Source organism: Poromitra crassiceps (genome assembly GCF_964638095.1).
Source record: "Poromitra crassiceps genome assembly, chromosome: 18".
Classification (NCBI taxonomy): domain Eukaryota; kingdom Metazoa; phylum Chordata; class Actinopteri; order Beryciformes; family Melamphaidae; genus Poromitra; species Poromitra crassiceps.
This window is the reverse complement of record NC_139636.1, coordinates 25,069,729-25,130,676: the sequence shown is the minus strand read 5'-3', so window position 1 is coordinate 25,130,676 and position 60,948 is coordinate 25,069,729. Positions and strand designations below refer to the sequence as shown.

The following is a 60,948-nucleotide window of genomic DNA, read 5'->3' as shown; positions in this document are numbered from 1 at the left end:
CGTCAAGACAACCTGTCTCTCTCTCCCACCGTCAAGACAACCTGTCTCTCTCTCCCACCATCAAGACCACCTGTCTCTCTCTCCCACCGTCAAGACCACCTGTCTCTCTCTCCCACCATCAAGACCACCTGTCTCTCTCTCCCACCGTCAAGACAACCTGTCCCTCTCTCCCACCGTCAAGACAACCTGTCTCTCTCTCCCACCGTCAAGACAACCTGTCCCTCTCTCCCACCGTCAAGACAACCTGTCCCTCTCTCCCACCATCAAGACCACCTGTCTCTCTCTCCCACCATCAAGACCACCTGTCTCTCTCTCCCACCATCAAGACAACCTGTCTCTCTCTCCCACCGTCAAGACAACCTGTCCCTCTCTCCCACCGTCAAGACAACCTGTCCCTCTCTCCCACCGTCAAGACAACCTGTCCCTCTCTCTCCCACCATCAAGACAACCTCCCATCACTCCCCTCCGGCTGTCCTCGCTGAAGTCTGCGTGTCACACTGGATAAAGCTGGATTCTCAGGATCCTGGATCTCTTTGCTGTATATGAACACTTTGGTTTTCCTTTTCCTGAAACACGGAATGTCTCAGATTTTAATTGCCACATAGGGCTCGACCTGGATTGGTCACTTGTGGGGAGAAAAGGCTACGTTTTCATATTTTCTAGACAGAACAAAGGTATTGAAATGAGCCCGAATATTCTGAAATCTGACTTTCGATGACTGAAATGTTATCATATCCAGGAATGCATAAAAAGCTTCTTGACCTGTTGCACATTAGATTCCCTCAGAGGGTTCTTCTACAGTAACACTACAGTAGATGACCCGTTTCCTCTAACACTACAGTAGATGTTCAACAGGTAAAGGGCAAGGCTTGTGGTGAATGGAAGCACAGCATTGACATTAAGGGCATACAGACACTCTTTTATATGAGCTATGCAATATTTTTTTTTACATGCATGGAACACTGTTCTGTTTCTCTTGCAGTGTATTGCTTTTAGTCAAGTCGAAGTTGTGTCTTTGCTTATAGAACTGGGACACCATGACAATCATATTTTACTGTTCTCCAGTTGAATGAAGGGCTCTGTCATCTGAACTGAAATATTTACTCTCTTGTAGCATCTCGTATTTTGCCTCTCCAGTCATAATCATGAGATGTTGCTCACAGCCACCCCTTGAATATTTTTCAATATTTAATGTGAATTCTGGTATTTGTCTTATCTTTGAATAAAGTTCTTTTCTGTGTGTTCTGAGTGAGTTCCTTTGTTAGAGCACATTCATGTTTAATGGTTAATAATAATAATTCATGAGACTTATAAAGCGCTTTCCAAAGACCCAAAGATGCTGACAATATGAGTCAAACAAAAAAGTAAGAGGAACAAAGGGAAATGAGGGAGAGGGAACAGATAGAGAATACAAAAAGAAGATAGGCAGGGAGACATAGGAGGGGGGAGGGGCCGGGGAGAGGAGAGGAGAGAAGGAGCAGGGAGGGGTGGGAGATGTGTGATTATGGGTACAGGAGGTTATATGCCTGGGAGAACAGATAGGTTTTTCGGCGGGATTTGAAGATGGTGAGTGAGGGTGAGTTTCTTTGAGGCATTTAATTAAGAGTTGAGTTGAACAGGGGTGAGGCTCATATGAATCAGATTGATGACAGAGGAGTGTACATAATATTAAGTGATGTCTGCACATAGCCACATAGCACATCAGTAATGGCTTTTTAAGCAGGATTAGATCATTAGGAGTGCACTGCCTCAGCATTCACAAGTGTGATTACATCCTGCACACGTGCGCACACACACGCACACAGTAAATCTCAACTGACAACCTAGGGGAAGTTGTCCTTGGCCAAGTTATCTGTGTGATGATTTGCTGGTTATCCTCTTCTGCACTATGAGGTACCACATTCATTTGAATTATAGTAACTAACTATTATTCTATATAATTCTGGTTTTCAGTACAGATTGGACTGGTGAGGTAAAATTGGACTGGAATCACTTTATCAGCCATTATGGGTGTTACATCTGAATCAGAATAGCTTTTATTTTGTCAAGTACAAAGGGTGCACAAGATCTTTGACCTAGTTCAGGGGTTCCTATTACCTTTTTTTGGCTTGTGTTCCTTGACGTTCCAAAGATCGAGGGACCCCAGACATTAAAATTTTGGTACATGGGTAATATCATCAGTGACCTCATCAGTGAAATCATCAGTGACGTCACATGTATGCAACAGTATGATGACTTTTTTCCTCAGAATTCTGACTTTAATCTGAGAACTTTTTTCTCAGAATTCTGACATAAAAATCAGAATGCTGATTTCCCCCCTTTCTGACTTTAATCTGAGGATTCTGATCAGAATTATGACTTTTTTCCCCTCAAAATTCTGACAAACTCAGAATTATGACTTTATTCTGAGAATCCTGACAAACTCACAAATAAAAATTTTCACGTGGCCCTAATCCTCTTAGGTATTTTTAAATTGATTGTGGTGTATTTTTGTGTTTTCTTTTTCTTTTCTTTTTTAAGAAACTTCAGGCAATCCCAATTGAATTCCAGACTAACCCCACTTAGGGTCGCGACCCCAAGGTTGGGTGCTCACACGTTATAACGTAGTTCCATGGGATTGGCACACAAGCTGCAGGACTAAGCCATAACAGGACAAGACACATATAGGGCAGATCAGATATAGGCCTACTGTGTGACAGTAAAGCTAAACAAACTACTGTACATGTGTGCATTCAGAGCTGAAGCATTGTTCCAGTGTTGCAGCATTTGGCTTAGTTGGTACAAGGTAAATAGCAAGCCATGAATGTACAAAGTACAGGTAATAGATCTCATAATTGTTCTCAATCATAGCCAGGTATGAAAATAAAGAGAAATTGATAGTGAATGTCCCAGTTGTGTGCAGTTGGTCAGGCCTGAGGGGGTGAAGAAGTTCAGAAGGGATCAGTTAAGCGTTGTGCAGTAATCAGAAGCGGGGGCCGTACAGTTAGGCATGCAGTTAATTTCTCATTCCGTTATCTCCAGTTCCCTTTATGAGGGCAGTATCAAATATTCAGGGCAATATAGTGCTGATGGTGTGGCTTCATTAATTACAGGCCTCACAGCGAACATCTGCTAATTGAGATTCCAGTAGGGCAGCTTCTGGTGGAATGTGATACTGCGGCTAGGCGAGCAGCAGACAGCAAAGTCACAACGGGGATGGTCACTGGCGGCCATTGGATCATATTAAAGAGAGAGAGGAGGGGGGGGGTTGGCGTTGGCTGTCTGCAGCACAGTGAACACACCAGCAGTCCACAGAAGGGTTTACCTAGCTTTTTGTTATGCAAAGCACCCCCCAAAGTAGATTACACATAATAGTTTTTGTTTTTGGACTATGCAAACGTATATTGTGAGTGGGGAAAAGGAAACATTTGAACAAAATAAGCATTGATTATCATATTGGTGAAATAATTGCCAAATTAAACTAGTCCTTCTAGGACCCCTGAGGCCCCCGGGCCTCGTTTTGGAAGCCACATCTATGAATCGTTTGAAAGTAATTAATAAAAAAACATAAATCTTCTTGGCTGAATGACTTGACAGCTTTTAATTATTTTGGATCCCATTTCTATTCATTCCTCAATGGCACTGTCGGGACAACTGGTCTTCCTCTGCTGGTGAAGGGAAACTCAACACTGCCTCCCGCTGTTCACATAGTCAAGCTGCAAGGGAACGGGCTTTCATGCTCCGTGTATGAGGCACTTGACACTGTGCCCAGATTTGGCAAATAATTTGTCTTTACAAGTCAGGAATTGATTTTAAAGATGACAAAGAACATTATTCTTTATATAAATGTGTTTGTAAGTCTAAAATTCAATGTTTTATTGCTAACTTTGTATCCATCACACACTGGTGTTGCCAGTAGGCTACAGGATATTGTGCTCAGGGGCATGATTTGTTACAGCACTTTTCTTATTTTGCTTAAACCTGCAGTTCTGTGATATCGTCAAATGATTTATGGGTCCACAAACCTACTAACACAAAATGAGTTAGCTGTGATCACTTTATACATGAGGTTACTGTTTAAATTAGCCAGCTGTGATCATTTTAGCTGTGATCTAAACAATAAATATCCTAACAAGGGATGTTCGATAAAACATGAATGCATTGAATTTTTTTAAAGAAATTCCAATGCAATTCATCATTCAGCATCAAAGAGAGTTTAAAAAAAATATTAATAAACATAATGTAGTTTTCTTTTGGGTCTCAGGAGGTTAAAAGAAAAAAGGAAGAAACCTTATATGCTGGATATTCCAGAGGAAGTGGAAAGCCTCCCATACGTAATGGTCATAATACAAGATTAGAGTCTATCAATTTTCAGTTGTGTAAGAGGATGAACGTAATGATGTAACATCCATTTTCCAACAGGCTGCTAAAGGTCACAACCTATAGTTTTGTCACCTTTGGTATAAATGTCACAGATGAAAACTATTTACTTCAACGTACTGCATCAGCATCAGGAGGGGAAAAGGCATTGTTGACTGGAAGGCATGTTTTGCATGTGAATCTTTCTTTGGAACCCATTCAATTTAGTAGTGGCCGCCTGAAACTTGCCTATTTGTTTTAGCAGTCGGACGTATTTCTCTACCCTTGTCCTCTGAACTTGATGGATCGTATCATCTGCAATTTACAGGCCAGCCCACATGCCCTCGCACTGACCGCGAGAATGAGGGTCACTGCCTCCCCCAACTTGGTCTAACCACATGGTAGCTGCAGGAGCTGGCTGCCTCCCCCCATCTTGGTCTAACCACATGGTAACTGCAGGAGCTGGCTGCCAACCCCCATCTTCGTCTAACCCTATGGTCTCTATCGAACATCAAAATGCAGGCCCCGCATTTCTCACTATCACCCAGAGAGGTATACACGTTTTCTTTTTAGAATCTCTTATTTATAGAATCGTGACACGTGTCTATCCAGCACATACAGTGTACATAAAAACAAATCTAGGTTACATTTTCATTTTCAAATAAAGACAGATTGAAAGGCAAAAATATATAACATAGTTTCAAAAGATATGATCACACATGAGTCAACGTTAAATAAAAGGAAGCTATTGAGTGTATATCAGGCAGTAGTGTCAAAGTAAGTAAATGTTTACTGCAGTAGTTGGTGAGGTAATATCTTCATCATTTCCTCTTGACCTCAGGGAAGAACCATTTCCATTTTTCATTCTGCAGGAGGTAAATAAGTCAATCATTAACTACAAATGATAAACATTAATATGACTTAAATATGACATGTGTTGTTGACGTGAGTCCTACCAACCTTCATCCCCCAGGATGGCAGCATGTGTTTGGGTCTGAGGTCCTCCAAGGACTCGTAAGTGTTGCAGTTGGGTTGAGGCTCAGCTGCTTCCTCGTAGCCAGGAACCTGCTCATATGTATTGTCAAGGGGGGAGCGGACAGGAGTGGCTTCAATGGGAACCTCAGCATACATCGACTCATTGTTCTGCTCTGAAGGGAATGACCTGGTCTCAATGGCAGTGAGCGGGTTGCCAGGTCGGCCAGCCAGCGCATAGACGGGACTGTCACACAGGTAGTCCAGGCTGTGGCTGCTGGTCGGTCGGCCGTGCGTGTCTTTCCTCTCCGCTGGCGGACCGTGGCTGGCGGCTTGTCTGTTGGGTCTGGGGGAAAGTCTGGGCGGGGTGAGGGAGGGTGCACTCAGCCTGTACGATCGCTCTTCATCTGAGTCGCTGTCCAGAAGAGGTAGAGAGCGACTCTTGCTGTCCAGCATGCTGAGCTCAGAGTAGACTGTGCCTGAGCCTGAGGCAGGACTACACCTGCTCAGGTTCTCCTGGTGACAGGTCTGATTCTGAGCTGTGGGCCTCTCGGCTCTGCCTGGACAGTCTCCATGGAAGTTCTCCTGACAGCCGTGATGGGCTCTAGGTATTTCCCTGGGTAACTGCTTCGTCAGCTGAGCGTAGGAAAGACCGTTCTGGGCCGGTTTTCGGTCACTCTCGAGCGGCCTGCTCCTCCGAGGCAAAGGTGGTATTTCCTGTTTCACAAAGCAAGCCAGGTTGTTAAACTTGGTTTTGGTAATGCTTGCCAATCAAAATAAAATCTCTATCATGAGAAACGATGTGTCCTAGTTCAGTGGTTCTCAACTCTTCTCATATCGAGGACCCCTAATTTAGTCCACATATAGGCACCGCCGCACCGACCCCCATTTGATGAGATTTTGTCCCTCAGACCCAAATCTGAGAATATGTTTTATTGTCAGATATGACTTTGTCCAGAATTCCAAGACTCTTTGCATTGGTAAAGTGATAACATTGAAACTATGATCAAATAGTCATTCTCCTACATTCTGTAATCATGTAGTCTCGCTTCCATTTAGAGCTGTATCCACGCAGGATACAGCGTTGAGAACCACTGTCCTATTTCACAGAGTGAACTCGCCTCTAGTGTGCTGTTGCTCTTCGGTGGCAGTGTAGGCGGCTGCACATTCCTCACAGCTCTGACTGTGACCATGGGCTTTTCTCTAGGGCTAAACTGGATGATATCATACAGCCCTTCATTCAGTGCCTGGATCAACAAAACACCATTTTAGACATGGAACCTGATTAAACACTGATTAAACACTGATTAAACTTAAAAGGGGAGTGACTCGAGGGTCTTCTCACCTCAAAACATGGAGATGTCAGATATTCTCCAAACGGCTCGATGGGGGTTATCTTGTAGTGTTCTATCAGGTCTAAGAGAGTGTCATGTCCCTCTGTGTCTCCAGAGACGACCAACTGTCCTGATTTACTTTGGTTTATCACAAAGTGCCGACACCGTTCCCTGCCTCTGTAATAAGAGATATGCATGTTGAAGCCATGACTCTCCATCTTATCTCTGTGTGATAACAGCCTGCGCTGAGTGAACCAGTACTCACCGATAGGAAAGTATGTATCCAATGGCCTTATCGCTCAGACGGATGAGGAAACTGCCCAGCTCCTTGTCTCTGAGTTTGTCCTCAGCATGCCTGTATAGATAGATGGAGAGTCATGAACATTAGAACATTCCTAGGTTATTAGAACAACAGTGCCCCAAAGGCCTGTTTGACGTAAATTTTCCAAACAGACACTTCATGGAATTCACCCTGTGATTGACGCCGCTATTAAAAGAAAATCCATTTTGCGAAAGGCCCTTTCCACAAGCCTATCATTTAGCAATACACAGGATCTGATGTAATAACTCTCCATGCGGTGCTCACCCTAAATAGCATGGGGAGTTATTGCCACATGTCCCTCCAGAGAAAAGGTTGTGGGCAGTGCACAAAACCAGCCACCAGTCAAATGCTGTTAAAATATGCAAGTGGCAGGTAAATTTGCTTCACTCATCGGCCAAAACAAACAAACAATGGTAATCTCTTGACAGGCTGGTAAAATTTGAATATTCACTAGCCATTTGGCCGGTGGACAAATTTTTTTTAATTTTGCACCCTGGGCATATGAGCAGGTATGGCAAGTATGGTTATCAACACTTTCGATCAAAAATGGTTTGGTGAAGGATCAACAGTGAGGATCAACCCTCTTTACACCATCAGATCTGTACTCTTCTACATTCACTGCACTAAATTCAACACTGCACTGACAAATAGGCTTACACTTCACCCACAATATGAATGCTCAGTTTACAGCACACAATTAAAAATAATAATAATAATAATAATACTACAGTAATAATAATAATAATAATAATAATAATAATAATAATAATAATAATAATACAGTAGTAGTAATAATAATAATAATAATAATAATAATAATAATAATAATAATAATAATAATAATAAACAGAGATAACAGTAAACCTAATCCCCATTTTCATAGATTTTTATCGTGTGATGTAATTTGTCTTGTTATGTCAGGATACGTTTTGTATTAGAAATCACATATACAAAGCAATTAAATACATTATGAGTTAAGAAATGCAATTGGTCATTTCTTACTACATTTGGAAATGTTATCTATAGTAAGAAACCTTTATCCTGTCAGGACATTGTAGGCAGAAACGTGATACCTTTATCACGGGCAAAAAATGACGCTAATACATTGAACTGTTTACAAATGAATAGAAGGTCTTACTTTCTGGTGATGAAGCCCAGGAACCAAGTGGGGAAGATGCCATTGTGGAGAATGAGAGGTGCTTGAGTCTCTAGGAACCACTTGGATGCCAGTTCCCTCAGTCTCCCTTCAGTTCCCTCGGCCAGATGTTCTGCCAGTGGTTCCCTTTGCTCCATCCTAGTCTGGTCCTAATCAACCCAGACAGACAACCGGCTTTCATTTCTCAACACTGTGACTACAGTTCAACAGTCTCATTTCTCAGCCCCGTGACACTACAGTTCAACAGTCTCATTTGCCTATTTTCCAGGAGGTGTCAACCAGAGAACGAAGCCTGCTCAATGTCCCCATTGTTCAAATGTATTGCTGATACTGGAGCAAAACCTGGTAACTCCAATCGGTCATTTCATGTTTGGAATTTAACTTAAGTTTGATCAGCAAAACACCCATTCAAATCCTATGACAAAGTTCACAAAATTTTCCTGAAATTCCTGAAAAGATTATTTTTTTCTGAGATGGACTGGACTGGACTGGACTTTACCTTGAAGCAAAACATCCGACAGGTCCTGAAGCAGCTGGCCTTAAGATGTCTGTGATCCACTGGCCTCTTTTCAGATTGAGGTTTTAGTTGTCTAAACAGGGCACTGCAACTCTTTTTAATCCCTAGAAAAAGAACATAACAAAAATAAATCGGCAATGAGACTTTATTCTCAGTTTAATCCAAAATACAGTTACTTATATGCCGAGGTTAGTTATATTTCAGAGTTCAGATTATGTACATACCTTTCGGCGAGATTAACAGTGTGTGGTTTGAGCCTGGTGTCATTTCAGCAAACATGAAAAATGATGATCCTCTGAACTGTCTGCAACCTCCAAGGGAAGGTGATCTGAGGGAGTGTGACTTTACACGGGAGATATAGAACAGATGACATTTAGAATTACACATACTTTTCCATCAGCTTGGAAAGCGACGGCTGTGTCTAACGGCAACGCACACAGTTCATACAGCTCATTTGCATTTGAGACCAAGCAAGAGTTTCCTGAAGAGAAGTGGAAAGCAAGCGGTACAGAGACGTGTGGTTTTTGAGCACATGGGTGCGTTGGTTTGCAACAGGAGATGTCTTGCCCACAAACTGTCTGATTACTGTAGCAGTGGCAGATACGTGACGTCAACATTTCATATTTTGTTTGCTCTGATGTTGACTTGCTATAAAATCCCATCACAGCTATTGAGGCCAGACTGAATGTGCAGAAGAAGGATGGAAATATTTGGGAAGATCCACTGTGTGTATCCACAGCGTAAATAAACAATAATTAAATCAGATATTTCCCTGCCTTGTTTTTAAGGCTGTGATGAACTAACTCATCCCCTCCATGGCAGAGACAGTCTGTGTTGTGTGGTGAGCAGTAGGATTTCCCTGTGGGTGGGAGCGGGTGGGCTGTGTCATATTGAAGAGGATGAGACTGGGTTTCTCTACTCCCCAATGGCAGCACTGTTAGATCTGAGACATATTCATACTGTATACAGTATATCATATCCTCTCTGAGCCGGTGCCCAGTGTGGTTTTTATATCTTCATTTTATTCAACCTCTCATATAATAGACAGTATACAGTAGCCTTAGTAGTCATGAATGAGCTTTGGATTTGTACTCAATAAGGACAATTTCTACGTTATACCTCTTGCTACTGTGACCTACCATTTCAAAATCATCATGATAATAATTGAAAGATAGAATTGAAAAAGATGGGAGGCTGGGAAGCTTGTTAGCTTCTGATGTTCAACATAGTTTGGGGTCTCTGTGGAAAAAGAGTCTTGTAGTCATGAGTAAAAACGTGAATCAAGGCTTTAAAAGCCTTTGTACTCGACCATTCTTTACATGGCTATGTGCTGAAATGTCTTTTTATCCCACGTTTTGTTCATCTATTATGTGACTACCCCCCCCCCCCCCCATTTGCCATGATGTAGACTACCTTTTAAATGAAGAATTGTCATGCTCATCTATGTCAGATGAGTGGCGTACTTAATCAACTTAAACTATAAAACATGAACATAAAAGTGCTGTTTTTGTATTTTTTCCTCATCATCATGCTAATGATTCTGTAGATGGAGGATTTCATTAAAGTTGTGGACCAGTGATGTCATTTGTGCATGAATGACATCACTGGTCCACAACTGAACTCAAATAAACTCTCAATAACTGTCAATCTAAATGAATGTCTGCAAAACCGTCCTTGCTCCCGATGGTGTGTAGGCACCCTGCGTGGCAGCCTGCCGCCATCGGTGTATGAATGGGTGAATGTAGACTACCTACTGATTGTAAAGCGCTTTGGATAAAAGCGCTATATAAATGCAGGCCATTTACCATTTACCATTTACCAAAACTGTTGACATTTTTCAGATACTGTATGTGTGAGATTATGGGCAAAATAACTCAGCATTGAAAATTGGCGGAGTGTTCCTTTAAGCATCTTTGTGACTCATGCGTGCTCCTCTGGGGGAGAAGAAAGGTTTTGGGTCATATATTATCACTGATTCCATATTCGATGAACCCCCTTAACGTTACGTGCTAAGCATCTCTGGATTATGAGCAGTATGTACCTGAACAATGTAGGCTATGCGTGTATTTTCTCTACCAGCACATATGACAAAGAGGCAAATTTGATTGATAGGAAATAGACAATAGGTTGCTCGTCCAATAAGTTATAGGAGCCTTCACTCGCCTGGCTGTGTGGCGGATGCGTGTCTTAAAGGTCACATGTCAGTTGACACATCAGTTAAATGTCATCACATCAGATCTTGGTAGCAAAAGGCCTATCTGACCCAAATCATCATGTTGTAATTTGTAACTGTGAGGAGCAGATGTTTTTTTTCATCTTGGTAAAAAAAAAGAAAATCCAATTCAATAAACAAGAGCTTGAGTTGAACGATAAGACTATTCAGTGATAAAATATTGTACATAGCACAGCATAGGCCTATAGGGTTGGTATGGATGTTTTGTTGAAACCAGAATACTCTGGGCCCACATGCCCTCATGTTCAGGTCCGCAACCATTAATCAACCTAAAATACAAAGCCTCTCTCCCATGGGACAGCTTGTTTAACCTACTTCTGTCATAGACTGTGTTGCATAGTTGATTGCTCTATTGCTGATAAAAATGTGTTATTGTAAGTCGCTTTGGATAAAAGTGTCTGCCAAATGACATAATGTAATGTAATGTACTTCTGCAGCTGCACAATGAGCTCCAGGCCGAATAAGCTGAACTCTTTGACTCATTTTGTTTTCTTAACACTTTACATGCTATGAATATTAACAAATTGTTTTGCACATCATGTCATAAATTGGAGACAGAACAAATAGATGCTGTGTTAGATTTCTTCAATCCTATCCATAATTAGGCTGCTTAGTTATTCTATAGCCTTATTATATTTTAGTCACATAGTTTGTTTGTTTACGGAAGAGTTTTAGACTATAGTCTAGTAGTCTATTCTCCTTTATTTGCATAGCCCCTTAATATATGTCTTCATAATACCGTATGTCTCAAAGGGCTTTAGCCTAGGCTACATAGCACCACATACAGTATAGGTCATATACATACTAAATTTGAGATCTGACAATAAACTTGAAATTCTGATAATGATAATGACTTCATCATACTTCATGGTACTGTAGCATACTGTAGCCTAAATTTTATTCTTATCTACTATGGCAGTGATGCTCAACTTTTCCCCACCATATTCAATAACCACTAATTTAAGGCCACATTAGAACCACAGACCCCACCCCCCCCCCCCTTCCCATTTGATGAGATTTTGCATCAGACCCAAATCTGAGAATATGTTTAATTGTTGGATATGATTTTGTCCAGAATTCCAAAACATTCTTCTACATTCTCTAAGTATTAAGACCCCCTCGAACTCCCTCAAGGACCCCTGCTGGTGGTCTCCGGACCCCACGTTGAGAACCCCTGTCCCTGTTATATGATTATTATAGTCTACGTTAGTCATTTTTCATTGGGGTGAAGCAACGCAAGAAAACACATGTGGAGGGATTACTCACTGGTAGGCTGCTTCAGGTTCTTGTCAAACAGCACCACCCGGCGGTACCAGGGAGGTTCTGCATCTTTAGGGCCCAATTCCCCACTCAAAACTCCAACTCCCATGATGCCCGCGCCCCAGAAGTAGGCAGTCATGCGGATGGAAACAGAAGTGTGCATCCGCTGCTGTGTTGCACGAAGAAGAAGAAGAAGAAACGTCCAGGGAAGAAGATGCACGAAGAGGAGGATGGCAGCGAAGCCAATCCGCCGACACCACCGACAGCTTCCCCGCGGATGAATGTGGCCTCTAGGTCGGTGGATGTGGCCGAGGTCGAGGGTGCGAGCCGGGAGCAGGCCTCCAAGCTCTGCGGCTACTTGAACAAACTTGCCAGCAAGGGGCCGCTGAGGGGGTACAGACCGAGGTGGTTCGTCTACGACCCGAGGAAATGTTATTTGTATTACTTCAAGACTCCTCAGGACGCCCTGCCGCTCGGCCACATCGAGATAGGCGACGCCTGCTTCAGCTACGACGTGGAGGGGGACGAGGGGCAGTTTGAGATCCGCACGGCCGGGAAGGAGTTTCTCCTCAAGGTAACGTTGTTTAGGCGACCTAAAAATATAAACAAACTTTCATCATGGGTGAGTCAGTGTGTGTCCCTTCCTTGCAAAATAAAATAAAAAATATTCTGGTGTCATTTGTCACTTCCTATCTCATTGTATGGAAGGCAGACACGCCCATTCTCACTTGTTGACAGTTTTAGTGATTGTCAAACTTTTTCATTATCAAGGCTCCACATTGGGGCCAAATCTGAAAATCCGAACAAGCATTCCATGACTAGGCCTATCTGCATTGTGGGTAGAGAGATAACGGTGACATTATGACCAAAACAGTCATCCTTCTAATGTTACACACTAATTGTTTTAACTTCTTGTCAATTATATTAAATGATGGAGAAGGTTAACAATTCATAAATTTGCTGGGGACCCACTGGGACTCCCTCAAGCAGGACCCCTGTGGTCCCCGCTCGGACCCTCCTTGAGAACCACTGTCATTGATTATAAGCAGTTTTCCTCTGTGGACAGTAAAGAGCCAGGGAGGAGATGTGAACAACAATGCTTTTCACAGTGTGTTAAACTAGGTATGTAGGCTATGTCACTTTGCCAAGTAGCGCCTAATTCAACACTTGATTGGCTAGTGAAAGCACTGTCTCCCCACTGTTTCTATTGGCCAGAATTAAAATGAGAAAAGTTCATCCTTTATTTGTCCTGCAGCTGTCAGCTGACCCACTGAGCTGACAAGCACACTACTCTACCTCCTTCTTCACAGAATTAAAATGAGCCAGGAGGTCATTTTCATCCATCTACTGACCATGAGTCGACTACACATATTTTGAGGGTTCCGCACCTCCGCATGCACCTCACAGCATCTCATGTGATGATGTTCTCTCACTCCTCCTCACTGGCATGTGATGTGACAGTGCCAGTGGGTTCAGTTTCAGGACAGGTGGCAACAGCAACACAGACAGTCAGAGTCAGATGTGGCTGAGGAAACCACCACCTCTAGTTTCAGTTTTACTGTGGCTGACAGCTGAAGTCTCCATTGTTCTGAGCAGACTGTGTGGATGGTTAATGGCTAACAGGTTGTGTGGCCTGAGGCTGGAACAGAGACTGAAACAAGCATCTGTGCTGATTCACATGACGGCTCCTAGCTTTCACTGAAATGTATGTGCTCTCAGACGGTTTTCATTTATCCCACATCAGAGATCATACAGCTTATCATTTATTTTGCTAGCATGTTGAATGTAGCACACCAAAACCTATTTTTCGAGCAGTGACTTATTCTATCCACTCCAGTGAATAACCGTGTGTGTGTGTGTGTGTGCATGTGTGTGCGTGTGTCTGTGTGTCTGTGTGTCTGTGTGTGTAGGCCCCCAACAGGCAGGTGATGCATTACTGGCTGCAGCAGTTACAGCAGAAGCGATGGGAGTACAGCAACACACGCGGCTCCGGTCAGAGAGACAGCTGGAGTTCCCCAACACTCCTCTACCCTCACACTGGCCTCGTAGCCAAAGACAATGGTAGGCTGGTAGTACAGTGTACAGTGTATGCCCAGTGTGCGTGCATGTTTTCTGTTCAATTTGATCACGTCGTCCACACACAGCTGAAAGTAAACGGCTGTATTTTGATAAGGATTAATATTTACATAAGAGCTGCAAACAAAATGGACAGTTATTCCTGTTCTGTTGCCGAGTTCCTGTGGAAAGATTTGGTCTTACTATGTGGGTGGGGCTATGCCACACAGTGACTAAATGACAAAAAATGAACAACAAAGTAAAAAAAATATATAGTGTTTCCCATGTCATGTATATGGGGTGTGTTTTATTTGACAGGATTTGCTGAATAGCAAAGTCCTAATGTGTCTGGCGCTTGCTGTTCTGCTTGGATATTGTGTTTGTATGCATTTTTTGTGATGTCCTCTCTGCCATTTCAGTCTCTGAAGGCCTTGGCATTTGGTCAAAGAGCTGTGATGAAGTGGGAGGAGAGATGGCCTGTGAAGTCTGACCGCCTTTTAAAAAGCACTGTCATCTGCTTAATTGGAATTTGGAAAGGACATTTGACATTTTAATGTGGCTGTTTTTATGGATTAAATAAGACTAACGTGTCTAGCCTTTACAGTATGACCAAAGTGGTGGCGGAGCTGGTGTTGGACATTGCTAGATAGGCTTATGATTCTGCCTACGCAAACCATGCTGATTTGAATGTCATTGCCATTCTGGTAAATTAACATTGGCAACTGTCAGTTTGCAATCAACTAATTGAGCATATTAATTAGAGGTGGTGGCGGTGCAGGGTGAATTCTTTTTAGAGAAGCTAATCGGCTTTCTTACTTGAATATGTTAATCCATAGTTTGAACATCACTTCATCGTGTCGGTGTGGGTGCGTTGTAGCGGAAGGAGTCTGACCATTTTTACCCCGTGACTTACGAGAACGACGTGTCGGTCAGCGGCACTTGGCTTCACCTATGCGGTGACAACATTATTTTGGACAGAGTAAGAGTGGCTCGGCCTTAAGAGTTCCCATGTTTTCCAGCTCATTTTGGACCAAGAGAAGATATCTATTTAGTGTGCTGACCTCAGACTGCATATTGTCTGATGGTTGGCGAGCTGCTCAGGGCCCTGCAGACAGACGCACCTCGGGAAAGCCTTCTGTTTATTTTTCCCTACAGCAACACCAGATATTGCTTCGAGCAGAGCTACTTCTCTGGAGCTTTTACTCAGGCGCACTGCAATCCCAGTTCCTGATAAAGCTTGACTCATACAGTAGTTAGTCATAGGGGCTGGTCGCTGCCTGGACAATCAACAGTAGCGGCGCTGGTATTGCTGTTGGTTTAGAATGCTTTTCTTCTTCTTCTGGTCATCTTTGAACAGCGTCTCTGTTGGATTTCAGATGCCTTCCTCTTTGAAAAGCCAAATGAGAGCATGGAGAAGGTGCGCAGCGACTTCGCCATGGAGACGGACACAGACGGAGGGGGAATGGTGGGCATGCAGTCTGCCAGAGGGCCCAACCCCCTCAACTTCTCCCTCAAAAACTGGGGTACAGAACTCAGGTAAGGCCAAGCGCTGAGCTGAAGCACTGCTACAGCCAGACAACACTAACGTGGAGGAGGATTTAATGCAACCCAGCTCCCTTTTCTTAGACAGAAAGTATATGTTCAAGTCGTTGTTTTCAGTGCCTGCGGAACAAGCATAACCAGTGTCTCAAATATGTGCCCTAATACAGCTATAGACCTTATTCGCTAACCCCAGACAGCGCCATATTGTTGACATACCGTCCTGCAGCTGACAACTATAGTAACGGCCTTACTGTCATTTCTGTTCCATTACAAAATAGCGATAGTGATGACAGCAATCAAAACCCCAGAGTTGTTGTTTGTATGCTGCCGTTAATGCCTGTAATAATAAACAAAAGAAAAAACGAGGTGAACAGACTTTTCTGTGAGGAGCTGTCAGAAAGTTTCACCTGTCTCTCCTAACTATCCACACATCTCCTGTGCTCCTGACGTATCCTCCGTCTCGCTCCCTTCACATCTGTGGACGGTAGAGATAGAAACATTACTGGGGCGGCTGTAGCTCAGGAGGTAAAGCGGGTTGTCCACTAATCGCTTTGGATAAAAGAGGTCGGTCGTTCGATTCCCGCCTCCTCTACTCTGCATGTCGAAGTGTCCTTGGGCAAGATACTGAACCCCAAATTGCTCCTGATGGTGTGCCAGCACCCTGCGTGGTAGCCTGCCGCCATCGGTGTATGAATGGGTGAATGTACCTACTGATTGTAAAGCGCTTTGGATAAAAGCGCTATATAAATGCAGGCCATTTACCATTTACCATTACTACAGCCATGCCTAACGCAGGTCACCATCCGAACACAATTGGAATGATACAGGTAACGCTAACGGCGGCTAGCTTCCTATAAACGCTGCTCTCACATAGGTTGTCACTTAAAGCTGCAGCGCTATGTCGAGAATATGGCGGCGGTGGGCGTGCCCGTACGTGAGTGACGTCAATCGAATAAGGTCTATACTGAGGAAAGAAAATAGCTCTTCAGTCTCTTCTGAGGTTGGCTGCAGTAGAGGAAACGGTTACATCTATAGTATGGTACTCCAGCATGCAGCTCCTTTTCTGGGGCTTACAACACGTCCATTCAAGTGATTTTACCCACTAGAATGCCAGAAATGTGAGATTAGGTTTGGAACTTTGTATCCACTGTGAAATGGAAAGAGAGGTTGTAGGTAAAGATGGACAGACATCTTATGGGCATTTGAACTGAGACATTGCCTGCTGCCAACCATGTCTTCTGTTGAGTATTCTCTGCCCTTTTATGATATTGAGTTTCTCATATTGTGGTGTGCAAGAGGCGGGGGGCGGTTGTGCTTGGCATTAACCAAGCAACCAAAAGCAGCAACTTAGCTGTAACATGCTTGAGCCGTTCCAAAAGGGTAGATGTTTTATTTTTATCGCATTGACATACTATTTTTTTTTTACTCCAGACCTTGTGCAAAATCATCCTCACTAACTAAATGGAGGCTAATGGTGCAGCAAACCATATCCACTGGTTTTGTGCCTAAATCCTTAAAGGAACACTCCGCCCATTTTCAACCAGCTTTGTATCATTAGAAAATCAGTAGTATATCAGAAAACTGTAAACGGTTTTGAAGTCTGTCATTTAATTTGACAGTTATTGAGTGTTAAAGTGTGGACCAGTGACATCACTGGTCCACACTAACTCAAATTAATAACTCATTAACTCAAATCAACTCTCAATAACTGTCAAACGATTCATCATTCATCTAGTTTGACAGTTATTGAGAGTTGATTTGAGTTAATGAGTTATTAATTTGAGTTAGTGTGGACCAGTGATGTCACTGGTCCACACTTTAACACTCAATAACTGTCAAATTAAATGACAGACTTCAAAACCGTTTACAGTTTTCTGATATACTACTGATGTTCTAATGATACAAAGCTGGTTGAAAATGGGCGGAGTGTTCCTTTAAGTTACAGGGCAGTTTCTGTAGCTACTGTATAGCCCAAGATCCACCCAGACCATAACTGAAGTGCAAAAACCTTAACTTAATTGATGTGTTAGTAAGGCATGGAAGGTAAGATTCCATCCTGCTGCACAGAATGAAACCGTGTGAAATGAAGTCAATATTTGTCTTGATTTCACTTTCTAAAGTGTGAAAAACAGAAATTCCTTCACACAACACTCGAAGGTACACCCGACATGAAATGGTTAGACACCACAAGCATCCTGAAATAATAATAATTTAGTTGAGTATTTAAATAGCTTTAAATCCAATCATTTTATCATAATGTTGTTTTCTTGATTTTTCAGATGGTTTATTCGTTAACCGGGTCCTCCCATCAAGTGTGATCTAGACATAAAGCGGTCTGCAGCGCTAGATTCTGTATGGCTGTATATTTATATTTATTTAACTCAAACAAAGGGACTAGGTGCCAATGCTATTGATTCTGACAACATCTCAACCACTGAGTTAGAAAGTAACAGGTTATGAGGCTTTCCGTGTTTGTCCTTGTTCCCTCATGGATTAGAGTCCATTTATAGAGTAGCAACAAGCTAATATCTACTGCGCTGATCCATTCCACTCCTGGTTTTCTCGACCCTCCTGTCTTGTTTCTTCTCCATCAGGAACTCCATGTCTTGGCGGCCTGGCCGAGGAGGAGAGAACAGACGCAGTGTGTTTTACACTGGCAGCAGTGTAGAGGAGTGGGAGATGGTGGATCCTCCACCCAAGGACATGGCTGAACAGAAACCTCATCCAGACACCCACAGAAGTATGTCCACTCCCTGCTGCCTGGGTTTAACACTCCGACACTTACTCTAGATAGCAGCATTAATTCCACTGTTAAGATAAAATGTCTTTTGTCTCGTTCTAATGATTATTTGCTGAATATTCTCACAAATGGTAAAAAAAAAAAAAAAAAACGTAAATTCGTATGTGTACAATTCAAAATCATGGGTGTGGATCACAGGCAAATAAAAATGACTAGAGTGAGCACTGAGCAATGAAATTCTGTTCTCTCAGATTCCATTGGATCAGCTTTTAACTTTGACTTTGGGCGCAATTCAGCACGGACGAAAAAGCCATTCCTTCGAGACATTAAATTCGGGCGCAATCCTGAGAGCCGCAGCGCCGAGCTCTCCCCGGTGGAATGTAACGGCACCAAACCCACGGAGATGCAGCTTCGCCTTCAGACCCAGCAGGAAGAGCTCAGCCGCCTGCACCAAAATCAGGCTAAACTCCAAGAGGAGCTCGCCAGTCAGAAGGTACAACTCTCTCTCACCCTGTAGCATTAGAAAAAAATTGACTTAAATACACACAGGATTTTTCAGTGACAATAGCAACCGTATGTGTTTTTGCTGTAGCCTTTCTGCAAAAATCTAAATTTGCTTGTTGAAAAGTTTGACGGGTTATCACGGGAACATTTTGACCCCTGTCATTTGAGTGTTTTCTTTCGGAAGTGTTTGGGAAATGGTTAAAATTGTAAATCCAAGACATTATTTCTGGGATATATTTCTGGACCTACAGTTACAGTAGACATTTTAGCTTTGCTGTAATTGTAAATTCTTGCACTGGCTTTATAACCTATGAAGTGCCATCTATCACCTGATACAGTACGCTGTAATTTAGAGCAGAAACTCACATCGCTTACTGTGTGTTCAGTTCAATATAAATGCAACACAAGCCTGAGGTGGAGCTTTCTGACTGGCCGCTTCAGTGTAATTCTAACTCACCAATAGCCAGGAAGACTGTTGAGTCTTGCCTCAGAAGAAACCGGCAAACGGCTGTCTCAGCAACAATCGCAGATGTGTCACTCCCTCCCATTACTCTCTGTTCTTGTTTTGTTTGAAGGTGCGATGGAGGAAACGGGCACAATGACAGGACAGCTTGTTCTAGTAGATAGGTAGTCAGAGGTAGTCCTGTGAAGTTGTGGTTTACTGATGATGCTCATGAAGCCTTCTCTGTGTAACACCAGTAAGGTACTAATAGACTCATTGGGTCCCTCAAGCTAATGTGCGACAGAGACTGTGAATCTATTAGTCATACTAGTATATTAAGTAGGTTTCAATGCACGTTGCAGTATAAGTAAGTGTGGCTGTGTGCATGTGATGCACACACAATGGAAATATGTGAGGCAAATCACTTTATCCGTATTTGCAAATTGGGCTAATTTTCTCTTTAGTGATCTACTTAGTCGAGATAAACTTTGTGTAATTAAATGTCATGCTTAGAAATGAGATAACGTTGTATATGGCTTGTCTGTGCATATTGGTGGCTGTGTTGTTAATCAGTTACATGCTGTTGATTAGGTCAGCACTGCCTCTATGGCCACTGTCAAACAGTATGAATGAACTGAACTGAATTGGAGCTATTTGTTAGTTTGGCAAAGGTGTCAATGATTTAATCGTTTCATGATCAAATTGTATTGAGATACTCATGCAATAAGATTTGACTTCAAATGTATCAAAAAGTAGGAAAAGTAGAAAAAAAGGAACGCCGCTTGGCTTAAAAATGTGTGATCAAAAAGTAGGTGGAGTTATCCTGTAGGACTGCACAATTGTTGCTGATCTCAATTACTTTGCTAAATATTGTGATGCAAACTGTTAATCACTATCATTTATCTTGAAATTTGAGGAGCAAAACCATTTTACTGGATTTTGTGCTTCTTTTGCACGTATTCTGTTTATGATTAACAATAGCACTTGCACTCTTTTATTTACCTTACTCTCGGCCTACTTATATTCTTATATCTGGGGTGTGGGCTGATGACTCTCCTTTTAAAGACACAATGAAATGGAAATCGAAACCCAGGTCATAGTGTGTGGCTCTGCTAAAAAGTAAATACAGGCAGCAGTTATGTAAGTTGAAAGGTCATTTTCCCTTATGCAATCTTAAAAAACACCTTCCAATTCATCCAAAATAATTGGTTAATTTGCTGGAAAACGACATCTGCTTCTTATGTTTGGACAGTTTGATACGTAAAGGTGTGAAAACAATAGGCGGTCACGCAAACGCAACGCCTATTGTTTTCACACCTTTCCACCCACATGATTTCACAACTTCCACCCACGTGTATGTGAGCTTGTCAGTTCAGCTGTGCAGACTCGAGGAAGGCTCGTTCTTTGACCAGGACTCTCTGGAAGATATCTTGTATCTCAATGGGACCTTCCTGGATAAATAAAAAAATAAAAAATCTTTTGAAGTGCACTTATTTTCCAGTATTGACACAGCCCCTCATAAAAACAAAAAACATCATCATTTATTCTCTACCAGGAGATGGTGAGACTACTGCAGCAGACTCTTCGGACCTCCCAGTGGGAGAGAAAACCAGCGCCCCGCACAGCTCCAGATTCAGCCCCAGACCAGAGTCGAGCCCCTGTCGTAACCCAGGAGGAGACCCCCCAGGCGGAGGTCCTGCTTCAGGAAAAGGATGGGCAGATCCAAGCGCTGTGTGGCCACATGGAGCGCCTGGCATTGGAGAAGGAGAGCCTGCAACAGGAGCTGAAGGGCCTGAAGATCAAGGTGGGGGAGATGAACGAGCAGCTGGGCATGCTGATGGAGACCATCCAGGCCAAGGACCAAGTCATCATCAAACTCTCCAACGAGCAGGGCTCCGAGCAGAGCGGCCAACCAAATGACAGCAGCTCACCACCAGCCAACAAGGAGCAGCAGGAGCTGGACATCCTCAAGGTATGATAGGAAACACTTCAAACTGGATTAAATTTTACAGTCATTTTAGATATGAAAACAGAAGATTGTGAGAACTGGAATGAAGGGAGTGAATGTGAACATGGAACCAATGGACAATAGCCGTTATTAAACAATGTGTAGAGTTACAGTACTTTGCCTAGCTTTGGTTTTATATTATTATACTAGAAATCTTGCGTGTTCGCGCACGCTCGATTCCTAGGCTCACCCGCCGCGTGGGCTCGCTAGCTCGGCCACTCCGTGGCCTTGCCCGCCCTGCAGGTCGCTCGCTGCATGGGCTCGCATACACAGCTCTGCCGCTGCGTGGCCTCGCCCTCACAACATTACTGATGACATCACTTCCAGTTGAGTGACATCACTTCCGGGACAAAAACAAACAGAGCCCACTTATGATGATGATGATGATGACGACTAGGTAGAACAGTATATAGGTGACCCGCAGTGTTGCCCACTCTTTACCAAGGAAAGTAGTCACCCTGCTTGCACCCTCCCTCCACCCCCCCACCCCCCTCCCTCCACCCCACCCCCCCTCCCTCCACCCCTTGCTCTCAGTTGCAGCCCCTCCCCCGTCCCTGCATTTCAGTCAGCGCATTTTAGCATCTCAGTCAATCAATCGCTCACGGACATTCGGGAATGTAGAGCTGCCTCGCTATCATGGGTCAGCTAAAAATCATTATACATGTTTGCCGATTTCCACACTTGACACTGTTTTACTGAACATGTGTTTCTCTACTTTCAGGACAGTCTTCAAGGCTACAAGTCCCAGAACAAGTTCCTGAACAAAGAGATTCTGGAGCTGACAGTATTACGCAGAAATGCGGAGAGCCGAGAAAGGGCTTTAGAAGCAAAGGTACCGTCATGTGTTGGTGAACGGTACAATTCTCTGTTCGCAGAAACAGGAAGTCAGCGTGGCTTTTAAGGGAAATCCGGCACTGACCTCAGCCGATGCCCTCTAAGTCATCTAAAAAAATGCTAAGTCAGGAAACCGCATTCTTGCCAGTCCCTCAATGTTTACTTTGTTTTTGTGTCTTTGCTCCAGTACACGGCAATGGAGGCCAAGCTGTGCCAGGTAGAGAGCAAGCATCTGGTGCTGCTTCAGGAGGTGAAGAACCCTGTGTGTTCCTCTTCAGAGCAGAGTCCGGCCCGCGAAGTCATCTCCAGATTACTAGAAGACGCACTGCAGGCAGAGAGCACGGACCAGCTGGAGCACCTCATCTTCAAACCTCATACTGTCAGGTAGGAACGCTGCAAAAAGCTATTATGCATAAATGATGTTACATTTTTCCATATTGAAAAGTATGTTACATTTCTCAATAGAACAGAAGTTAGAATATGAAAGCAGGAGCTTGTCCACAGACAGACAGATAGATAGATAGATAGATAGATAGATAGATAGATAGATAGATAGATAGATAGATAGATAGATAGATAGATACTGTAGATAGATAGATAGATAGATAGAGTACTTTATTTATCTCCGGAGGGAAATTCTGGCGTTATAGTGATACCTCAGATAATGCTGTTGCTCATTGGTACTTCTTTCTAGACTCACCAGTTTGCACTGGCACTCGACAATACAGGGAGAACTCCCTTGTAGAAGAGGATGTTACGTTTTGAGTACCATGTTTATCTCAACTGGAAAAACCTGCTGTTGCTATTCATATAGACCATTTTCACGGGGGGGTGGGGCATTTTGTGTCGAAAAGTTCAGGGTAAACCGGTGCAAGGAAAACACTAATGAGGGTTTCCAACTTCAATGATTGTAAGTTGGAAACCCTCATTACGGTTTTGCGTGCACCTGTGTTTACCCTGCCTTTTTGACACACAATGGGCGGCCCCCGTGAAAATGGTCTATTGCTCTCTCTCCACTGACACTTAAAAACCACATTCTGGGAAATGAAGGAAATCACTAACTGACAGAGATGTGGATGAGGCACTGGCAGGTTAAGGGCACACCAAAACATACATTTCAACAATTCATCACAAAATTAATTGAACATGACAGATTGATGATATATAACAAAATGTAAGAGTATCTGAGGGTGGAATTTTCTGTTTAATGTGGGACCTGGATTATACACTTTGATGTGGGTCCTGCATCTGAACTGCAGATTCAAGTGGAGTTTCAAAGTGGTTCAGTTTTTTCCCGATAATTCAAACTGTACACAGTGAGAACACTACAGGCATTGAATGCTTGGATGACAATATGATATATGTCGTGCAGTGTGACCCAATACCTTTCATGACTTTGACCAGCTTCTCTCTGCCCTTATTTATCATCAGCGAGTACGACGTGTTCGGCTTCAAGACGGTTCCCGAGGAGGAGGAAGAGGAGGAGAAGCTGGTCGCCAAGGTGAGAGCCTTGGAGCTGAAGTCCTTGTCTATGACGGATCAGGAGGTGTCCGTCGGGGTGAAGTGGGAGAACTTCCTGGCCAGCACCATGAACCGGGACCTGGTGCGCTCCCCAGAGCTCAAGACCCTGATGCGCAGCGGCGTGCCGCATGTTCACCGCTCCAAGGTGTGGCACTGGTGCGTCTCCTTCCACGTCAGGAAGTTCCGGGAGCACCTGAAGCCCGACTATTACGAGACTCTGCTGACCGTGGCACGGGACAAGCCCAATCCGGCCTCCAAGCAGATCGAGCTGGACTTGCTGCGTACTTTGCCCAACAACAAGCACTATGCCTCCCCCAGTGCAGATGGCATCCAGAAACTCAGGAATGTGCTTCTGGCTTTCTCCTGGAGGAACCCAGATATCGGCTACTGCCAAGGACTAAACAGGTACTGGAGCCGAGAGCGGCCCTGGTTATTGTCGTGCAGCACTGCTGTGTGCTAAATGATGTTATTTAAAACTGTGTGTCTGTTGATGTGATTCCGTTCCAATGTAAAAATAGAAAAGGTGGGAATTTGTGTTTGTTAATTGCTTTGAAGTGCTTGTATTTAACACCATTTAGAGCAACTCAACTACTTGATTTGTGCATTTGTATGGTTTCCCACATTTTCCATTTTCTATTCTCTGACCCATTGGGAATGGGAAGCGATTTTTCCACTGCCTTTATTTTATATCAGTTCCAGGTTAACTCTGAATTATATTTCTTGCAATTTTCTCAAGGCTGGCAGCCATCGCCTTGCTCTATCTGGACCAAGAGGAGGCCTTCTGGTGCCTCATAGCCATTGTGGAGGTCTTCATGCCGCGAGACTATTACACCAAGACTCTGCTGGGCTCGCAGGTAAACGAGTTCAAAGGTTACGCTTTTAGCGTGGGAAGACACTGGGGTGAGTTGCGGCTGCACTACCAGGGGAAGACACTGGGGTGAGTTGCGGCTGCACTACCAGGGGAAGACACTGGGGTGAGTTGCGGCTGCACTACCAGAGTTGACAAGTTTCCCTGGGTGTCAGAGATGCCATATTCATGTGACTGAGCCTGCTGCTCATGACTCACCAGAGCAGGAATGCAGAGCCACTTTGCTGTGGTTTTCTCGCTGCTGAGTTTGACCCCATGTTTTCTCCAGCTGTAAAAATAAATAAATAAATAAAGATTGTCTGTTAAAATAGTGTCCTGGTTTGTCTTGCATCTAGGCCAACAGGTCATAGGAGTTCATTTTTTAAGCCCCGCCCCCCCTCTATGCCCATGCAGGTTGACCAGCGTGTGTTCAAGGACCTGATGAGTGAGAAGCTGCCAAGGCTCCATGCCCACTTTGAGCAGCACAAGGTGGACTTCTCCCTCATCACCTTCAACTGGTTCCTGGTGGTGTTTGTGGACAGCGTGGTCAGTGACATCCTCTTCAAGATCTGGGATGCCTTCCTGTATGAGGGACCTAAGGTAAGGTTGGGGGGGCGGGGACCAGAGCTATAATCATAACTAGGGATGCAAAATTTTGGCCGATACCGATGATCTATAAAAACAAGTTTCTCTGTTGATCAAATTTTGTACATAATGAAAGACACACATATAAACACTGTGAAGATGAAAAAGTAATGTCTTTCTTTGTTTACAAAACATTTGGAAAAGCCCATAACCCATAGCAATGTCCATCCATCCATCTTCAACCGCTTTTCTGGGATTGGGTCGCGGAGGTAGCGTTCCAGCAGGGGGCCCTAAACGTCCCTTTCCCCAGCCACATTAGCCAGCTCTGACTGGGGGATCCCGAGGCATTCCCTGCATTGTTTCCTCTCAATATAAAAATGTTGGTCGATACCGATATTAACATTGCTGTTGCCCGAAAATCAATATTTACTAATGTCGATATGCTCTATATAAAAACAAGTTTCTATGTTGATCAAATTTTGTACATACCGTTAAACACATGTAAACATTGTGAATTTGAAAAAGTAATGTCTTTCTTTTTCGCAAAATCTACATGCTGTTTTGGTGACTGGTGACACTGAATGGATTATTTTGGGGGGATTTTTTCTTTTGCATGATTGTTTGGACTGGACCAATTTACCTCGCTGCTCTCGTATGCCAACTCGTGGTCCCATCAGAGCCAGCCTTAGATAGTCGCCTACTGTAGGCAGAAGTTGCGAGGGTTTTGTTTTATTTTTACCAAATTCCCGGAGCCAAATTACCGCTTGTTAATGACGCATATCAGCCCGACTCTTGCGGTAGCCAACTGCAAACTTGCAAACTTTGGGGTCGTGGCCTTTGATTGACTGGTGATAGAAGCTTAGTTGGCACAGCGAAATGACAGTCCGGATCTTTTCTGATGACGGGTATCGTTGAATGACATTCATCGGTTCAGAATTGGGAATTGCACAGGAGTTTAATGGCAGAGAGGTGAGAGGTCTGTTCAGAATCAGATATGCATTCTGGTTCACTGCTGTGGCACGCAATGTCCCTCTTTCTCTCTCTCTCACTCTCTCACTCTCTCTCTCTCTCACACACACACACACACAAGCTGTCACCATTACCCAATGCCAAATGTGCACGCGGGTCCCGACCACATAGACTGTAAACGGGGGCAAAATTATAGGCTACAACATACCCAACGTGCACACACATTCTTATAATTTCTTACAAATCTCTGTGAATTTATACGTTACATCCCAAGAGACTACCAGAGTCTCCTAGCCAATCTGGGAGGGTTGGCACTTGGCAGTCCTATCATCTGGCCCATTAGACTGGTGTGAAAGTGACCCAAACCAGCTGAAAAACAAAACAATATCATTCTCACGTCTGGTCCGAAACAAGGAACCGGACTAGGCATCTAGGCATGTCTGAAAATAAATAGTGGTGTCAGTAATCAGTGGTGTAATCAGTGGTGTCAGCCGATCTTTCGGAAAAGACTAAAGACTCACCTTTTCAGGCTCCATCTGGGCCCTTCTTGATCTACCGTAAATTCCGGACTATAAGGCGCACCGGTGTATAAGCCGCACCTTCAAAGTTGACTATTTTTTTCTTATATAAGCCGCACCGGACTATAAGCCGCGGGTGTTTTAATGGTATTTTTTTTTTTTTTTTTTTTTTTTTATTGTGTTTTAATGTTTAATTACCATATGTAATGCTCCCATTTATTAACATTTCAACAAAACAACATAACACAACACCACCTGTGTTGTTATTTACAGTGCACACAGTGTCATACAGTGTCATACAGTGTCATACAGTGTGGTGAAAAGAGGGCAAGAGAGGAAATTAAAACAGAAGTGGCTTTATAGTTAGAAAGAGTGCTAAAAAAGAGAGATTTTTTTTTTTTTTTTTTTTTTTTTTGAAAAAATCCATAGATAAGCCGCACCGTTATATAAGCCGCAGGGGCCAAAAAAGGCCAAAAAACGGGAAAAAAGGTGCGGCTTATAGTCCGGAATTTACGGTAACTTCTTTCTCTCTGTCTATTAAAAAAAAAAAATCCTAAACTAAACTCGTACCACTGTTCCTTCAGGATTTGTAGTTGTCATAGACTGTGCTCCATAGTTGATTGCTCTATTGCTGACAAAAAGTGTGTTATTGTAAGTCGCTTTGGATAAAAGCGTCTGCCAAATGACGTAATGTAATGTAATCTAAATAGCTTTGCAATTCAGAGGGATGATGTTTTCTAGCTTTTTGTCTGGTAGCAGGATAAGTCACAGCGGAGGATTACATGGCTTTGATCATGTTTCTCCGCAGATCATGTTTCGCTTCGCCCTTGGTCTCTTCAAGTACAAAGAGGAGGAGTTTCTGAAGTTGCAAGATTCCACAGCCATCTTCAAATATCTTCGATACTTCACCCGCACAATCCTGGATTCAAGGTAAATTGCTGCAATCAATCCTTTTTGCAATGTTCTCATGTGTTGTCAGGTTTCAGTATTGTATAAACTACTGTCAGTGTAAGACTGCGTTTGACTGTAGCTTTTATGCATACGATAATTTGGCTTGTAATTTATGCGTTTTGTTTCTCTGGTCATTGTGACAAGCATTGCATTTTAAAAGAGGTGAGTCAGACTCTCAGATTGTACATGCAAAATAAATGTTAATGTATGAATATTGATTTCCGTTATCAGGCTTTCAGCATTAAATTGTATCCATTATGCTCAGCCTTATATCAGAGGAGTAGGTCAGGATCAAACCCCCCCCCACCCACCACCACCACCAAGCGTAATAAAGGTACAATAATTTGTCATGATGACATTGGTGAAGGATGGTGTTGACAACTCCTGCAGTGACAGAAGTGCACACTGGCACACAGAACAGGGCCGACTGATAGGGGTCGGGGGGAAATCGATACAGCATAGTATTGTGATATTTTGTGGGCAATATATCGTATCGTATCGAATGCCAAGTATCGTGAAATTTTATTATACAAAATGTCAAGTGCATGCAACATTTATGACAGTGTTGGTCAGTCTGTCTGCTTGGCATTTTGCTGCAATAAAAATGATTGAAGTGAGATGAACAGACTGGAAACTGGGCATCTGGTGATTCCCACCCCTACCGACTGTCTGGGAGTCAAAATCAGCACAAGGTATATGAACAGAAAGACATTCCACATTACCAGGACCGCATCTCTCTGTGACTCTCTTGTTTCCAGGAAGCTGATGAACATCGCCTTCGGGGGCATGAACCCCTTCCCCCTGAGGCAGATCCAGAACCGCCGAGCCTTCCACCTGGAGAAAGTCCGTCTAGAGCTGACCGAGCTGGAGGCCATCAGGCAGACCTTCCTCAGGGAGAGAGAGTCCAATCAGGACAGACGGAGCTTCGTCAGTGACGATGAGGAAGATAATTGACCCTGAGCTCGTCAGATCTCCGGGCTGTTTGGCTGTGTGTATAAAAACAAAAGAGATCATCTCCCTAGACTGGTGATGCATTGTTGGATTTGGTCTCCCCATCAGAGCTGGAACAATCAACTTTATACTTTCTTGAGCGGTATGGCTTCGAAGGACCAAAACATTATAGGCCAAATGGGCTTTCTATCAGTATTCCTGCCATCGTTTTTCAAACGGCGTTATTGCTGTATGCTTGTGTGACAGCCAGAATAGACGTTATTGCTGTATGCTTGTGTGACAGCCAGAATAGAAGCATGTCTTGTGGCTCTTCAGTCTTCATTGCCAAGCTAGGCCCTTGCAGTCCCAATCAGTATTTTTGAAAACATGGCGTCACATCATCTTTGGTGATTTTAAGCCCGTCGAAGGAATGATTGTATTTTTTTTTTTACTCTCGTTTTCCTTTACGATTAGACATTTTTCCTTCACTGCTTCTAATTATTATAGGTTATTTCGCGGTATACATTTGTTATGTTTACGTAAACCACTTTGGAGGTTTCCCCCCCTCCACATACCCACTTAACCTCCCATCTTTTGTGTTTGATCCCTGTGTCTACTCTGCACTTGAATCACTTTTGCTGAAATTTAAGTCCTTAGATCAATAGTTCATTCCAAAGTTTTTAAGGTCATTTTAGACTGCAGGAAAGCACTTGTGTTTCGAAGGACCAAACACAGATTTACCATGGAGAGCAGGATCAGTATAGCGACATCTTCCCATGTAATGTCACATACATACATAGCATTACATACGTTACATACAGTACATACATGTGTGTCCCTCCATGACATTTCTGGGCAAGACTTTGCTTGTATTTCTTATCTCAGAAATGACCAGACTGTTTGGTTCTTCGTTTTCCGACTATTCTAAAATCCATCTATTAAAATAGATGAATCTGCCCTTAAATTATACCTTTGCCTTAAACTACAGCTCTTAAATGTAATGCAATGCGCTATTTTAATCAAATTATTGCCAGAAATGAGGGTGTTGTTCCTCAGTGTTTAAAGGGTTTGGTTCCCCTAGACAAAAACTGTTGTATCTTGCATTGTGTGCACATCCGCTACAACACTATTGCTGGAACTGTATTTCTGAGCCCTGTTTGAAATGTCTGCTGTTGGTGCACTCGTTGTCCTCAGAGTGGCAGTATAACATCTTTAAACCCATCAGTATGTTTACACCACTGAGCTATAGCAGGTACCACACACAGTATAGGGATGGGGTTCAAGTTAATTACCCAGTCTTAGATCAAATGTTGAAACATGGTTGTTCTCTGAAATTAGAAATATGATTTGTACTCTATCAGGGAATTCCTAGGCATGTGTGGCACCATCTTTCTCTCTTCCATAGAGACACACACAGGCCATCCAGGTACTTTTGGAGTACAGTTAACTGTTTAGCACTGCTATCAGGCTGTGTTTACACTGGTTAACTGTTTAGCACTGCTATCAGGCTGTCTTTAAACCTGTTAACTGTTTAGCACTGCTATCAGGCTGAGTTTACACCTGTTTAGCACTGCTATCAGGCTGTGTTTACACCGGTTAACTGTTTAGCACTGCTATCAGGCTGTGTTTACACCTGTTTAGCACTGCTATCAGGCTGTGTTTACACCTGTTATCCATTCTGACTAACAAACTATATAAAAGCTGGAATGTCTAACATCACAGCTGGTGTAGAAAAGATGATTAGATTTATTGTTTACAATCTAAAATGATTTGAATGGGAATCTTTGGGGACAAGTCTCCCTTTGTGTGCCTATACAGTTTACAGCATGCCCGATGCCCCCCACTTTTTCTTTTCTTTTCCCCCACTTTTGTCCTTCGATATCAACGCTACAGTATTGTTAGCCATAGCATTTCGATTTTCCTTTTATTCTTGGACCACCTCTCAGCTCTCTGTTGGCTGTTTTGTCAAATGAGAAAATTGCAGAATTGTAATTGTTATAACAATTACAAATAAAGCCATTGTAATAAAAAAAAATGCATGTAGAAGTTCAATTTAAGTTTGTTTGTGGAGAGCAGGTCTCTCTAGAAATCAAAACTTTTCAAACTTGACATGCTGTAACAATAATTTACTCCGACATGAATTTTGTTTTTACGTTTACTCATTTTGTCAAAGGGTTCGCACAGTGTATGTTTTAAGAGTTTACGCCTATTCCAGTAATTTCATTTCTATTTTGAGCTTGTTATTTTGCATGCTAAAATAGGCAATTTTTTCTGTCATACATCAATCACTCAATTACTTTTCACATTGAATAAGCTAATTTAATGTTTCCTTTTTCCCCCACCTTTTTTGCTTTTCCCAGCAATATATTGCACAATTGTAGTGCCATGATGACTTTCCAGAATATTAAAGGGCACTTCTTATTTCCTTTTTTATTTTGTATTTTGTATCTGAATCTATTTCATATCATCTTGTTCATGGTTAATCAGTATCATTGGATGTTAACAAAATGCTACACTTATGGTATTGAATTCAAGTATGTCGCTATGTGATTCCCCCCCCTTTCTGTTTTATATCCGTAAAAACAAATTCAATAAACAATTGCTGACTGAGTGCATTGTGTCTCTCAGCCTTTTTTCCTCTCCCTTTAGCCAGAATGATGTTCCTTAAATGCTAGTTCAAGAAAGGAGACCTGGCACAGAACAGAATAAACTTCGATACAAGTCAGTCATCTGTATTGATAGCCTGGCTCTGTCATAGTGCAGTTTCATAATGGTGCCATCAGGGGGAGGGACTACAGTCCTTGTGTAGAAGTAAACGCATGATGGTGCTGCCGTGAGTGACAAATAAAGTGAGCAGCATTGTGGCTGAACTACAGACGAGACAAGAGCAGACCGGTTGAGACGTGGGAATAGCATGCGAGGTTCTTAGCAGCTGTACCGCTGACAGAAGGTGAGATGAAGCTGCTGTTATTGTTGAGACTTTGTGTGGTGTGTGAGTGTGACATGAAACTTGTCAGACAGGACTTCTCCATGTCCCCCCAAATGGTGCCGTTTTCAAACGTAGCCTGTCTTTTAATGTTTTTTTTTATCTATGTCTTGACTGTTGTTGTTCATTACATTTTTTGAATTCTGATTCATAGTAATAATAGTTAGCTATTTGAGACCTAGTGCCATTATCAACGTTTATTACACAAAATGTTTTCTATCTTGCAATTATTTCCCAAACAGATGCCCTTAAAATGCCATTTAGCCTATTAATTTTTCTTTGTAATCCTGTTATAATCACATAACTAAATAGTGCCACTAACCAGCTTGGCATAGTTGCCTGAGTTGTACTTGTGGAATAATGAAGCAGTGTAATAACAGTGTCATTAGTACTTTGTGTTAATGTCGTCTAATCAGCATTTAGACTTGTGAAAGGCAGACAAACTGCTCTATTTATTTTCTTTTCATGAGCAAAAGAGCCCATCGGCCCACGTTGTTTGGGCCCATCAGGTTGAAGAAGACTAAAGTGCAACTACAGCTCCGAGATGGAATGTTTTGCAGCAAGCTGGGACATGTAGCAGCAGCGTTCATTGCTCTGTAGTCAGAAATCAGCATGGATATCTTTCTGAGTTGTCATCTCTTCTCACAGGGTTGGACTTGTGAAGAAGAGGAGCAGTTGGAGGGGCAAGACTCGCTTCAGTGTGTTGCATGCTAAGGAGATCAACTACACCAATGAAGACATTGGGCATGGCGGTATTCAAGCAACAGAAAGTCGATGATTTCTATGAAATTGGAGAAGAGCTGGGAAGGTGAGTGTTATTTGAAGCGGTTACTACAACCATGTGGAAGTCGTTTAATTCCAATTTGTGGGAGTAGTTTAATTCCAATTGAATGATCTCTTCCCCTCATTTCATTTTTAAGTGAGATTATGATTCGGTACCCCCCGCCTGCCTCTTGATATAGTGTAACCCTATAGTCCTCATGAGTGTACATAGGGAATGGAGATGCAAACAGCCTGCCTGTTAAAGCTTGCATTTGGGAGTGTCACTGTTTTAAGTAGGTTGAAGTTTACAGCGAGAGATATGGTTCAAAGGTACGCCAAAGAAAACAAGTACTGTTTTGACACAATATGCAGCCTATATTGTACGAAATCAATCAATCAATCAATTATATATTTATATAGTGTCAAATCATAACACGAGTTATCTGTATTTTAGACCCAACAATTGAAATTGAGGTCATGTGGCAATTGAAACAATTACCCAACAAGAGCACGCACTTGGCGACGGTGGCAAGTTACGACAGTAAAGAAAGAGAAGATACTTAGATTGACCTGTCTGCTGTGTGTCTGTCTAAATATGAGCACTTCTCCACGCCATATGATTCAATGTGTTGAATCAATGTCTTGAAGATGACGATAATGCAAATCTCAAGAGACAAGTCCCTCTACAAGCCAAGGCTCTACACCGCAGACACTCAAGGAAACCGTGTACCAACGGGAAATCAATTACAGGAAGTTGATAGTGCAATATGAGGAAGTTGAACATCCTTTTAGCATGGAAGGACACATGGGCATGTGCCCCAATTGTTAACAGATTGGTAGGTTGAGAAAAGAAAACTTCTGACTAACTTTTCACTACCCTACTAATCAAAACACACTATGTCACAGTGTAGCCTTGGCCTGTTTACTGTCCACACATACAGCTGCTCTGACACACCCTACTTAACACAGGACAAACCCAGACTGGCCCAGTATAGCCTGCCAATGGAACTAGGCGCTCCGCCTGTGTTTACATGTTTCACATTAGTAGAGCAATGATCCACAGCTCAATGTCATTTTTCGGATGGAGATTCTTCCTCTGATTGAAACGTCAGATGTGTTCCTCCTGAAATATTCAGATGTGTCCATGGATGAAGACATTCAACATTGTTAGGATAAACCAGCAGATCACCAGAGGCTAATTGAGAAGCTCATGTTGCAGACACGTGCTGTTTAAAGGCCTGACAATACGGCAGAGTTGCGAAACTGAAAGCCTGTCCTTCGGAAAAGAACACTGCGCTTAGGAAGGACTCGTGGTTGAATTTGCATGTGTTTAACCCTCCTATCGTGAGGTATTAGGCTAGAATCAAGGGCGGTTGAAAACCACACAGACTTTCTGTGACTGAGAATGAGAAAGGCTCTCTGTGTCAGGGGAGTGCCTGTGAATCCGAGCAGCTCTCCAGCAGCTGTCTCTAGGTTGTAGTTTGTTACTGAGGTGTTGCTTGTTCCCGTCTCCTCTGGCTTATTGTTTTCCAGCGGGTCGGGGAGCCTCTCTGGTCACAGTTTGTGTGTGTTGCGTGGGTTTGGACTCTCTGATGTTACTCAATCGTCCCAGGAGGGTGGGGGGAACTCGATGTCGGGGGCCCCACACGGATCTGTGAGGGAATATTTGAGATGTACTGTATTAGATGGAACTGTTTAGCCGTGAAAGGCGATTCATCATTGAGCTGAGGTCGCCTTGTTCACAGATATTGATACCATCGGGCCCCTCACAGCTGTAACTGATGTTCCTTTCCACGTATTATGACAATGTGTTCCCGGCAAACCGATCTGTAAAGCAGGCAGCCCTTGTCTTTACGGTCTAAGTGATGACGTTGATGACATGGGGAAGTGTCGTGGGGTGCGAGCCTGCACCTGCTGCCATCGGCCTTCTGAGGGACAGGTGGAGGCGGTGGTGAGCTGTTATGTAAGTCATCATCACTGAGGGAGGCTGAGGGAAAAGGGCTGTTATGGGAACACACAGAGGACAATGTGAACCCGACCTTTCAACCAATAATGTGACCGTCTGTCGCCGACGACAGCACGGTTTCACACTCTTCCATATTTGGCCAGAACAGGAAATCCGCCGTAGCCATTTATAAAAGCTTGATACCTTTGCTCCTGTGAGATGGTTCAAACTGTGGTGGCCAGCGGTCAGTCGTATTAGGCTACATGACTGTTGTTGAACGAAACGACGTGTCATCACTCAAGCTGCAGGAATTCACAGGATGCGCTGTTGGATGGGAAGCCCCATTGTTTTTACACACCTGAAGCAAAATACAAACGCTTGCCAGCTTCCTCCACATTGTAAACTCTGTGTAAATATGACGTCACAGCGGATACAAATACAAGGCTGCACATTTTTCAGTATAGGAAGTCTTGGGTCTGCAGTGTTAAAGGCCATACGTGTGTTAATAGCAGTGTTGGTTACTTTCAAAATGTAATATACTACATACAGTATTACTAGTTACTTTCATTTGCAATGTTACTGTCTGTGTAGACTAGAGTAACCTGTGTTACTTGTTATCACACTACTTGTGCATTACCTTCACCAAAATAACAGCCGTAGCAGAATGACATCGCCGCCCCGGAACCATCCCGAAACATAATTCCAACCTTCTTGAAGTCATGTGTAAACCGTCCAAAATTCGAAATGTTATATCCTTTTGCTTTGTTATTGTCATCTATAGACTGTTTTCACAAAATTGTACTGCCAAGGAACAGTTTGAAACCTAGCTTATTTCTTGTCAGTTATTGTATTAGCAAACACTGCAACAGGAAGTAAGCTGGGGGCAAATTTGAATATTTGTCAAGTTTAGAATGTTTGTCAATGTTGTCAAGTTAATTCCGTCTATAAAAACACACAATTCGAAAATAATAATAATAATAATAACTTGTGTTACTTGACAACTGGTGTAATATTACTGAAATCCTATTGGTATTAATAAGTTATATTACTGAGTTATTGCTAAAAGTAATATATTACATGTAATATGTTACTTTTCTAATGCGTTACCCCCAACACTGGTTAATAGTAATTGAATGTGACTGTGAGAACACTCTAAAGGTCACATCATACCTCACTGAATTACAAAGAACAGTGTTACCACAAGCTGCCTGTGGCTGTTGCAATTATTGTCCATTTTTGGAAGTACGATGTAAAATAGTTGAAAAGGGAAATGAATTAGAGAAATGTTTTCAGTTTGCAGAAGTCGACCCCCCCACATGTCAGTCGGCGGCAGCGTTCACACGCTGGATGTGTTGACGTGAAAAGGGCTAACAGTGGCGAGGCAAACAGGTGCTGCTGATCCTTTACGGGGTTTACATGGTGTATCTATAGCACAGACACACTGGGCATGAATGCACGACCAGGGGCAGGAGAGAAAGTGTGTAGTCAGCTCCTCTGAGACCGAGGCATTCCTGCTGTTGAGTGGGTGAAAAATGTGTTTGTTGAGAGCAGCTTGACGGAGGGAACTCCATGTTGACCCGCTGAACATTCCTGGAGTTCCCGTCCCGACAGAGTGCCCGGGTGCTCGCTCACACACACACGCACACACGCACGCACACAGACACAGACACATACACACACACACACACACACACACACACACGCACACACGCACGCACACAGACACATACACACACACACACACACACACACACACACACACACACATGCACACAGACACAGACACACACGCACGCACACAGACACATACACACACACACACACGCACCTGCCCCTACATAAATGTTTTGTTGACATCAGACAGCTTAAAAAACCAGTGGGATTCTATCCTAGAATACTTCTCCAACATCCTTTTTGAGATGCTTAATATTGTCAAAGTGGCATTTGAAGCATTTCCATCGCTACATAACATAGCTGTTCATCCACTGACAGGTTAGAAATAATAATATTCTGTGATGAGGAACATCTTGAACATATTATCAGTCTGTGTTGCCTCCCCGGCCTTCCTACATATTAGTTTATGATTTGTAGATGACAGGATGGTTAGGGACAGGGCTTGGCCAATTACAGTATGAAGCTGGCTTGGTCACGGCGGCCCAGAGGTTGTTCGGCTGAGAAATGTGTTTAAGTATTGGGCCGGCGCCACTCGTCCGAGCGTTCCCCCGACCTTGGCCGTGGATAATAACCTTCAGCTGTTGGAAGTGGAAAGTCCACAGAGAGACGGTGCTTTCAGAGCCCGCTGGCCGGCTTAGAGCTAAGACAGCCGGCACGCCTGGCCCGCTGTGGAACCCCTCCTCCCAGCATCAGTTACTCTACACTCCACAACACCCCGTCAAGTCCTCACACCCACACCTGGCTCCCGCAGCTTCTCGCATTTAGGTTTACGAGTCCATCAGCACCACCAAGGTCACTCTGTTCAATCTTGCTTCACTGTTCAATCTAGGACATCGATGCTCCAGTCATGTGACCATCCCTCCTCTTAGGTGCCTGCTTTTTGAAAGATGAATGGAGTGACTCGCCCCCTCCTCGGTTCACACATGACCACAGGCATCTCTAAACACGGTCAGCCTTTCAGGGATGTCCCAGGGGTACGAATGTCCTGTCCTGTGAATAGAAAGGATAGAAAGAGCATCTGAGGTTCCATGATGCTCTGAGCCCCCCACAGGACACTGTGTTTTGGTTTTTATGTAGAGTCCCTCTTGTCGTCGTCCCCCCCCCCATCTCTCTCCCTCATGACAGGAGATGAAGAGAAGGGGCCAATTCAGATTCATCGCACACATCGTTTCCTACCACAATCGTACAGATGGAGGGTTTCGAAATCATTCTGTTAGTCTATAAGTGTTCCCTTCATCTTGACCATACAGTGCAAGTGCCATACTCTTCTGAGACACGCCCACTCAACATTTCCACATAGGGCCGTACACAATGGTGTGTTTGCTGCCCTAATATGAAGTACATGATCATGATAACTGATAATTGTTTCAATAGGTGGGTTAAGCAGATGCATTCCAGAGCCTGGCAAATATATTAGAGCATAAAACCAAAAACAAATGGCAGCTATGCATATAAAGGACTGGAGTTGCCCAACATTAGACCAATGTAGTAATACTGGGAAGCTCCCAGATGTGATGTAGCTCGCTATAGGCAGCAGGGTGTGTCTGAAACAGAGCAAACAGGCTTAGCCTATGACATATCCTGGGTTTTCCCAGAGAAAATGCACTTTGGAAGTGGAAGTGCGCGCTGCATGTATTGTATAGCCTACGGCTCCACTGATTGAAGTGAGCGTGGTGTGTGTGTGTGTGTGTGTGTGAGCACAGCGGGTTGCCATATGCCCCTGGAATCTGCGTGTTTGGTGCTGCCACCAGGGGACAGCTTTCATCCTCTGGTCCCTCTCAGCACTTCCTTTCCACACTTCCCTTCCCTTCCCTTCCCTTCCCTCACCTCCTCCAGCTCAGCGGGCCCATTCCTTCCACCCGCCACCATGATGATGAGATGGCAGGTGGAGGATGAGCCTCCAGGCACGGCTATTCTTAGCCTGCTAGCCATGATAGTGAGCAGCCTATCACAGCCACCCTGGGATGTCTCTGTGGAAACGGCCCGCCCCCCCCATTATTATCTGTTCCCTCTCTCCGGTGTGCTCTTTCGCAATGTCTGAAAGTGCAAGGTGTCATTGCCACATTGCACACTTCATAGACTTATACGCTTTAAACCCTGTGGTCCGCTAGATTAGTATGCTTAATCTACCCATCCCACTCGATGCTCTGTATGCATCCTTGCCTGAGTGCTCCTCTTCAGTCGTGTCAAAGAGAACGTTCATCCATGGCTCGCCCACTCAGAGCCTCTTTGGGAGTTGTGCCACCACACCAGCCCTCATGTCCCATCTGGGCCTGACACTGAAGGCTCAGTGCCTCAGAGGCTTGACACTGGGCCTGACACTGGGCCTGACACTGAAGGCTCAGTGCCTCAGAGGCTTGACACTGGGCCTGACACTGAAGCCTCAGTGCCTCAGAGGCTTGACACTGGGCCTGACACTGGGCCTGGCACTGAAGGCTCAGTTCCTCAGAGGCTTGACACTGGGCCTGACACTGGGCCTGACACTGAAGGCTCAGTGACTCAGAGGCTTGACACTGGGCCTGACACTGAAGGCTCAGTGCCTCAGAGGCTTGACACTGGGCCTGACACTGGGCCTGACACTGAAGGCTCAGTGACTCAGAGGCTTGACACTGGGCCTGACACTGAAGGCTCAGTGCCTCAGAGGCTTGACACTGGGCCTGACACTGGGCCTGACACTGAAGGCTCAGTGACTCAGAGGCTTGACTCTGGGCCTGACACTGAAGGCTCAGTGCCTCAGAGGCTTGACACTGGGCCTGACACTGAAGGCTCAGTGCCTCAGAGGCTTGACTCTGGGCCTGACACTGAAGGCTCAGTGACTCAGAGGCTTGACACTGGGCCTGACACTGAAGGCTCAGTGACTCAGAGGCTTGACTCTGGGCCTGACACTGAAGGCTCAGTGCCTCAGAGGCTTGACACTGGGCCTGACACTGAAGGCTCAGTGCCTCAGAGGCTTGACACTGGGCCTGACACTGGGCCTGACACTGAAGGCTTAGTGCCTCAGAGGCTTGACACTGGGCCTGACACTGAAGACTCAGTGCCTCAGAGGCTTGGCACTGGGCCTGACACTGAAGACTCAGTGCCTCAGAGGCTTGGCACTGGGCCTGACACTGAAGACTCAGTGCCTCAGAGGCTTGGCACTGGGCCTGACACTGAAGGCTCAGTGCCTCAGAGGCTTGTCTTCAGTGACCCAGTTAACAGATCAATAAATGCATGGAGTAGGCAGGCACGCCCACAGCACCCTGCAGAAGGAGTGGCAGCAGGCTTAGTCAGGTCCCAGATTACAAGTGTGAGTGTGATAATACAGGCATAGATGGAGACTCACCACATATTTAACTGGATGACTAAGTGCTAGAACCTGTTTTCACCCTCCTCATCAATTAAGAGTGAAAATACTAGTTATGTTGTTAGAGAGTGACAATAAAGTTTGGATGTTTAATGGTGGAATACTTGTATTCACTAAAAATGTTGGGTTGACAAAGCTCAGTATTAAAACTCAAAAACAAACTAATCTAAATCATAAACATCCATATGTAATCCATATAATTATAAGGCCTTGCATATCATTTATTGTTCACTCATTTTACCTTACATGTCTTATTGTGTAGAACTCTGGGGATCAACCTTTAAAACAACTCTAAATTCAATAGTTGTTCTACAAAAACGAGCCATACGTATCATTAATAAAAAGGATTACTATGCTCACACAAATCCACTGTTTCTAAATTCCCGTGTTATGAAATTTAACGACTTGTTCTATTATAAGATAATGCAAATAATGTTTAAAGCAAAATCAAAGTCACTCCCATTCTCTGTGCAAAAGTTATTTTCAATACGGGACAGCAAGTACGATCTAAGAGGTGTGTGCAAGTTTAATGTGCAAAAAGCTAAAAAAGAGATTAAAAGGAGATGTGTTTCCATTGTTGGGGTGAAAGTTTGGAATGATGCACATATAAATTTGAAGATGTGTAATTCGCTTTTGGTTTTCAAAAAAATGGTTTCTGAAGCTATTTTTGAAGGTTATAAGTGTGAATAAATTTTCTGATGCTGTTTAAAAAAATATATATATATATATATATTCTGTGTTGTAAACATTGACTGTTGCAAATTTACTTTTCTGTTTTTTATTTTATTTTGGAGGAAAGCTTAATTGAGTAGAAATTAGGTCAGGTTTAATATAAGCATTTTGCTTCTGCCTGAGCCTGTTCAGTCTCTGGTTGATTTGATTTTGTTTATACTGTGATTTTGTTATGATGACTGAATAAAATTACATTACATTACATATGTTCAGAGACTAGAATATGCAAAGCAGCAAAACACAGAAACATTGATCGACTCAGAGGCCCGGTAAGCCACACCTCTGTTGTGAAATATTCAGGAGGACTGACCTCTGACCTCTTGAGGATGGCTAGAGATTATTTGGCAGGCAGGTTGCTGTAGTTGCTGTAGTGGGAGGACAGCAGGAAGGTTGCTGTAGTGGGAGGACAGCAGTTCTGTCTGTACCATTGTTCTCCGGCTGGCTGGGAGAGGGGAAATGATGAACATTAACCTCCCTAACCTCTCCTTTCACCCATAGTCATATCCTATCTTATCCTTATATGTTATACGAGTTTCATCACCAAATGAAATATCCACTATTTCATTCAACACATGATAGAGACAGGGACAAGAAAAACAAATGATGGTATTTTTCAAAGAATAGCGGGCGATTTCCTCCGTTGATTAAGTTATGACACTGAAACAATAATAATAACTCCCAGTACTTTTTATTTTTGAGAGATATTGAATTATGAACTTGCTTTTTTTGTCTGAAGTGTTGCCCATCCATTTCATACTGTAGCGCCCCCATCTGGCAGCGTCAGGTTAATACTGTACTCCCAAGTTGCGTGAAATGTTTAATATATCCACATTGTTGAATTGTCAGTCAGTTAGACATGGATCAGACCTCTCATATATTTCTGCAGTCATGTTTAGTAAAAAAAAAAAAAAAGCTATACGTTTTGGGCAAGTTACTCAGGAAGTGTAATTAGCTACGTATTACTGATTACTCCTTTAAAAAGTAATACAATTACTTTACTTATTACTTGGTATCAAAAGTAAGTTACCTTACTCACTACTTTACTATATTACTTTAGCTACCCCACCTTCCGTAAAGGGAGGTACAACCTTTTATTGAAACAATAATTAACCTTACAGGAGGAGTCAACAATCAGCCAATAAACTGCATACTTTCTTTTATTTATTTCCCTTAGGAGGACAAAAAAAACGAATAATGTTTGGCAACGCAGAAGTCTCGCATAGCCAGACCTATCTCCACACTTCCTCTGAGCGCTGTGCCAGCACTGGAGAAAGTAATGCAGTAACTTGAAGTTACTTGGATTAGTAACTACTAAAAACTCTGCATGGTCCTCCCCCATGGCAGAAGACTGATGTCTTGCAATACCAGAACCTCCCATCACAGGGAGAGCTTCTACTCAACTGCTATCCCCCTCCAAAATACAACAACAACAACAAAACTCTTCTCTCGTTTTGTCCGTTTCAGATCCCTAAACAGAGCAGTCCCCGTCATTGTCTTTTGCTTGTTTTGTGTCTGCAGTGGGCAGTTTGCCATTGTCAAGCGCTGCACAGAGAAGAGCACAGGCCTTGAATACGCAGCAAAGTTCATCAAGAAGCGTCAGAGCCGGGCCAGCAGGCGGGGGGTGAAGAGAGAGGAGATCGAGAGGGAGGTGTGCATCCTGCAGCAGCTCCAGCACTCCAACATCATCACTCTGCACGACGTGTACGAGAACCGCACAGATGTGGTGCTGATCCTAGAACTGTGAGTCACCGCACAAGCATCTACAACACTTGCATAATACGACAGAGTGTCATTTACGATCTTTTGCCATTCGATACAATAGCATTCCCTCATGCTTGTCAAGTAGAGTAGTGTTCATCTGAAAAACGTCCAAATCTCCCCACACCATCATCATCAAATCCCTGCCACATGTTTGGGTTTATTTTTTGGCATCTCTCCTATAGTCAAAGGATTAGACCTCGCTAAACATAAGGCCATTATTATCTTTTAGGCCTATCTAGATCCATGTCTTAATTCGGTGCTAGTTGTGTGTCTGTGTGTAGGAACGATCTGGTCTATGTGTTTGCTTATGTGTACATAGGCTGTTTGTCAAACTTTTGTTTGCAGAGAACCTCTACCAGGATCATGCAGTCCAGAACGTCCCTTACTGAGTCAATAAAGCTTTGGTTAGAAAGAGGCGCCAGTGGGAGGTAGCGGGCACAGGGCCCAATTAGGACTAATTGAAAGCTCAATCCAATCAAAGTAGAGGTGAATCGATTCACTAGTATGCACTGTGCAGTGTGCACTATTACACGATTACACACTGTGCTACAGACAGAGAGCTTAAAGCACACTCAAATCAATGCTGTGTTGTGGTTGTTGTTGTTTTCTGTATGAAAGAACATCATGCTTATCTGCTGGTCAAAGGAGGCTTCATGAATGTCCTTTGCAGCCTTTTATAATTTCTCCTATTGCTATTGGCTAGATGGAGCACTACTTATGGTTCATCACTGGGGCACTATCTCACACAGGAATGTATTGTTGCCACAAACAAAGTTATCCAAGGCATGCTTGACCAATGCATCTGGACACTGAGGACTCACTTAAGATGACATTTTAGTGAGTGGTCACGCTCCAGATGATTGGAGCACATGGTATGAGTCACTGAGTATGAACGAGTGCTTGTGTGTGTGTGTGTGTGTGTGTGTGTGTGTGTGTGTGTGTGTGTGTGTGTGCGTGCGTGCGTGCGTGCGTGCGTGCGTGCGTGCGTGCGTGCGTGCGTGCGTGCGTGCATGCGTGCGTGTGTGTGTTACAGAGTTTCTGGAGGAGAGCTGTTCGATTTCCTGGCTCAGAAGGAGTCTCTCAGTGAAGAGGAGGCCACCCAGTTCATCAAACAGATCCTAGATGGAGTGCAGTATCTCCACTCCAAACGGATCGCACACTTTGACCTAAAGGTATGACGAAGCCCACGAGTGAAATGTGCCACCTGCTTCTCATGTAAAGCCACGGGTCATGTGGCTTCTGTTAAGAACTCTTTTGGAGGAGAGGAGGGTGTTTGTGCTACATCTTTTGACTCCCCAGCTACTGTACATGTAGGATTGAGCAGGACTTGCTGTGTTCTATCATATAGCCTAAGGTTATATAATACGTGATATTAAGAGTGTCTGTCGCAACTCTGAGTCACGTACACATCCTTCCTGTTTTGTGTGGCTGGCCTCCAGACACTCAGACAGCAACGCCACAAGGTTATCTGTTGGCCTTTAGAGAGAGATGTCATTGTCACCCTCGCTACTCTCTGATAGTCACCATCCTGTTTTTCTACCACTCTTCCTCCACTCGCTCTGAACACTTTTAGTTTGGCAAGCAGAGACTACCATACATGTAGAGGCCATTTGGTGAAGGGCTTGATTCAGACCTACGGTGGTACAATGTTTGCTCTCTGCAGTAATTAAATGCTGACCATTTTCTGTCCTGCTGATTCCACTTAGCTGTTTTCCAGCGCACACCAGGATAGTATAGACGCGTTTTTTTATTAGTTTGCATTAAAAACAAGAAGGAGCGAAACTACGCGTTCCGCATAGCCTACTGCTTCATTAGATTCACTATGTGCTTGATTGCCAACAGGTGTGTATTTAAATAATCAGGTGCCGATTGACTGGTATCCATTCCCCAATACAAACGCACCTCAAAGAGTCAATAATAGGCAACTTCAAACAATACAATTCCACCATACAAGATTGGAGTAAATATTACATATAAAACTATTTAACTATCTTATCTTTATTTATCTATGATAAGATAATGAGATACAATTAATGTCATAATACAAAGTCTGGCCATCCGATTTCTAAATACTATAGAGGGGTAGGCTACAGAGTACATGTGTTTCCTAATACGAGGGATCAGCCGAGCAGCATTTTGGTAAACAAACCGCGTCACTGGGTGGCAACGGCAATGGAACCCTATGGAGCGTGAGCTTTGGGAGGCTTGAGTGTCTGACTTTACCCGGCTGACTCTGTTTACATTTTAGAAACGGTGACAGTTCACGCAACTTTAACACGACATGCTTGCATATATTATACATCAAACTCTTGAGCTACTTCTGCTCTCACTCAGAATGTAAAAATATAAGCAATGTGATGTATAGTTTTTGAGATATTAACATTTGTTTGGCACAACCAGTGCCCAATTCAGCCTCCCTCTTTTTGAAGCCTATTATATGCGGAAATTGCATACTTTCAAATGGACAGTGGGGGGCGCAGTTCGTGTAGCACTCCCCAGGAACATGCATTCAACTCTATGGGAAACGAGCCAACTTCTCTCTCGGTCTATGTCTTAAATGAACACTTTCCAAATTAGTTTATGGTCTGAAAAAACAATTTCAAGTCTTTTTCCTGCTCTCACACGCTCCGTTTTCTAAATTATAGCCCCATTTCGAGGAAAATTGACGACAAACATTGGATAATAAGAACAGTAATACTTCCGACCGGTAGAGGCAGCAATGTGCCGCAAGGTATCAGATAGTAATAGTTAAGCAAATTATCAGAAAATAGCATTACTTTATGATATTTTAATAATGTTAGTAGACACACGTAACTATATAGATACCATACATCTAACGTTCATAACATGGCGGACCATTTAACGTTATCTATACCGTTAGATAAAGCTAAGCCTTCTCTGTATTCAGACCATTGGATTCAGCCCAGAAACCGGAGTACGTTATTATAAACGTTATAAATATAGTCACGTTATAAACAACTAATGCTGGGGGTCCGTATGGAAACAGTGTTACGCAAAATGGTTAAAAGTTAAATCAATTTGGTCATTCAGTGGCGTTTTACTGCAATGTAAAGTAAGTAACGTTAGCCGCTAGCATTAGCCAAAGTAGCAGACTACCCATAATGCATTACGGCGATAAGAGAGACAGGGCAAATTCGGAAACTCCCCTGGCAGCCGCCCCCTCTCCCCGTACTTCCATGTAGAATTAATCGATTCAACCAATCAACGATGAACAGGAAGCGGGAGATTCAAGCCTCATTTTCTCATATAAAATCCCAATCAGCTCGCTTTATCCAGATCTATTATACTATCAATGGGCACAACTCATACGAATAACTGCCGCGGGGTTCTGCATTTCTGGATGGCAAGTGACGTCACGCTGATTCGTCCTATACTGTAATACGATAGCCTACTCGTCAAATTTTTTTTTTTTTTTAATATTAGAAAAAAATAGACACATTTATATAGGAAGAGGGTACTATACAAATACATTTCACCATGATAAATTACAAAATAATATTACAGAGTGGATATAAAATATACTCTCAATAAGGGGGGGGAGTCTGTGCCAGGGGGGTTCAGTGGCTCAACTTTGCCTACATATGAGGTCACTTGTAGACACAGAGCAACAATGTAGGTTGTTAGACAATGAAACAATGCAGTTTAGACAATGAAACAATGTAGGTTAGACACAAGTTGCAAAAAAAGGCTCAAGTTGAATACCTCATGTGGCTCCAAGGAGTTAAGAGTATGTATCCAATATGCCGATATGCAATCAGCTGTTTGCACTTTTTTCTACCTTAATGTTGCACACTAAGTATGATTATAACTGTTGCAATGTTTTCCTTTAATGCCTACAAAAAAGATGACTTTAAACAGGTAACGTGGATTATTCTATGCTGCTTATTAGCCAGTCTTAGCATTGGTATGAATCTGCTGACGAATGTGGCCTCTGTTGTTGTTTTTGTTCTTTTCGCAGCCTGAAAATATCATGCTGTTGGATAAGGATGTCCAGCTGCCACGCATCAAAATCATAGACTTTGGACTGGCACATAAAATAGAAGCTGGAGCAGATTTCAAAAACATTTTCGGAACTCCTGAATTTGTTGGTAGGTATTTTCAATTAGGTGTGTTTTTCCCCCCATGTTTGTAGTAACCTTAGTGGGACCATCTGTATGTACATTTTGGGAAGATTCTTGTTATTTCGCCCGGTGTTGTTTGTGACGCAGGAGTCTGTGTTGTGTCTATTTTCAGCTCCGGAGATAGTCAACTACGAGCAACTGGGATTGGAGGCAGACATGTGGTAAGAAGGACTCTCAATTATCTCTGGACTCTACTGACCACTATACAACACAGGCTGCAATGCATTTCTTTGGATTAACTTTGTGCAATCCTTCACAGGAGCATCGGAGTCATCACATATATACTGTAAGGAGGGATCTTCCATTCATCTCAATCTGAATTTGAATATACTGTTGAGAGATAATAAAGGAAGATCTTTATGCGTGTGTGTTTTTGCTGTTGTTTCAGTTTGAGCGGTGCTTCCCCTTTCCTTGGTGACACGAAGCAGGAGACAATGGGAAACATCTCAGCGGTGAACTACGAGTTTGACGACGAGTTCTTCAGCAGTACGAGTGAGCTGGCCAAGAACTTCATCAGACAGCTGCTGGAAAAAGACACAAGGTAAAGGAAGGGCTCTGTCATGACCAGAAGGGGTTGTATTTAAAGGCACGCAAAAATATAGAAAGAGCATAAAATTGGGCACATTTCAAGGATTAACCACATGTGATAGCCACCAAAAAACAAACATACATTATTTATTCTACAGTATACTCTGAATCTAAGTACGGCACCTAGGGCAAAGCATTGTGTAATAACTGTCTTTCTTTGTACCACGCAATTATCTCCTATCTTGGACTTGTTGCTTGACATTGCGTTTCCATTTAAATGCACCTCTGGGAATATTCCTGTGAAATGTATGCTGTTCTCAATATATTGCTGTGTGGGGTTCACAACCTAAAGCACGACGACAGGACTTGTTTTCCACGGTCCGTCTCTCATGGAGTTGTTTATCTCCCCCCACCACCACCGTTATATATGTCATTTTAAAGGACTTTTACTTTGCACTTTATCATTTCTCTTTTGAGATTATTTACTGTTTTGCTCCATCTTCTGCTATTGATGTGAGTGCATCTATCTATCTATCTATCTATCTATCTATCTATCTATCTATCTATCTATCTCCTTTGTTTATTCAATTTTTCGTCTGTTTATTTCCTCTTTTTTTAGAAAGCGGTTAACCATACAAGACGCCCTCAACCATCCTTGGATAAAGGTATGCACATGGTTTATGCTATACATAATAGCATGTGTCTGTGTTGTCAGCTACCTCTGATGTATCTGTCAGCACTCCGCCCAATCATGTTAAACAACATCTCCACCCAAACATGTTAGACGACATCTCGCTGTGTTGCGTCTCACGTGTCAAAGGGTGTCAGGTTTATTTGTTTATCGGAGCAGCAAATCCATCTTTAAATGCTCAGTGATTAGTGTATTTAACTACTGGCTCAAAATCCTGCAGTTCACACTCAACTACATACAGCCTGGCCTGTTCAAAACATAGCACAATACTGTAGCCATGATCATAGCACCGCACCCCTCCTCTGGGAAGATTCTCTGACCCTTCACCTCTCAATTCACTCAGCACTACACATCTTGGACAGTCTCCCTCTGGCATTTGCAGTCTGAAATTGTCCCTCTGGCTTGAGTTAATTAACAGAAATCAAAGACGTTGAAGCAAAAGCTGGATCTCACCTTTTTTTTTATGGCATGGTTATGACATTTAACAGCTTGTAATGCTGAAGAAGCGTGTTCCACTATTGGCCGCTGACCTGCATGTGAATGGTGTTTTGCTGTGGAGTCCTCGTCCTGTTTGGATATGTACAAGCATGGGGACAAGGAACATAACACACTCAACAGGAATGTATTTTGGGCTGCCTTTCTCACCTGCCATGGCTTTCGCTGTAGTTTTACACACTAATGCTACAGTGCCACGCCTGTTAGGACATTCACCACTGATGTGTGTGTGTGTGTGTCAAAGATGCACCAATAAGACAGACCTCTCACTCAGTGTTCCTCCACCCCTCTGTCTGAAGTCCCACGGCCAAACGGAGGACAGCTCCGCCCGAGAGGCCAAGAAGAAAGTGGAGCCATGGCAGCTGAAGCCCACGCGCCTGAAGGAGTACACCATCCAGTGCCACTCTAGCATGCCCCCGAACAACACGTACGCTAACTTTGAGCGTTTCGCTCATGTGGTGGAGGACATCAGCTCGATGGAGACCGGGATATCAGAGGTGACGGGAGCCCGTCACACCCTGCACGGCGACATGGACGCCCTGCTCTCCATCTACAACGAGAAGGAGGCCTGGTACAAGGAGGAGAGCGAGAGCGCGAGGAAGCAGCTGTCCCAGGTGCGATACGAGTTCCGCAAGGTGGAGGCGACCAGGAGGCTGCTGCGGGAGGACATGAAGGCGGTAGATGCCAGTCTGGAGAGTATCAGCGGGAAGTACCACCAGAGGCAGAGCCAGCTGAACGCGCTCAGGCAGGAGCTGAACTCGGAGCTGCAGTGGCTGCAGCAGGTGATGGGCTCCTCCCCGCACCCCGAGGTGGCCAACGGCGGCCACAGCAGCAGCAGTCCGCACCCCGAGGTGGCCAACGGCGGCCACAGCAGCAGCAGTCTGCATAAGGAAGTGAACCAGGCACTGAGGGAGCTGCTGCACCGGGCCTGTGGGGCGGACCTGTGCCCCCCTGAGGCCAAACAGACAGTCTCAGACTCTGGCTAACACACGGGGAAAAGACACAAAAAACATTGACTGTTGCTTCATCTTAAATGTTCCTTTGCAAGGAGATTGTAGGAATTCAATACGTAACTTTGTGTTGTTAAGATATAAATTATTTTACGATTTCTTAATGATTTGTAAGATTGTTTCTCCTAGTGTGAGCTTTATAGTAGTTTCAATTAAGTGGCATGATAATATTCGTTAGGAATAATTCCAAACTTGAAATGATGACAAAGCACACATTTATTTTGGGATGGCACTGTATTTGTTTGGGAAGCTTGATGTTGAATTTTCTGGTTTACTTTTGTTGTACCCAGGAACAAAAAAAACAGGGTCAAGCAGGAATTCCTTTCAATGGAGTGTAGCAGAAGTTCACACTTTTTTGATTAATTTATTTTTTCATTCCATTGTATTTTTTGTATTTCTTAGTGTGTTGTTATTTATAGATATGAATGAGCACTTTTACTTGACCTTGAATTTATTTATTTAGTTTGGATACCATTTCTTTCTTTCTTTTCTTTCTTTCTTTCTTTCTTTCTTTGAGATGTTCCATAAACCAACAGGTAAAGCACATTATGATGCATTCAAACTATATTTTTCGAATGTCATAATTTTGTCACTATTTTACGTTTGAAGTTAACCATAAAATGCACAACTATAAATGTAATACATTTGACCTATTTGTTTATGTGTGGTCTTTTTCAGCACCTCAGTGGATTTACCCACCTCACATCGTTTGACAGTTTTGACTGTTGTCTTTTTCCAAGCACTGAAATAAACATTCATTGTTTATCTATCCCAATCCCAAACCCTTGTAGTTTGCCTCGATTCTCTTTAGATTTCATGTTATTCTTCATGTTATACAGCCACAATCAGACCAATACGCTGGCATAGCTTTTACAAACATGAAGACTGATTTGACATTATTTGTTTGATCCCTCATCCTGTCTCTCCAGCCCTCGAATCCCAGACAGGCCATGGTGAAGAGGCTGTCAGTGGTCAACCTGGAGAACTTCAGGAGACAGTATGCCAGGCGCAGGTGGAAGGTAAAGCACAAGTACTGGGAGCACAATGATATAACTTGCATGCAACAATCAGAGAGGAGGGGGGAGATGGTTTCACTCTTTTACTTTCTGAATCTGTCTTGTGATTGATTGATTGATTGATTTTCTTTATTTAAGTGTCATGCTTCGAATGAAGCCCAGCCCACATGGGCTTACAGGACACTTTTACTGTTCATCATTTAAACAAACAATGATCAAAACATAAAACCAACAGAAAACACCCAAAATACATACAGTAAAGTTGTACAGCATGAAAACCACCACCTGAACCTACTTAAAGAGCTGTGCTTGCCTTCTATTCCAGGCCCTAGAGATAAAGTTAGCAGTCTTAAATACCTCAGTCTTAAACAACCACTCCAACTTCTGGCCATCATCTTGTTCTTTTATCTGTGCCAACAGATGTCATTCAGAATCGTGGCTCTCTGCAACCACTTAACACGCATGATGAAGAAGAGCCACAAGCTGCCTGACCAGGATGAGGTAGGAGGAGGAGCTAATCCATCAATGATCCCGAGAAGTCTGCTATTACTGGCCCGTTTTGGAATATGTCATGAGATGGCATTGCCATAAACTTAGGTCGGCCACATAAAGAGCGACTATGATAGTTACAGCAGATCTTCTGTGTTTCTATAAGACTTTCAAGAGTCATCACAACAGTATTTACCTTCTGTTCTGTAACAGTGTCATGGCTACTATCTGCTCTAATGTATGTCTCACGAATATCAAATGTACTGTCTGTGACCCACTAGCCTATTTGTTAACTTACAGTCATTACTTATTTATAATGTGTGTGTGACCTTAATAGCCTATTCTAACCACATCTTTAAGCTGTTACTCAACTTAAGCGTTTGATTTCAGAGGGGCTGCGAAAGTGACCAAGAAGAAGAAATCGTGAAGAGAAGACCCAGAACGAGAAAGAGAAGCAGCACTTCCTGAAGGCGCTCGGCAGTGTCAGGTGTGATGGTTGAGGATCTGACTATTCAAAGGCAGTGACACTGCACTGAGAGGCACATAAAGAATATAGGCTATTCATTTGAGTATGCTGTAAATACAGCAGTCTAAAGTGGTATAAGCCAGTGGTTCTGGTTCCAGGGGGTCCCCAGCAAAAAGGGTAATGATTTATTTTCACTAGGATTCCAAACATAAGTAACATAATGACAGAATGTATGACTATTTTTGTCATGGATTTCAGGCCCAGGTGCACCCAATCAGCCTAACAACCCCAAAACCAGGCTCCTGCAAGACAGGGGCCAGGGGAGTGGGAGGGTCTTCACAAAAGCTAAAATCTTGTCCAATGGGGGACCCTGGGACAAAATGTTCTCAAATGGGGGTCCATCTAATTTGTGTCACTTTAGGGGTCCTTGATGTGAAAACGTTTGAGAACCACTGTTCGACGCAGAAGATAATTTGCTGAATGTCACATGCCAACCATGAAAAGTATTTACTTAGAAATTACTTCGAAATGGCCGCTCCTAAAATAGAGTGGGTATTTCCCTCATAAGTTCTGTTAGCTAGAATGTGCGAGCAATAAAGTCGAGACGTAAATAATGTTAGAACATACAGAAAATGAATGTAGTCTGCTTCCTCTTTCAACTGAGGTCTTAAAAAGTCCCTCAACAATTTTTTGACGTGACAGTATTGACAGGCTGTTGTCCTTTTGTTGTGCAGGCTGTGTACACAACGATAAGAGGTTTACAAGAAGATGTGTAACTTATGTCAGATAGTGTAACATTGTTGCAGATGAACAACAGTACTGCAGTACTTGCAGCTCTTCATAGCCAAGTTTACATGTTGTCCTGCTTACTGTAACTCAGCAATGTCTGTGCTGTTTACTGTTGATAACCTCTTCATTTGTCAAAAAATTACCTGAAGCTTGTACGCTATACAGGCAATCTGTTTACTGGATGTTATGTATTTCTTTGTATGAAATTGCTTTTGTCCAATGGGGCCAATACGTTTGGTTCTTCCTATGAGTAAATAAATATATAATTAGTCTAAGTTAAACAAAGTTTGACCCTTGAATATTTTTATGCGATTGTTAGGTATATTTTGATGTATTTATGGTGTAAATATAAATGTCAGTCAATGTCTTAATTTCCATTTTACTTGTCTTAGCTCAGAAAATGGAGCATGGATTGTTTTAAGCGAGAGTACTATATTTCTGTTTACTTGTAAGTATTGTAAATTGAAATGGTGTTTTATTAATGAATAAACCTGTTCAAACCTAACGTAATTGGCATCCCTCATTAGTGATATCATGAAATGTGTAAAAGAAACAATGAATAATCACAATGTTATAATGAGGATATCGTATGACTCTTGTGTAGCCTATTAGTTATGGCCATTAAACCATTACATTTGCATTTTGTGCATTTAGCTGACAGCCTTCTGATTATGGGACGCTTTTGCCTCAAGCTTCACTGCATATTTGTTGTTGTTGTTGTTGTTGTTGTTGTTGTTGTTGTTGTTGTTGTTGTTGTGTTTGTTTAAGAGGGATTAGGGCAACAGGAGTTTTGGAAAGTCAGCTTCCTGGTGACACCAGAACTGGTGGACAGGTTCACACTGTATTTGAGATAGGGATTATAAAGGTGCTGATAATTCTGGACTATCTCAATGTCACTGTGCAAGGAGTTGAACCCCTACTTGAGCCCCAGGCCACTGATCTGCAGCTGGCTGTCCACTGACCCCCACTGTGATCATGTGTATGGATAAATATGTCCTATTACTGTCTGCGGTGAGACCATTTGACACGGCCCATAAGACAACTGACTACGAATGTACTGTACACAATCTTCTCCTATTTAGCCCCCCCCCCCACACCTTTCTTTTTTATTTTTTACAATGTGAACCCATTGTGCTATTCCATAAAACCATCATGCTTAAACAAAATGAAAAGGTTAAAATTTTGGGGCAGATTATCCACACCCCTTTACAATAAAATGCCTTCTTAATTTTCTGAACATAAACCCAACCCTAATTATGCTGGTGCACTGTCCTTGTTGGCTACTCACAGCTGGGATTGATTTTTCAGACTGCGGCTGCTCAACAATTCCGTTTCACAACAGTAATGTTGTTTGGGCTCGGTTAGGCTGAAAGAGATTGGAGGAGAAATTTGATCTGAACTAAATACACTGCTGGCGGGCAGCCAGAAAATGTAGGCCAGTTCCACCACGATGGTGTTGAAGGGGTTATAGTCAACAAGTGTAGGTCAGTCTGGAATCTGTCAGCTTGTCTGAGACAGAGGATCCTCCTATCACACAATCTGCCTTTGAAGATTGTTTTTAATGTCCTGCATACAAGCCCATTTTCTATACTGCACACTAGATCACAGCTGTCTACACGTCTTCACAAGAAACAACATGGAGACAAATAAATGGGCTTAGTCATTATCAATTAGCTGCTGCAGTATACTACCAACAACACCATGTAAAATAATATTTTTTGTGATTGGACACATTGTATTTGACCTTAATAAAGGCACATATAGCCAGCAGGATATAGGCTATGTTGTGCAATATACTGTAGGCCTACATCTATCCCACAGTATCAATATATATCTACATCTATCCCACAGTATCAATATAGGCATACATCTATTCCATAGTATCAATATAGGCCTACATCTATTCCACAGTATCAATATAGACCTACATCTATCCCACAGTATCAATATAGACCTACATCTATTCCACAGTATCAATATAGACCTACATCTATCCCACAGTATCAATATAGACCTACATCTATCCCACAGTATCAATATAGGCCTACATCTATTCCACAGTATCAATATATATCTACATCTATTCCACAGTATCAATATAGGCCTACATCTATTCCACAGTATCAATATATATCTACATCTATTCCACAGTATCAATATAGGCCTACATCTATTCCACAGTATCAATATATATCTACATCTATTCCACAGTATCAATATAGACCTACATCTATTCCACAGTATCAATATAGACCTACATCTATTCCACAGTATCAATATATATCTACATCTATTCCACAGTATCAATATAGACCTACATCTATTCCACAGTATCAATATAGACCTACATCTATTCCACAGTATCAATATAGACCTACATCTATTCCACAGTATCAATATAGACCTACATCTATTCCACAGTATCAATATAGACCTACATCTATTCCACAGTATCAATATAGGCCTACATCTATTCCACAGTATCAATATATATCTACATCTATTCCACAGTATCAATATAGGCCTACATCTATTCCACAGTATCAATATAGGCCTACATCTATTCCATAGTATCAATATAGGCCTACATCTATTCCACAGTATCAATATAGACCTACATCTATTCCACAGTATCAATATAGACCTACATCTATTCCACAGTATCAATATAGACCTACATCTATTCCACAGTATCAATATAGATAGACGTATGACCTTTCCTGACTTTAAACTGTCTGGTAATGTTCTGAATGTCTGCAGTGAAGTTAAATATCTTGGTCACGTGATCACAGACCAACTGACAGATGACGAGGACATTTATCGTCAGTGTCGTATGTTGTATGTACGAGCAAATGTATTGTCACGTAAATTTGGTTGTTGCACTGATGGAGTGAAGCTGACTCTGTTTACAACGTACTGTTCACCTTTGTACACTGCACATCTGTGGTTGAACTATAAAAAAGCCAGCCTTCAGAGACTGCAAGTGGCATATAATGATGCTCTGAGAATACTGCTAAAAAGGCCCAGATGGACTAGTGCGAGTGAGATGTTTGTGAGTGCTGGAGTGAACAAGTGAGCAAGCTGTCTTGAGAAATGTAATGTACAGGTTTATCTGTCGGCTAAATGATTCTGAAAATCAACTTGTGGTGGTGCTGGTGAACATTGCGTACAGTGCCACACGCTGCACGTCTCAGCTTTTGGGGCACTGGTATAGGTGTCTTTTAAAATGAGTCACTAGACTATTTTTATTTTGTGTTTTCTTTTAATCTTTTTTGTATTATGTGTATTTGACTGTATTTTTGTATGGACCTTGAGTCTGCAATAAAGTCTATCTATCTATCTATCTATCTATCTATAGACCTACATCTATTCCACAGTATCAATATAGACCTACATCTATTCCACAGTATCAATATAGACCTACATCTATTCCACAGTATCAATATAGGCCTACATCTATTCCACAGTATCAATATAGACCTACATCTATAGGCCTACATCTATTCCACAGTATCAATATAGGCCTACATCTATTCCACAGTATCAATATAGACATACATCTATTTCACAGTATCAATATCCCACAGTATCAATATAGATCTACATCTATTCCACAGTATCAATATAGACCTACATCTATTTCACAGTATCAATATCCCACAGTATCAATATAGATCTACATCTATTCCACAGTATCAATATAGACCTACATCTATTCCATAGTACTGCATGAGGCAATGTCTATTGAGCTTGCTGCTGTTCTTTGCCAGAAATTTGCCAATGAGCAAATGTAGGATAACTTTCTTTCTTTCTTTCTTTCTTTCTTTCTTTCTTTCTTTCTTTCTTTCTTTCTTTCTTTCTTTCTTTCTTTCTTTCTTTCTTTCTTTCTTGTGTTTGTGATAACATGTTTTCAACCTGCACCACTGTAATGTCATGAGAGTGAAATGTACTGCTTTAGATATGGTCCAAAACAAAGCTTCATAGCTGTCTGGTGAACTGGACAACGCATCAGGTGCTAACTTTACATTTAAAGTCCTTATTAGTGCATGAACATAACTCTCCTCTCTAGTGACAGCTGCCTTTAATGTTTCCCATAACTGTTTGCTACGACATCCTGTAAGTTACAGATGAGATAAGAGAACACTATGAAGAGAATTCGGGAGCAAAATGTGTTGTAGTTGGAGTACATATTCACAAATGTGTATCAGTAGTTACAAATGTGTATCAGTGAATTTGTAGTTGTATTACATAGTCACAAATGTGTATCAGTGAATTTGTAGTTGTAGAAAACTTATAGATTTTTTTTCTCTCTCCCACAAACACAACACAACAGTTACACCTTCTCAAATTCTTCATTACAGGTGCACAAAACCTATTATAGAAATCACAAAACAAGAAACACACACACTCACATTTTTGCACATACCGATGCGGTGAAGTAGGTGCAAAACACATTTACCTACCCGTATCAAATAATTTGAACAACTGTAAATGCACAGATTATGAGTCACAAATAGATAGTACAATCTGTAAACACTAAAACACGATCCACAATTGAAACCAAAATCCACAAATAGATTTAAAATCCACAAACAAACACATCATGATCCACAAATGGAAAACATGTTCCACAAATAGATTATAAATCCACGTCATGATCCACAAATAGAATTCAGTGACTTGTACTTCAAAACCAGAATTTCTGTGTGTGGATCGCTATGCTAGGTGTTCAAGTGTTGAATTGCTGTTTGCACATCACAGTGTGTGTGTGGAAAGCATTGCATTTGTCTACAAATCTTTTTGCTACATGTTTACCACAGGCAAGACAGATTCGATCCACACGTGTAATCAGCCAATCAGGGGGGATCGCATGCTATGGGATGTCCCGCCTCCTCAATAACCCCTCCAAAATAAGAGTTTGATTCAGTCAGAACGTCTTAGCACATCCAGCATCACCGGTAATATGGTCAGTAAAGTGTCACCGAGCAGCTACATAGATGATAACCAAACAGGCCGACGTTATTGTTCATGTAGGCCTACTTGTTTGCCGTGTGCCTTTTATCGTCAGCTAGTCTTGCTTGCCAGCCTCTGTTTCGCACTGTTGGTCAGCTAACTTTAACCAGATTAGCCCTACTGATGCTATAAAACGACTACTAAAACAGATATATTTGCATTGGGAATAATATTTCTTGTCTAATATGAAGGCGAGTTTAACTTGGGTTCTTGAGTTTTGGGTGGTGTAATGTGGGGGTAACTTTATAATGCATTAACATTCTCAATCCCCAGTAATAGACGGTTTCTGAATATAGCCTAATATACTAACACCTGTTTGATTTGAGCTTGTAACGTAGCATTGTTATCCCGTGTTTTGATACGTGTTTCCACACGGACGTGTTAGAGTGTGACACACAGTCATACAGTGTGAGATCCATGCGGTCGTTTCAGGTAAAGCTGTACCAAACTAATGTTAAACAGTGTACGCTGTAAACTGGATCAAGTGCTTTAATCGTCCATTCTGTGAGATAAGACAGAATGAAACATGGTGGCAGTGGGAAACTCAGAGTGACAGTAACATGAAAAAACGAACTTTTGCATTGCAGCTAACTAGCTAGCAAACAAGCTAACGTCTGGCACAAGGTTGGCAGGAACGCCACGGGAGATGGAGACAGACACAGAGGAGGCTCTGGACAGCCACCAGAGAAAGATGGAAGGTATTGTGAAATGTTTTGTCTTACAGTAATAGGCTCTCGTTTTTAAATGCCTCTGGGACTATAGATATTCGATCAGCATCGTCACAGTCGCTGCAGTCATATTGTTGACATACAGTCCTGCACGCACAGCTATAGTAGGCTATAACAGCTGTATTGTCGTTTCTCTTGCATTAAGATCTATTACAAAATAGCGATGGTGATGACAACAATAAAAAACACAGGGTTGTTGCTTGTATGCTGCCTTTAATGCCTGTAATAAACAAAAGAAAAAACGAGGAGAACAGACTTTGCTGTGAGGAGCTGGCTGGTTTCACCTGTCTCTATCCACTCTATGTCAACAACATGGACACAGCTACAGTGATGACACTGATCGAATACTATATTGGTTCCAAGTGCCACTGAGATTAGGATTTAATGTCTGCACATGATCATAATGTGGTAAAGTAAAATAAGATCACACAAAAGAAAAAGGAGTGTGACACCAGGCAAGCTGTGAACCAAACTGGATAAAGTGCTTTAATCCCATCCTGTGAGATAAGGCAGAATGAAACAGAGTTTAACATAGTTGTTTAAACAGTCCATGCCACATGCATTTCCTACCAATGTGATGCTTACACGTCATTTATTGGCTCTGTGTCATTTGATTGTAATCACCTGTTATTTCCTACCGACATGGCCATGTGGTGATTTAACAGTATCAGTATCAATAGACAGCCATCAGTCCTGTAACTTCTGTATACAGGCACTGATCTGAACAGAGCCAAATGGAGGCAGGAGTCATAGATTAGAGGAGACAGACCTGCAGAGTTTAGGTTCAATGTGGACAAATTAATAAAGCTAAAATAAATGTCCCTATTCTATATATAGGTTGTTTGGTCTGGTGAAACGTTTGTCATATTAAGTCAAGTGCCATGCTCATGGGCACCTCAGCAGTAGTTATTGACTATTGAGCAGTAGTTATTGACGAGTGGCCATATGACATTGTGTCTGTCTGTATCTGGCAGGCTGGGTCTCCGGGGCAGCCCTCACCATGGCCGATGCGCCAGGGACCAGTCGGTCCGCGTCTTCCTCTTCAGACGAGGAGGAAACCGCCGCTGCTCCTCCTACCTCCTGTCACTGCCCTCCTTCAAGGACATGGACAATGGGAGGGGAGAAGGAGGGGTGTGGGGCCGTGTTCAGATACCTGAGCAGAGCTGGCCTGCATGACCGTCTGTAAGGCCAAGGCCCGGTACAAGTGGTAAGTGACACATACACACAAACTCTAAATCTGCTCTTCTGCAAGTTCATATGCAACAATGCTTGCAGCTACACTCAGCATGTTTCAGTGTTATGTGTAGGAACTGCGACAGGCGTCTGTGGAGCCTTGGGGATGTGTACCAAAGTCGACGCTGCGTGCGGCACAGATAAATGAATTTACCCACGAAGCTTGCATTTTAGGTCGTTCCATTTGATTGACCAGTCATAGAAACATGGTTGGTGCAGGGAATTTACAGCAATATTGAGATTATAGGCTATAACCTGCTATCAATTGTATTTAAGCTCAATAAACAGATCTAATATGTGTCAGAGAGGGATGTAACGATAACCGGTTTTAATGATAACCGTGATAAAATTCCTTACGATAACCGTACCGTTTCACATTTTCATTATCATTAAAACCGTGGTATCGTGATTACCGTGTTACCGTGATTACAGTGCTTTGAAAAACATGGTAAATACTGATAAATTAATTAGGTTCCTTTTGTCTTCTTTTCAATTAGGTTTTTAGTTTTCTTATTTTCAGACAAATTAGAGTAGGTGTTATTTTACCTGCTGACGGTTTCGGCAAATACTGTGGTAAATACTGTCCATCATCAACCAAAGTTGGCAACCATCTCCCGAATGCAAACGTGCAGCCTTCGAGAAATTATTTCAGTGAGTGTGTCAATCCTTTTTGGGTCTGAGTTTTCAATATAAAACGTAAAATGATTTCAGTGAGTCTTCTCAGTACTTTTTGAACATTTTCCGCAATTTTTTATGAATAGCGTGATAATACGATAACCGTGATAATTTTGCTCACGATAATCATGATGTGAAATTTTCATACCGATACATCTCTAGTGTCAGGTATTTATTCCAATTGTCCGGCAAACTGAAATCATGCTGGACATGTCCAGCACTGTTCTTGTCTAACGGAAATGGTGCTCTCTACATCTGTCCTGGAATCCTTGGCAAAGAAACAGCTGAACTGTCTGCTTACCTGGGTACCAGGTAGAAATGCAAAGACTTGCATACATATACAGTACATACAAACACTCATACATAGTCGCTCAAAGTTAATTGTTTTCTAGAGAACACACACTCAACAGAAACATACTTGGCCTACCATTACCAATTTATCTCCCCCGTTCTTTTCCCCTCTCTCCCCTCCCCTCTCTTTTCCACTGTGTCTTTCTGCCTCTCCCCCATTCCTCCCTCTCTCTCAGGCAGGTCTGAGGGAGTTGAGGATGGCCGGTCTGTCCTGGTCCTGTCTGTCGGCATTGGGCTCGCCTACTCTGCCATCCCTCCGACAGCTGGATCTGCGCTGGTGTGAAGGCCTCGAAGATGCACAAATTAAGGGCATCATCACCCCGCCTGGTTACAGTGAAAACACACCGCAAGCGTCTCCTGCACGTAAGCTGCGCGGCGCGACCTTGAAATGGGGTAGAAATGTTATAGTTCTTCATTATGTCACCGTGACCATACTGTAGATTAGTTATGAATGAAATCCTGAAAAATTAACTTTTGATGTGAAACAGTGTGAAAAACGAAATAAATTAGATTTTTGTGATTTCATTTGGTGCATACATTATTAAATAGGTGCACTGAATACCCAGATATGTGGTGTAACTGCTGACATGGGAGTGACTTTACTGACCTCTTCAACTCTGTCCACCCGTTGAAAACTTCTAACATAACGTCTAATATCTCTTCCTCTCCTCTCCTGTGTGTGTGTGTGTGTGTGTGTCTGTGTCTGTGTCTGTGTCTGTCTGTGTCTGCCAACCACTCCGGGTGACCAGTGAGTTTGATGGGAACGTACAAAATCATCCACAAGTTTATCGGAGGTATCGTGCAGCTGCGACAAGATCGACACACTGACTGAGGAGGGCCTTCCACAAGCTGACCAGTGGCCAAAAAGCTCTCTCAAGGCTGCACTTTTACAAGAATTGTCGCTAACTTTTTGAGTTAGCATGGGTCTTTGAAATTCTTGAAAGTTTGTGAATTTGAAAAATAAAAATCAAGCCATTCAAAGTTTTTGAAAATAAACATTGGTGATTGAAAGTAATTTAATTTAAGGTTTTTCCTCCATAGACAATTACAAGAGGGCTGGCTCGATCAGATTTCTGAAGTGAAAAAGTATTTTCTAACAAGCGTTGCAATTGGTGGATTTCTGTCATTTGCAATTGCAACTAAGATGACACTGTTGAGAAATGTTGACACATCCTAGCCTCTCTTTTCAATCATTTGTGAGCTTCGGTTCTCAATATAAAAAGTGTTGCAACAGTAATTAACCTTGGTCCATGTCTCAAAACTTTGCCGTGCTGAGTCCTTGAATTTGGGGAATTAGGCCTTGAGAGGTCCTTGAATTTGATGTTGAAGGTGGTGTGGCAGCCCTGGTCAAGATCAAATTAAAATGGTATAACAATTAATTGTACCCAGTGTACTGAAATGAGCTGTCTGATCTAACTGATGCTGATAACCGCCACAAACTTCCTCCAGCAGGACAAGAACACATGCTGTCATCTCAGGTGGTGTATTTGTAGTTTCAAAGGTGATCTGAAGAAATTGATGTCAATACTTTTAAATATTAA

The 60,948-nt window shown here is 42.7% G+C and overlaps 3 protein-coding genes across 5 annotated transcripts; 2 read left to right on the top strand and 1 right to left on the bottom strand.

Moving 5' to 3' along the window:
• Nucleotides 1–5,010: 5,010 nt before the first annotated feature.
• On the bottom strand, nt 5,011–8,951 carry LOC310793032 (uncharacterized protein). The gene is made up of 8 exons (XM_083654782.1): nt 8,864–8,951; nt 8,622–8,743; nt 8,105–8,271; nt 6,910–6,999; nt 6,656–6,821; nt 6,432–6,557; nt 5,299–6,027; nt 5,011–5,204 (listed from the first exon to the last, which is right to left on the bottom strand). The coding sequence occupies exons 1-8, from the start codon at nt 8,916–8,918 to the stop codon at nt 5,160–5,162; spliced, it is 1,500 nt and encodes a 499-aa protein (XP_083510908.1). The 5' UTR covers nt 8,919–8,951; the 3' UTR covers nt 5,011–5,159.
• A 3,404-nt stretch (nt 8,952–12,355) lies between these two features.
• tbc1d2b (TBC1 domain family, member 2B) lies at nt 12,356–31,175 on the top strand. Of its 2 annotated transcripts, none has more exons than XM_083654908.1 (13): nt 12,356–12,706; nt 14,043–14,193; nt 15,564–15,723; nt 18,324–18,469; nt 18,766–18,962; nt 20,971–21,387; nt 22,145–22,255; nt 22,445–22,641; nt 23,689–24,183; nt 24,515–24,632; nt 25,040–25,225; nt 27,506–27,627; nt 28,407–31,175. In XM_083654908.1, exons 1-13 carry the CDS (start codon nt 12,410–12,412, stop codon nt 28,600–28,602), a joined length of 2,793 nt encoding a protein of 930 aa, XP_083511034.1. In that variant the 5' UTR covers nt 12,356–12,409; the 3' UTR covers nt 28,603–31,175. The 2 variants fall into 2 exon arrangements, with proteins under 2 accessions (XP_083511034.1, XP_083511033.1); XM_083654907.1 differs by having other exon boundaries at nt 18,721–18,962.
• Nucleotides 31,176–31,403: 228 nt separating this feature from the next.
• dapk2b (death-associated protein kinase 2b) lies at nt 31,404–51,902 on the top strand. 2 transcript variants are annotated; one of them, XM_083655018.1, is made up of 12 exons: nt 31,404–31,528; nt 32,213–32,372; nt 41,539–41,760; nt 42,815–42,953; nt 45,761–45,890; nt 46,036–46,084; nt 46,183–46,209; nt 46,312–46,464; nt 47,071–47,116; nt 49,577–49,666; nt 50,084–50,164; nt 50,543–51,902. In XM_083655018.1, the coding sequence occupies exons 2-12, from the start codon at nt 32,272–32,274 to the stop codon at nt 50,618–50,620; spliced, it is 1,116 nt and encodes a 371-aa protein (XP_083511144.1). In that variant the 5' UTR covers nt 31,404–31,528; nt 32,213–32,271; the 3' UTR covers nt 50,621–51,902. The 2 variants fall into 2 exon arrangements, with proteins under 2 accessions (XP_083511144.1, XP_083511143.1); XM_083655017.1 differs by lacking the exons at nt 49,577–49,666; nt 50,084–50,164; nt 50,543–51,902 and adding an exon at nt 47,937–48,689.
• Nucleotides 51,903–60,948: the final 9,046 nt, after the last annotated feature.

What these genes read in the sequence shown, in the direction of transcription:
- dapk2b (XM_083655017.1), top strand. Translation starts at nt 32,272, where the DNA reads ATGCTAAGGAGATCAACTACACCAATGAAGACATTGGGCATGGCGGTA. An exon ending in TCGCACACTTTGACCTAAAG is followed by an intron (nt 42,954 to 45,760) that starts GTATGACGAAGC and finishes TTCTTTTCGCAG; the next exon opens with CCTGAAAATATCATGCTGTT. An exon ending in TCAACCATCCTTGGATAAAG is followed by an intron (nt 47,117 to 47,936) that starts GTATGCACATGG and finishes CTCTGTCTGAAG; the next exon opens with TCCCACGGCCAAACGGAGGA.
- LOC310793032 (XM_083654782.1), bottom strand. Translation starts at nt 8,918, where the DNA reads ATGTTTGCTGAAATGACACCAGGCTCAAACCACACACTGTTAATCTCG. An exon ending in GTCGGATGTTTTGCTTCAAG is followed by an intron (nt 8,272 to 8,621) that starts GTAAAGTCCAGT and finishes TGGGTTGATTAG; the next exon opens with GACCAGACTAGGATGGAGCA. An exon ending in CTGGGCTTCATCACCAGAAA is followed by an intron (nt 7,000 to 8,104) that starts GTAAGACCTTCT and finishes CTATCTATACAG; the next exon opens with GCATGCTGAGGACAAACTCA.
- tbc1d2b (XM_083654907.1), top strand. Translation starts at nt 12,410, where the DNA reads ATGAATGTGGCCTCTAGGTCGGTGGATGTGGCCGAGGTCGAGGGTGCG. An exon ending in GGAAGGAGTTTCTCCTCAAG is followed by an intron (nt 12,707 to 14,042) that starts GTAACGTTGTTT and finishes CTGTGTGTGTAG; the next exon opens with GCCCCCAACAGGCAGGTGAT. An exon ending in AACTGGGGTACAGAACTCAG is followed by an intron (nt 15,724 to 18,323) that starts GTAAGGCCAAGC and finishes CTTCTCCATCAG; the next exon opens with GAACTCCATGTCTTGGCGGC.